General features: G+C 38.2%; 1 long non-coding RNA gene across 1 annotated transcript; it reads left to right on the top strand.

Annotated features, from left to right (window-relative positions):
• The first annotated feature begins 1,730 nt into the window (after positions 1-1,730).
• Positions 1,731-6,465, top strand: LOC140269366 (uncharacterized). The gene is made up of 4 exons (XR_011907609.1): positions 1,731-1,773; positions 2,427-2,464; positions 2,904-2,940; positions 5,660-6,465. It is a non-coding gene; the product is annotated as an uncharacterized lncRNA (long non-coding RNA).
• Positions 6,466-61,980: the final 55,515 nt, after the last annotated feature.

Below are 61,980 nucleotides of genomic sequence, written 5' to 3'. Positions count from 1 at the left end.
TCCCATTTTGTTGATATGAGATGACATATATTATTATGTTGATAAGACTAATTTGTTGTCTCCTTCACAGATGATGAGTGTCCTTCAAAAGTCTGCCTTGGCCATAGAGGTGCTCGGGGTTCTGGAGGGCGAAGAGGAGGGAATCCTCGAACTCATCCTGGGAGACGACTCCCAGGTGAAGATAAAAGCATCACTCTGGGAGCCTATGGAAGACATGCTTGCGAAAGGGAGGGTTTTTGCAAATCTTGAAATGGTTGGGAAGAATGTTGTGTCAATTAAAGTTGTGGAGGCCCCTCTTGTTTAGTTTTCATTAAGTTATTTTTTTGTGTGTGCGCCCATTTTGCAAATCGAAATCGAAGATTTGTTGTTTATAAATGTTTTATGTATTAATAAATGTTTATTCAGTATTAGGTTCAGCTGTTTTTTTCACTCATCTAATAACACACCTCTCAGAAAAGGTTCAAATTAACCAGTAATGCATCATAAAAAGAGCAGTTCCACAGTGGCAGAGTGCATAGGGACATAGTAATACACATCGGTCACATTATTTAATTGAATGAAATATCAAAATGATGTATTTACAAAAAACAATTGTGTTTCATACTTAAAGCAATGGAAAAACATTTTCAATTTAACGATTTCAAAAATATTTGCGCCACATAGTCATCACTTCTTGGAACTTTCGAATGCCCTGTGAACGATTTTATTTGTGTTCTTCTCCCTCTGCTTCAGGTTAAATATGTTAAAATGTTTAAACTCAGGACTTGTCAGACTATAATTTTTTCTAAATTATTTTTGAAGGTGAACATTAAAATATAAATAATTGTAACATGATTTCATTAAAAGCAAATTTTGTATTTGGCATACCAATCATTTCAAAGAAATTTCTGAGTGCCCCTGAACGTCTCTGAACATCAAACGAGTCATTGATGGATTAGCTCATTAGCTCACTCTTCTTCCTCTGTTCAGGTAAGACGCTGTCGAACTCTGTCTGTCCCAAATGAGAAATTTATGAACTCTTAAACACTGTTGCTGTTTAAATCAATGACATAAATGGTTTTTGACAGCAACTGAATGAACGTAAAGCAAGTAACAGCTAAATATCTTGTTCTGTGAGCCACTGTAACATCTAACGTTTTGACTCGCTATTGTTAGCATCGTTGCTAACGTGAAAGGGTCGCTTTGTAAAGCGGCTCGGATCAATGGAGAGGTATTAACAAGTAATATGATCTAAAACTAATGGTTTCTTCTTAGTTTTAATCAACAATTCTAGGCCATGTTCGGTTTACTAAAGGAATAATGAATAATGTTAGAGCTAATGTCTGTTTCTGAGCGTTTATCGTGTGTCAGTTCAAGCTGAGCCTGTCAGCCGAAGGTATTTTCATGGAGACTCTGTCATGAAAGTTCATCCATCCATCCATTTTCTATACCGTCAATCCGTTAATCGGGTAGCGGGTGGGCTGGAGCCTATCCCAGCAATGAAAGTTCATGTGACATAAAATAATAAACACAGACTCAGTAAAGCTCACGAAGTAAACAACTGGTCCTATTAAATAACATGCACCAGCTTATGTTAATGTCCCAGTAACTGAGACGCTATAGTAAATCTATTTAAATTCATGATCAGAGAGACAGGCAGCTGATAATGAGCAGTACTCTCCCTCTGTGTTCTGTGGTTCAGGTATATTCAGTCTTTATACTTGGATAACTAACTGACTATGTGTCTTTTCTCAGACTGAGAGAGAAAATTGATTCAGATCCCTGGTTTGGCTGGTAAGTACAGAGTTATTGTAAAGTTAAACAGACTGTAGATCACATAAGCTGACTGAGTTAAAGGGGAACTTAAGTATTTTTAAACCTAGACCTTATTTCTGGCATGAAATACGTTTTTCTACTCACCAAGAACAGTTTGGTGAAAGTTGGCGTCCTTCGGAAGCTATTTAGATAATATTGTGTTTCCAGTTAAAGTGAGTCTCCCATGTCAGCAGAAAGTATTTATTTCTGCATATCTCCATTTTAGCTGTAATGTTATATCTTCATTTGTACATTTTACTGTGCTGTTGCTGTGGGCGGTGTCAGTGATTGACAGATAAAGCAGCCAATCACAGCAGCTCAGCACATGATGTTCACTGAAAGGCAGCTGACAGAAGATGAGACTTTGTGCTACTTCTAACTTTGTCTCATCAGTCATTTTCTCTGGAAATAAAGCTGAAATGACAGCACAGCTGTGCTCTTTACATGATCTGGATGCTGATGGAACAGCTGAGTTAGAAAAGCCCACAACAACAGCAGCTCCATGTCCCAGTGACACACAATTTAAGCTGCAGTGTCATTACATGGTGTTTTATTGTCTCCCTGTTGGTGAACCTGCTGTGTCCTCAGCTGGAAGAATTTAACTGACAACTCTTTTTTCCTCCTTTCTTTAGACTACCTGAACTCTGACCCCTGCTCCTGCTCCTGACTGGTGAGGACAAACAGTTAGTTCTTTGATGGATGTGTTCCTGATACCTGCTCTGCTTCCTGTCTGTGTGCAGCTGTGTAACATCTGGCAGACCTGTCCTTCTCAAACTGCATGAATGAAGTGAAACATTGATCATTAGTCAGAGAACAGATTTCACAGCTGATGTGTTACTGCTCTGATTTCCACCTGATCTCTGATCCCCAAAGCTTTGGATGGTCTCTGTGAGCAGAACTGGGAAAGTTTCCATGTTTCTGATCATGAACACATTCAGCCTCTCTGAAGTGATCATCAACCGACAACATTTAACTACTTAAAGTCCACAAAAGTCTGGACCAAAGCTCATCCTGTACAGACAGGAGCAGAACCAATCAGCTGTGAGATCAGATGATGTGTGTGTTCAGAGTCTTCTGATCAGCTACTAATAAACTGTTTCTCCTCTCAGACCCAGAGAGAACAGGACCAGAACTCCTGCTTTGCTGGTGAGTAGATTTCTAGTCAGTGAGGTTCAGTTCATCACATCACTGAGTGTAGGAGTGTTTCACATTTTAATCAGTGTCTTTGTGGTTTATCACAACTGCTGAGTTGAATATAAATGTAGTAAAAATGGTAAATGGACTTGTACTTGTATAGCGCTTTTCTAGTCTAACTGACCACTCAAAGCGCTTCACTACATGCCACATTCACCCCACTCACACACATTCATACAGCACGTCTTAAGATACATAACTACATGCTTTTTCTAATCATTCACACACATCCATACCCCCAATGATACACTGGGGGAGCAACGTGGGGTTCAGTGTCTTGCCCAAGGACGCTTCGACATGTATCCTGGGGAAGCCAGAGTCGAACTACCGACCTTCCGATTGGTGGGCGGCTGTAGCTTAGGAGGAAGAGCAGCCGCCCTAAAAACAGAGCTGTAAACACTGACTGGAGTCATGTTAGAGCCATGTGAACTGAGCTGTTCTGCCTGTAAAGTGGATCAGAACAGGTCCCAGCAGCAGAGTCTAACAGTTTTAATGGAACATCACTAAAGGCAGACTCTAAAGGTTTTTCTGACAACAAGCTGTGATCAATCTGCTGAAGCTTCATCCTGGTTTATTAATCTATTCAATGAGTTCTTCATCACATCAATAAGCAGCTGTTTGACCCGCCCCTCTCAAACTATCTTTAGGGACTGAAAACATGACTCAGCAGAATAACAACCCAGGACTGGAGCTCTGATATGTTCTGTGGAGTCATTTTGATGTGATGATACTGTCAATCCCATTAAGCTCTGTGATCGACCAAAAACATTTTTAAGGTCCAAAGTCCTCATTAAACATTCCTCTGAGCCAATCTGGTGTTTACTGTGGAGAGCATCTGGATTGTTCTGATGCAAAGACTGCAGCTGCTCTCTGTGGTGGTCTGTCAGGGTCCAGTTACACTGTAATGTGTGCAGAACATGTTGTGCAGTGATCACAGTTCTGTACCTTTCTGCTTCATGTTGAACAAGTCAGATTGGGTCTGACATTCTTTTAATGAAGTCCACATTTCATGGTGTCAGCTGTTTTCACACATCTCAAAACTTCTATCAATGTTTTGGACTAAAAAGTAAAAAAGAAAAAAGTCCAGGGGCCTCATGTACAAAGACTTGTGTGGATTGTGGATTTCCTACTGAAAGATGGCGTACGCTCAAACCAAAATGCCCTCCAACATACAAAAATATCAGGATGTGTGTGCACGCATCAATCTAAGCACATTTCGTTTGTACATCCCAAACAAAGTGGAATTGAGCGCACATGTCGGAGTACCCGACTCCTCCCTGTCCACGCCCCTATTTCAATATGCAAATAATATTTAATTGAGCCCTGCACCTGCGATTCCCGTCTCTGCACAATCAGAAAATAAAGAGAAAAGAATGAGTAAGATGGGGGAAAAAGAATAACTTCACGGAAAGGTGCTACTTTCTGAAGTGGAGGCGCAGAAATGTGCTCTTTGGAAGGCTGTCCTACGATATAAGCAGTAAACGTAAGAGGAGTGGGTGGGAGAGCGTGAGCGAGGCCTTTAATGCTGTGGGGTCTGAGAAGTGCACACAAGCAGAGGTGAAAAAGAAGTGGTCCGATATTAAGGTGGATGTGAAGCGGAGACTGGCTGCCCACCGCCGAAATGTGGCCAAAACAGGCGGGGGAGGGGGGGGCTGTTTGAACAGAGAGCAAAACTATGGGTGACGCTGCTCTGTCAGGGGTGGTGGGTGTGGGAGTGATTACCCCCAAGGTAAATACCTATAGGTACACAAATAGTGTAACTAACAATAAACATATTCATACAGTAACCAGAGCAGAAGTGCGCCGGGGAAAAGGTGAGGCTGATTAAGACATTTCCCACTTTACGCACAGGGTTACTAACATTTGCACACAGAGACGATCAGGGGCTTGTTAGAAAGATCTTAAGCTGTTGTTTAACCAGCAAAAAAACAGCAAGTTACTAACTTTAACCACCAACTATGATACTGTGAAGACGGGATAGAAATTGGGGGCACACATGCTCAATGCACGTCACGGGGAATAATATTAGGACAATTACAAGCAGCGCATGGCTCCTCGCTGTGTTGCGCTCCAACACCGGCCGCAGCTCTGCGCACAGTTCCAGGAGGATTGCCCTCAAAACGGCTGATGAGCCAGTTGTCATCATGTGCCAGCAAATCCTCTCAGTCCCTGAAAACACGCTTTCTTCCAATTGTACCATTTACAATGTCTTCCAACACCGCTAAAGCAGCCATTGTTTTTAATGGTATGCACTGCAACACTTTGCGCATGCTTTTAAATCCACTCATGTAATTGCAGACACATGGGTTCATGTAATTCTGTTCATGTGTCTCAAATGTGCACATCACTCAGTCTGAGGACAAATTGTGTTCACATTTATTTATTATAACACTTTCCCAACATCACCTCTAAGTGTTGCCAAAGAATCAACAGCTGTAGAAAAGTGCTTACGGCAGCCCTGAAGTTGGCATGAGACACCGCACATTTTCATAGTTATTTTGCTCTTGATGCATCTGATCGTTGACCTGAAAAAGACACTTTTTTGTGCGTACGCTCCCTTAATACATGAGGCTCCTGGTCATTTGAAGACATGAATTGCAGCACAGTTTAATGTGTTTTGATCTTTGCTTCATCAAACTGTGTCTAACTGTTATCTCTTTGTGTCTTCCAGGTGTCCTGCTGTCCACCACCTCTCCTCCTTCTCCTCTATCATTATTGGCTGCTCTATCTCTCCTGTCCCATCTCCAAACTCTACCTAATTTATTGGAATTCTGTCTCGTATCCATCTATCCCCCCTCTATCTGTTTTGAGACCTTTGAGAACTTGAGAACTTTGAGAACTTAAGAACCGATTTTCAGAACCTAAGAACCGATTTTGAGAACCTGATTTTCAGAACCTGATTTCCAGAACCTGATTTTCAGAACCTGAGGTTGATTGGAACCTTGTCTTGCTGTTTTTGGAATCTGAGACTCTACTCTCACTGCTCTCTCTGTCCTGTCTACCTCTCTCATACATACTCTGATAAACTTTGAAATTGGAAAAAAAATTGGCACATTTTCATTCAAATTTGGCTAAAGTTTAAAATATTATTATACAAACTTGATTCTTAAAGAGAAATCTTGATCTTGACAGATTTCTAGATAAAATCAAACAGTAACTATTTTGACACTAACTGACAAGTAATTGGCTAATTTTAGGTAGATCAATCAAAAGATTCTTCATCTTTGAATCTATAAATTCCTATCTGAAAACAGTGCTTACAGAAATTTAACAGTTCATTCTTGTTATAGACACAAATAAACACATTTATTAAAGTGAAATAAAAGCACTGCATCTGTTCCTGTGCTGCTGACTCACTGCAGGTTTGTTCATACAAGTGTTGAAATAAAACACATCTGTAAGGAGGATTGGAGTGTCTGTTTGCTGTCTGCTCTGAACTGACCAGACGTGGAGTCCAGCTACCAGAAGCATCTGTCATCCTGCTGCTGCTGAGATCCTGATCTGCATCACAACGCTTCATATATATATATAAGAGCTTTCAGAGATTTGAATTCAGCTTGTTGTCATTAAATCTGTCTGAAACACAGAATCCATCTGTGATTCAGAAGCTAAGAAGCTAATGATAGTGAGAGTACTTCAACAGATTGTAGCTGATTGAACTACTGATCATTTATCTTTGAAGGTTTGTTCATTCTGTAACACACATTACTTTTGAGATCCTGCTAACATTTTCATAGCTGATCTTTTCTGCTACATTTCAGTGTTACAACTGCAGTTTTTGCATAATAATAGTTATAATTTGGAAGAAAATAAAGAACCACTGAACGTAATTCTAACCTGACATTTTAAAAATTGGAAAGAAGTGAAACAAGTTAAAACTTTTAATTGGATATTTTTTTATTCCATAAAAGTAGCTGAGGTTTTGGTCTGTTGGAATCTTCAGATTAAAGTTTAACTTCTCTGTGTCATAATAAACATCTGTTTTTCTATTTGATAAGAATTTTTCTGCTGTTGATATTTTCCAAGGTAGACATAACGTGTAAATCTGTTAACTGAAAAGAGCATTGATACTGATAAACTACACAGAACTACATTTGAAATATCACAACTGTGAATAAAACTTGTGTTGGTGACATCACTACAAATAAAGTTTTAAGGTTCTGAAACTCAGCAACAATGCCAAGGAAGGGTCAACGTTCTCAGGCTCAGAAGCTCAGGTGGCAGAAGGAGAAAGAATCTCAGAGTGAACAAGCAGAAGGTATCAGCTGTCAGAGCAGCACCCTGGTGTCACAGAAGGTATCTTATGCTGAGGTTGTAAAGAGAGATCATCACAGTGATGGTGTGTGTGTTGGAGAGTCTTCTGATGGACAGCAGGTAAACAGCAGAGGTCAGAGTTCAGTTTCTGATGGGAACACTGTCATGAATGCTTTCCAGCATGATAAAGACCAACAGGTAAAGCAGAGTGTGCCTCAGGTATCTTATGCAGACATGGTAAAGAGAGGACGTGATGCAGCTGGAGCGACTCATCAACACAGTGTGAATGTGGAACCTCAGCCATCAGTGACACATGTCTGTGCCTCACGCAGTCAGGCTTCATTAAAATATGGAAAATACAGGAACAGTCAGTGTGTGGCCAACAGTTTGGTGTTTCTGTCCTTTTTTCATGAGAATGAAAAGATTAGCAGAGCAGATCTTGACCTAGTTCTGGATAAAGGTGATGCTGTGTACAGACAGGCCAGAGAAAGGTTTCCTGACAGTGTCCATTTGGCATCTGATGAACTTCCAGATGAAGTTAGTGCACGCAGGTCAAAGTATCAGGTGGACTTCGCTCAGCTGTCGGTGTATGGAACATTTGGAGGTGGAGAGAGGCTTCTCAGCCTTGAACATGGACTGAGCTTTTTGTCATCAGATGTACAGTATGGGCTGCTGATCATGGCAGGGTTATGTGTCGCAGTTTTCAGATGTAGATCTGGTCAGTACGGATACTTTGACCCACACTCCAGGAACAAAGATGGACTGCCACTGTCACCCAGGCTGTTGAACTTTGGTACTGCTGTGATGCTGAAATTCACACATCTGAGAGACATGATTGACAGGATCAAGTTGTGCAATACAATGTTTGATATCCAGTTATCTTGTATGTATGAACTCAAGCCTCTGTCATTTCACAGTGTGAACACATCCAACCAGAGAAATGCTGTTTCAGACACAGGCTGCAGACACACACCTGTTGATGCACCTCCTCTGTTACAGGAAGCTGTCAATGAATCACACAGACACACTGCCACTGATCAGTCTGAGAACATTTCACCAGAAATGTCAAATCAAACAAATGTTGAACAAGTTGAAGTGACAACGTTCCCATCACAGAATTTTCCTCAGAATGAGCCAAACTTATCTGCCTCAGTGATGCCCACTGTTCTTAATGATCTCTGTTGCAATGTTTTGGAGGAATTATCCACTGATATCACTTCTCCAGCATCTGTGAGACGAGAACAGAACACAGTTCCCTGTGCCCAAGTTGAACATGAACCATGTGTTGAAATCATTTGCCCTCCAAATGATGCTTCTCACAGTGGATCAAATATCTGTCACAGTGATCTTCCAGATAATGGTTTGAAGGGAATCTCATGTAATCTGTCCAAACTTAGTAAACAGCAGAGGATAAAAATGAAAAGGAGAATGATGGCAAGAAATATACCTCAGCAGAGAAAAGTGAATAAAAAAAGGAGAGAAAGGGAAATGTATGCGTGTAATGAAATGCAGAGAGAAAAGAAAAGATCACGCATCAAAATGTTATATCAAAAGAATGCAGAATTCAGAGAGAAACAAAAGTCATATATCAGGAGATCTTACAGAGAAAAAGAAGGATTCAGAGAGAAACAAAAGTCATATATCAGGAGATCTTACAGAGAAAAAGAAGGATTCAGAGAGAAACAAAAGTCATATATCAGGAGATCTTACAGAGAAAAAGAAGGATTCAGAGAGAAACAAAAGTCATATATCAGGAGAGCTTACAGAGAAAAAGAAGGATTCAGAGAGAAACAAAAGTCATATATCAGGAGATCTTACAGAGAAAAAGAAGGATTCAGAGAGAAACAAAAGTCATATATCAGGAGAGCTTACAGAGAAAAAGAAGGATTCAGACAGAAACAAAAGTCATACGTCAGGAGATCTTACAGAGAAAAAGAAGGATTCAGAGAGAAACAAAAGTCATACATCAGGAGATCTTACAGAGAAAAAGAAGGATTTTCACAAAGACAAAAGATGTACATAATAAACCGTTACAGACAGAGTGAAAGCTTTCGACAGAGGCAGAGAAGTTATATTACTCAACGTTATGCGAATGACAGACTATACAGAATCAGACACAGACAGCTGATGAAAAAACTCATGAGAAACAGATACAGGAACAGTCAGTCATTCAGGATGATGGATAACATCAGACGTGCTATGAGCATTAAAAGAAAATACAGACAAATGAACAGAAACACTCAAACAGAGACCAGAGAAGCACAGAGTCTGCAACACGAGACAGTTGAAAGCAGATTGATCAATGAAGCCATATCTGTGTTCAGAGCTAATATTAAGGCTGGTCCCACTTATGTCTGCACTGTGTGTCATAAGGCCTCGTTTCCCAACCAGGTACGAACCTGCACAAGGTCAAATTATGGCAAAAATCCTAATGTGGTTTCACAGTGTCTGACAGGAAAGTATGTTCATGTTTGTGATGAAGCCTGCAGAAATGAACCATGCACAGTTCCTGATGAGAGAAGGAAAGAGTGGATTTGTCACACGTGCCACGCTCATCTAAAAAAAGGATGCATGCCAAACCTCGCAGCAGCTAATAAACTCCAGTTGTCTGAAATTCCCAGCGAACTGTCAGATCTGAATATTCTGGAAAGACATTTGATTGCTAAGTGCATACCGTTTGCAAAGATCATTCCTCTTCCAAGAGGCAGACAAAGACTGATCAGGGGAAATGTTGTGTGTGTGCCATCTGAGGTCCAAGAAACAGTCAATGCATTACCCAGACTGAGGAGTGAGTCTCAGGTGATGAGAGTGAAACTGAAAAGACGTTTGTCTTACAGAGGGCATCAGCTTTTTCAGACAGTAACCTGGCCTAAACTAGTCTCTGCATTACTGAAACTGAAGCAGGTTCATCCAGAGTATCAGGACGTTACTATCAGAGATGAAGCGGAACTCTGTGACCCAACACTTCCTGATGATGATGATGAGGATGATGATGAGGATAGTGATGTCAGCATGGGGGAGGATGACTATGATGATGCAGATTTGATGGAAATTGACATGTGTGAGAGAAATGCACTGTGTGAGGCAGAAAATGAGCCTGAAAATGATCAGAACTGTGAATGTGAACAACCACAGCAGCAGAGAGATGATGGAGATGAAGGTGATCTGCCAAATGGAGGGTTTGCTTTAGAATCATGCCTTCAGCCTCTTGACATATCAGAAGAGATCCTCTGTTACAGTGATAACACTTATTGTGTGGCACCTGCCCAGAGAAATAGTCCAGTTAGCTTCTTCAGGACTCCAAATTTGGAATCCATGTCATTCCCTGTACAATTTCCTACGGGTGAGAACACATTGGACCAAATGAGACACATTAAAGTCAGTCCAAGTGGATATTTCAAGTCAAGGCTTTTTAATGTGGATGATCGTTTTGCCAGAGACCCAAACTACTTGTTCTTTGCACAGTTTGTGATAGAGATACACTTGGCTAATAACAGTATGACGATACAGCTGAGAAAAGGTAAAACAATGACCAGAGATGGACGCATGATAACCTCGGGCATGTTACAAGACAAACGAGAGGTTGAGAGACTGGTGAGAAATAAAGATGCAGTCAGATTCATGCAGCCACTGAGAGGGACTCCAGTATACTGGGAGAAAACAACTAAAGATTTGTTTGCCATGATCAGACAGTTGGGAACTCCGACGTTCTTCTGCACATTTTCAGCTGCTGAGTTCAGATGGCCTGAAGTGATTGAAACAATAAAGAGACAGCAAGGAGAACAGGTTGATTTTGAATCACTTGACTGGACTGTAAAGTGTGAGATTCTGCGATCCAACCCTGTCACCTGCATGCGTTTGTTTGATAAGCGTGTTGAGGCACTATTCAGAGATCTGCTGCTCTCAGATGCTCAGCCACTGGGGAAAGTGATTGACTTTTTCTACAGAGTTGAGTTTCAGCACAGAGGAAGTCCACATATTCATGCAATGCTTTGGGTTGATGGAGCACCTGAACTGGATGTTTGTGATGATCAGACTGTGTGTGATTTTGTAGACAGATACATCTCAGCACAACTGCCTGACCCAGAAACACAACCTGAACTGTTCCAGAAAGTCTCTGAAGTTCAGAAGCACAGTAAGAACCACACTAGGAGCTGCTTCAAGAGTGTGAACTCTGGTTGTCGGTTTGGTTTTCCAAAGCCACCCTGCACAAACACAATGATCACCAGACCCGGTGAGGATGATAACACTGGAACTGCAAAGAGCAAACTCAGACCTCTGCTGCAGCTGCTGAATCAACCTGAAATTGCTTCCTTGAGTCTGGAGCAGGTCCTCTCTCGATGCAACTTGACGCTGGCAGAGTATGAACGGTGCCTTCAGAGTATGAACAGAAAGACTGCAATCTACCTGAAGCGTGATCCCAAAGACTGCTGGATAAACGGGTACAACCCACATCTGCTTAAAGCCTGGGACAGTAACATCGATGTGTCCTTCATTCTGAATGCTTACTCGTGTATACAGTATCTGACCAAATACATCACAAAGAAGGAAAGTGGTCTGTCAGAGTACCTGAAAACTGTCATGGAGAATTCCAACATGGACAGAGTTAATGAGTGTGATGAGATGAGAGCTGTCATGCAGGCTTACTCAAAAAAGAGAGAGATCAGTGCTCAGGAGTGTGTGACTCGTGCATGTGGAATAAAGATGAAAAAGTGTTCACGCAGTGTTGTGTTCGTTCCTACTGATGACAATCCAGTGAAAATGAGTCGCCCCATGTCATTCTTGGAGGACACCCCGTCAGAGTCTTGTAATGTGTGGATGACGAGTTTCAGTGACAAATACAAAGCCAGACCTGAGACACCAGAGTATGAGGAGATGTGCTCGGCTGATTTTGCTGCCACCTGCAGGTTTGTCAGTGCAGACCACTCAAAGCGTGATGGTGTTTTACCACTTCTGAATGAGCTGGGATTTGTCCAAAGGAGGAAAAATGATAAGCCCTCTGTCATCAGATATTACCACTGTTCAAAGGAGAAACACCCTGAGCAATTTTATGCCAGATTACTGAGACTGTACCTTCCTCACCGATCTGAGTATGAAATAAGAAGTGCCGATCTTCCGACCTACGAGTCTTTTTACAACTCTGGCTGGGTCCAGCTACCAGGCTCAAACCGTCCTGAGAGTGTGAAAAGTATTGTCAAAGCAAACAGAGACAAATATGAGAAAAACACTGAGGAGATTGAGAATGCACTTGTAGAGTTTGAGGAGAGCAGAGACCATGTGATCGATGAATGGTGTAATCTTGCTCCTGAATCTGAAGTTGTGAGGTTGCAGTGTGATGATGAACTGCAGGAAAGAGAGCCAGACGATGAACAGGAAAATGTGCCCGACTATTGTCCTCAGTCTGATGCTGTAACAGAAATGAGAGCCACCAGAGAACCCCCCGCTATGGATCCAGCTGTGCTACGACAGATGTATCAGAACCTGAACCAGAAGCAGGCCTGTGTGTTCTATGCAATCAGAGACTGGTGCAATAAACTTGTGTGTGGCCTAAATCCAGAGCAGTTTTTCTTCTATGTCAACGGTGGTGCAGGAACAGGAAAGTCACACCTGATCAAATGCATTTACTCAGAGGCATCAAAGATACTGAGCAAACTGCAGCTCTACTCAGAGGAGTTTGACATATCAAACCCAACTGTTTTACTCTCTTCTTTCACTGGAACTGCAGCTTTCAACATCTGTGGCACAACACTTCACTCTCTCCTGAAGCTTCCACGCAGTCTGAAACCACCAATCCAAGGACTTGGTAACCAACTGGATGAACTCAGATCTGAACTGTTTAATGCTCAAATCATCATAATCGATGAGATCTCGATGGTTTCAAAGCCTCTTTTTGCATATGTGGACGCACGACTGAAACAGATCAAAGGCAATCAGAGAGCGTTTGGTGGAATGTCAGTTTTAGCTGTTGGAGATTTTTATCAGCTGCCACCTGTGCGACAGTCTAAACCGCTCTGTGTGCACGATCCAGCAGATATTGACCTGTGGCAGGAACATTTCCAGATGATCACTCTGACTGAGATCATGAGACAGAAAGATGATGTTGCCTTTGCAGACGTGCTGAACAGGATTCGGGTGAAACAAAAGGCAGATGAGCTGTCTCAGGCTGACAGAGATTTGTTGTCACAGGCCATCACTGAACCAGCTCGTTGTCCCACTGAGGTTCTGCACATTTTCCCCACAAATAAGTTGGTTGATGAACACAACTCAGCAACACTGACTTTGTTCCATTCCAATATTATAACCATAGATGCAGATGACTTCCAGAAAGATCCCAGAACAGGCAGAATGGCACGAAAAGACACGCCATGTAAGGGAGGTCGAAATGATTTAGCAGACACTCTGAAAGTTGCTGAAGGTGCTCGTGTCATGCTCACCAGAAACTTTGATGTTCAGAATGGTCTGGTTAACGGTGCTTTTGCCACACTGATGAGCGTAGTGACTTCTGAGGAAGATCAACACATCACTAAGCTGGGCCTAAGGATGGATAATCAGACCGGTGTAACAAGAGACCACAGTGGAGCTCCAGAATCTGTCAATCTGGTTTACATCGAGAGAGCAGAGGAGAAGCTGAAACAGAACGGAGTGGTACGTAGACAGTTTCCTGTCAGGCTGGCGTTCGCGTGCACTGTCCATAAAACCCAGGGCCTCACAACACGTGCAGCTGTGGTGTCACTGCAGAAAATCTTTGAAGCAGGTATGGCTTATGTAGCTCTGAGCAGAGTGACGTCTCTCAGTGGTCTTTATTTACTAGATTTGGATGAAAAGAAAATATACGCCAATCCTGAAGTGACTGCAGCGCTCGAGACCATGAGACAAGCCCATGTGGATCACATGATGCCTCTTCTTCAGGTGAGAGAAACAGTAAACAGGCCTGACACTCTGACCCTTGTTCATCACAACACAGAGGGACTGCCATCTCACATCGGTGACATCAAGAGACATCATGAGCTGTGTCTAGCAGATGTTCTGTGTCTGACAGAGACTCACCTGCAAGGCTCCTTTGTTGCAGACAGTCTTCAGCTGGATGGCTACAACATGTTCAAACGCAACAGACACACGTCCTACACTAACTATCCTCAGATGGCCAGCAAAGGAGGGGGTGGAGTTGCTGTTTATGTGAGAAACCACATCCAGGTACGTGAAAGACAGTATTTGCATAATGTGACTGATCTTGAGTTTGTGGCTTTGAAGGTTGAGGCTCCATTCTGTGCAGTGATTGCAGCTGTGTACAGACCTCCTGACTACAGTCTGAGACCGTTCCTGGAAAACCTGGTAAGCCTTTTGGATGCACTTGAGGTGTTGGACTGTCACCCTGTTATTGTGTGTGGAGACTTCAATGAGAATCAGCTGCACGGGTCAACAAAGCCAATTCTAGAACTGTTTCAGTCTAAGGGATATGTACAGCTGATCACCTCTGCTACCACTGACAAGAACACACTGCTTGATCTCATTTTCATTTCCCAGCCACAGCGATGTCTCCAGTCAGGTGTCATGAGAACGTATTACAGCTATCACAACCCGGTGTTCTGTGTCCTGTCCACCAGTGAACCATGAAGAGGTCGGTGAGTCTTAGAAATCATGGAAAATATAAGAAATTATCGTCTGAAGTTTGAATTTTTGGTGAAGAGGTAATAATGTTTTCTTTACAATGCTTTGATAAAGTCAAAATGTGTTTAACATGATGCCTGCTGATGATTTCTGAGAATAATGAGCATTAACTTTGAACGACTCTCTGTATGTTGTCTGAGTTTTAGGCTGACGGCTGAGGTATGTCTGTTCCTATTTAATGTATTTTGTATTTGTCTGAAGATAATCTGATTTTGGTGTCACACTAGTATCAGTTTGGTGTTTTCATTTTTTAACTGTTGGATGAAATTATGGGATTTAATTACTTTAATCAGAAAGACACATTTTACCCGATATTGAACATTTTTCAGACACTGATAGTTTTCCAGAAATAGATGTTTTTCCAGAATTGTATTTAGATAATTTACAGATATTAAATTAATAATAATAAAACTACATCTTATAATAATGTATAATATAGACTATAGTAATATAAATATAATATTATATAGACAGATGATATCAATAATATAATAACAAATAATACAGTATATAATCATATATACTCATATGCTATATCAATACTTATAATATAAATAGTATAAATTATACAAATAATAATAAAATAATATAGAATATCGTAATAATAAAATAATAGTATCTATTATACTATATACTATATAGTATATATAGTATACTATAAATAATATAATATATAACACAGTATATGATAATATTTATACATATAGAATCATATGAATACATTTATAGGAACTTCTTCATGTTGTGGCCTGTGCATTTATCTGGGTGGGTTGGGTCAGGATTGATAAATGCACAGGCCACAACTGTCTGAGCAGCTCTATAAAAGCTGCTACATTTACCAGAATATAGAAGAAACATCAGAAAGCATGAGCTCTACGTGCAGCACATGCTTTCTGATGTACCAACAACACCAGCTGATACCCCACTGGGGTGGAGGGCAAAGTGGGTTGGGGGTGGGGTGGGCGATCAAAGAACTATAACTATGTTTTATAACTAAAACTGTTTAGATGTTTAGCTTTATTTCTTCCACACAGGAGACATGTTCTCCTGTATCCTCCTTGACAACATCCTCCATGACAACATCCTCCAGCACCAACTCCAGCACAACAACACACACTTCAACATCATCTTCATGAACTGTAAATCCAAACCAGAGCCATCACAGAGAAACTTCCACATCCTGCCATCCCAGTCTTTCTTCAAAGCAGAGGACAAAATGGCCCCTGTTAACCCTCACCCGACCACCTGGCTGACCCTGAGAAAAACCACACATCATGCTGCCACAGACCACCAGCAACAGTGAACTCAGCACTGCTGCATCACACAGAGACATGTCCTCCTCCTGCCAGTGACCAGGGTTCTTCTCAGCTGACAGAAGGTAGAGTGGAGATCTTCTCTTTGGAAAGACAAAATATTAACTGAAATACTCTGAGTATGCTGTTTATTCATCTGTTAATATCATGATTATGAATCTCTTCATTCATATTACAGATCACAGTATCTAATTCACAGTTCCCTTGTCTTTCTTCAGGCCTTCCTGTCTTGTGAATCCTTCATAGCTGAGACCCTCACAGATGAACAGAAAGTTATCATCAACACTTCTGAAACATCCACATGTTAAACCTCACTGACAGGAGATGGTTTGTGCTCTGCAGCAGTGTTCGAGGTATATACTTATCATGCATCATGTGACCTTTCACCTTGTGTTTTTAAAGACTAAAGTTCATGACGATATTTGTCTTGTGTTGTTTCCTCAGGATCAGTTCCACCTTCATGGCTGCATGTCATCATCTTCCTCTCCAGCAGAGACAAACTGCTGTTGACTCTTTGGTTGGTGGTCAGATGTCTGTCCCCCGTCTTCACACACATCCATAAAGGAGGTGAAGGGGACCAAGGGCCTCCTCACGATGAAGGGGAAAATTGTGCAAGTATGTTGATTCTGTTCATCACAGTAACACACTGATGCACTAACTTTGATCAACATTCCCAGTAATTACAACGTGTGCACTGATCTTCTGTAGTTTTATTGTTGAATCAAACCAGAATTATAAATGTTTTACTAAATAAAAGCTGTCACTATGACATGTTTAGTTCTAACCACATTAATAAGTGCTTTACTGTGTTATTTAGCTGTCATCTGTGAGGATGATTTGCATCAGGAGAGAGGAGGTCCCACTGCGTCAGCTAAAGCTGCAGCAGGTCCTCTGTGCAGCATCAGGCCTTCATAATGAGGCTCAAAGGTAAAAACACTCCTGGTTTCCTCTTGAAGGACTGTACCCATCTTTCCAGTGCTGCAGTGAACACTGAGCAGGTACATGGAGGCAGCAGTTCAGCAGCCAGTGAAAATGAAAAAGGTCACATGGTGAGAACACTTTACATCTTCACACTGACTCTGTGCTTCTTTGACTCTTTAGTTTGCACCGTCACATTCAGCAAACAGCAACCACATAAAACTCAACTGTGGACAAAATGGAGGACTGTAACAACACTCACTTTATCCTGTCCATCTGTGTAAATGTGAATGTTTATTTCATGTTTCAGAACAATGCATGAGTGTGTTTACTCATATCTGGTCACTGTTCAGTAGAAGGTTTTACTCCTTCAGATGTCGTGTGCAAATGTACTCGTGAGCACACCTGAGAGAACTGATTCAGTCGTACCTGTAGCAGGAATAAGACAGGACTCACACACAGGTTGTGTTGAGTCATTATGGAGAGCAATGTGTAATATTTGGTCACCTGATTAGAAAATTAGAAAATCTTCTCAATGCTAAACAACTGTAAAAATGAAAATGGATGAAAACATAAACTGTTGAAGTCTGACACATGATTGTGTGAATCCTGTCTTAGTGTGGGGTATCAGCTGGTATGTTGCTATCAGAAAGGCTTCCCACATTGTGCAGTTAGACCAGGCTAATATAAACTCCTAATATATATATAGCTAATATAAATGTAAAGACATTGGTCATAGATACAGACTTGAAAACTGAACCTCTTGGTGTTCACAGATGTTTCCAGAATGACCCCCAGATCACACAGGCCACATGTAATGATGTGAGTGTTCCTGTGTTTGTCATTTTAGTAAAAAGGTGACTCAGATCTTTGTGCAACACTATAACATGATTAATGCACAGATTGAATCTGACTTTTAGTCAATCTGAGCTGGAGTTGGACACATGAACCAGTGTGAACATCAACCCTGGACTGAGCACCATGTGAAAAGCTTTTAGAGATACGGCTGAACAAAACTGTGGGTCACTGAGATTGTTGTATCTTTGTTTATCAGTGTTCAATAAAACACTGATAAAAAAAACATTGTTTATCAGTGTATTTGGACAATAAGTAATAATGTAAATGATACAGGATATTGGTGACTTACACTGTTCAGCCCTGCCTTTCAATATGATCACAGAAACTAATAATGGGAATTTAGTTTTTTTACTAATTTATTTGTCTTCTTTGTGTTATTTGTTTTTTCTTATCTAATATATCCAACAGTTTTAGGGTGAGACGTAAAGAAATATTCTTGGAACATGTTCACATAGAACTACTTACAATTCAAATAATAACTTTTTATTTGATATATTTAAGTTTGTCCTTTTATATTTTCCACACGAAGAAGATCATTCCATTACTTTCACTGTTGGATACCAAACTTTACCAAATGACAGAGCTTATCCCCTCAACCCACAAACTTCTGTTGTTGTTGAAACTCACATGTTGTCTCATTCACCAAAGCTGCCGGTTTCACCATGTGTGTCTGTACATGTGAAGTTATCACTGACAGTAAGATACTGTGATCCATTCAGCAGTTTTCTAAATCCTGAATGAGTCATCTTACCTGTTTGACTTTATACTTATGTATGTGACTGTTTTATTTTCATGGATATTTTCTATTTTTAATATCTGTTAAAGCAGAGCATGTTTAGTTCATGTTTCAGAACAGTGTATTAGTCTTCTTTTGTTCTCCATCATGTTTTCCTGTATTTTGGTTATCACTGAGAGAATGACGTAGTTAAAGTAAATAAACTGACTTCTTCAGTGATCGCATATAAATGTACACATGAAGTAAGTGGATAGAATGGATTTAGTAGTAATTATAGTAGGAATAAGACAGGACTCACACTCACGTTGTGTTGACTCATTATGGAGAGCATTCCTCACATTTGGGAATGCTCTCCATCATGGCTACCTGCATTGATGATCAGGTTATTATTTAATAAGTAAAATATTTTTCAACTGTCCATCGTATGGAAACTAATAATAGCAGAACAGATTATAGAACATTTTATTTGGCCATTCTAAAGACCCCCAAAAATTGCAAATGGATGAAGAAAGACACTTTTGAAATGGAACACACAATTGAGTGAATCCTGTCTTAGTGTGGGGTATCAGCTGGTATTTTGCTTTGGGAATTATTTTTTATTATAATAAATGTTCATATTAGTAGTTTTGCAAGTTTTCTTTTTTGTAAAAAAGATTAACATAAGAATATACATTTGATTAATAATATCATTGTTGAAATATTATCACATGATAATGGACATTTAAAATCCATAACAGAACATGACAGAACCTTGTGTTTGTGAGGTTTTGTAATAATCCAAAAATATACCTTCTGATTAAAAAAATGGGCTGTATTGTTAATATTTTATTAAATTTTTTCTTATGCTTTAAAAAACAATTGTTGTGTCGTCTTCATAAAAACTGAACAATTATTAATCTTACTGGATTTGTCCAGTTTAAGCATTTATTCCTTTCCTTCTAATATCAGAGTACATACCAATAGTCATATTGGCTTCTTTAAATATATATTTGTTTAACAGTTGTACTTCTTTACACTGTATTGTTCAATTCAATTCAATTCAGTTTTATTTATATAGCACCAGATTACAACAATCGTCATCTCAAGGCACTTAAATAATATAGTCCAATTCAAGCCAATTGGAATTCAATTCATTGTAATCATAATCCAATGAAATCCAATTAATTAATTGGATTAAAAAGGATTGTTCAGCACTGTTCTTTTTTACATGTTTTACAGTAGTTTGTTTTTCAATGCTAATTCAGCTCCACGTCCTTCCACATATTTTCCAGCTCTGAAAAGAGTTACAGCAACTACATTTCTGCTAATTTTTTGCTTTTCTCAACTTATTTAGAATCTTTTGGTTACTACATTTTATAAGGGTTGAAGATGAATTCAAAATATGAACAGAATTCATCTCCCATCTCCTTCTTTAAACCTTCAACTTTTTCTGCAAGGACTTGCAACTTTTTTTCCGACATTTAATCAATTCTGCCTTTTTTCAAGTAAGTTCGTCATTCCAATGTTGTCCTTTTACTTTCAAATTCTTTCAACCCTGACTTCAGCAACTGGCTTTCTGCTAACTTTTCACTATTTTCAGCTTTTTTAGCATGGTCAGCTATCCCCATTCAGCTAATAAGCATTCTCACAGCTGTTTCGCAGGAACAGCTTTTTTTCTAGTTATTATTATTATTATTATTATTATATTTTCCGTACGTTTTTTGCCGTTTAACTACTCCTTCATACTTTAACCGATTTCAACCATTTTGGTATCAAAACGTTCAGCTCCTTCAGGAGATTTATGCTATGACTTTTGGTGTTTATAACTTTTATACTTTTTAAACTATTTAACTTTTATTCAACTTTATTCCTCATTAAAATGAATGGCAATTTCTTTCAACTCTTCAAAAACGTCCTCCTCTTTCCAACCTAACTAGTTGAGCATACGTTCAGCTAGAGACACCATTCAAATTTTAAAATGTTCACAAGACATTCAGCTATTACCAAATGTTTCAGCTTTTTCAAATATTCAGCCAATTTTGAAATATGACAGTTTCAAAATCATGAACATTTTTGCTCCTTCATGATTTTCATGCATGAAAATAGGACAGTTTGGGGCTTAACGAGCCCCAAACTGCCCTATTTTAGAGGGCTGTAACTCAGCCATACGGTATCACAGAGACATCATTCAAAGTTTGTATGTGACAGGAAAGACTCAACTTTAACTGTGGTAAAGGGCTTGTTAATAGCTTATACAGCTTTGACACAACGGCAGTTTACGTTTTATGGTGCCAGAGGACTTCGTCTGATGGAGCGCACACTCTAATTCCCACTCTAAAATGATTTAAAAAGAACTTCCTCAAACAAATGCCTCTCACGTCCAAAATGTCTGCCTGATCTAGACAAATTATACATCAAAACGTAGGTATTTTAGTCCTCTTTCACACAAAGTCACTCTCATTGAGCTTGGCCTCACAGATTTCTCACAAATCAACTCTAAGCGCAGAGAGCAGCACTCCAGCTCACATACTTTTCCATTATAAACAGGCTGAGCAATGAAATCAGTGAGAAAGACTCGTTTTAAAACTGCCATAAAAAACAAACCTTACACAAGATCAGAATAAAAATTACACCTCTGGCTTCCCACATCCCTTCTGGCGCTCACGGTGAAAGAATTATTCGGATACGACTTCTACTTTTCGAACAGCGACCGTTTGTTCCAGACTTGTGGTTCATTATTAAACCCCCAGATTTTAAGGGGACAAAGTGAGGTGCAGATTTGTCAGTGGGCACGTGCAGCTGTTGCCCACAGCAACTAATGAGGAGGCCAGACTCAACGAGCCCCAAACTGTCCTATTTTAGAGGGCAGTAACTCAGCCATACGGTATCACAGAGACATCATTCAAACTTTAAAATGTTCACAAGACATTCAGCTGGCTTTTTCAAATATTAAGCCAATTCCGAAATATGACAGTTTAAAAAACATGAACATTTTTGCTCCTTCCTGATTTTTATGAATGAGAAGATTAGAGTGGCAGACTGATCATTTTAACTTTTTCTGATATTCAAACAAATTACTCTAACTTTCATGCTGTTTAACTCAGACAAATAAATTATACCTTAAAATGTAGGTACACTTGTCCTCTTTCAGCTGATGTAACTACTAAATAGCTCACATTTACAGAATTTCAGCTATGAGCCTTGAAGCGAGAGAAACCTTTCAATTTCTCTCACTAACTCCAATGGAAATTTGGTGGAACGCCAGAGACAGGTTCAACTGTGTTCAACTCGCTGCCGTTTAAATTTTTTTCACTCCATTGAAATAAAAACTACATTGCCGCGTTCCTCCAAGCCTTCTGCTTCTTACGGTCTTCAAATTATTTTCCTCGCTCTTCCAGTTTTCTCACAGGAGGTCATAGTATCCAAAATGCAATTTCTGCAGGTTATACAGGGAGAGAGCTGCAGCTGTTGACAAACATTGCTATCACTGATGACATCACTCTTCCACTCCTTGCTGTATATTACACTGAAGCCATTTTTACTATTATTCACTTGTTTCTGATAAATTTCCACTAGATTCAGCTATTTTGAGTATGTTCAACTAATCCATTCAACTTTAAATGCATTCTCACAGCTGTTTCGCAGGAACAGCTTTTTTCTAGTTGTGAGAATGCATTAAGGCATTCTCACTATTGTTTTCCTGTTTATCTTTATTGTGAGAATGCATTAAGGCATTCTCACTATTGTTTTCCTGTTTATCTTTATTATTATTATATTTTCCGTACGTTTTTTGCCGTTTAACTACTTCCACACACTTTAAGCAAATTAAACCATTTTTGCACAAAACGTTCAGCTCATTCTGGACATGATGGCTATGACTTTTGGTGTTTCTAACGTTTATAGTTTTTAAAATATTAAGGTTTTTGTGCAAAATTTTCTCCCTTTAAAAGTAATGGTAAATCCTTTCAAATCATTCAAAGAGCTTCCTCCTCTTTCAAATTTAACTACTTCAGCATACGTTAAGATAGAGACACCATTCAAACTTTAAAATGTTCACAAGACATTCAACTATTACTGAATGATTGAGCTTTTTAAAATATTCAGCCAATTTTGAACTATCACAGTTTGAAAATGTACTAAAATCCTTGATGATTTCTGAGTTTACAATGCATTCCAATGACACGGAATGTTCATGTGTAGAGTGGAGGCTCCAACTGGCAGAGTGGAAGAATACAGCAAGATTCTTCAGAAAAAAAGTTTTTAACCTGTCACTGTTTTCAAAATATTTAAGCCACAGAAATAATTTTAGCATTAAAACGTAGGTCATTTTGTCCTCTTTCAGCCAATGTGACTTTCATAGCCTTCAGGACTTTACTTTTTTAATTAGAAGCCTTTGAATCACAGCAGTACCTTCCAACTGCCAGTCCTTTTTGCATGTTTCTTCTCTTTCCTCTATGTTTCTTCCTTCATACAGCTCCACATCCTTTCAATAATGCATTTCAGGCCTTTTGAAGCTTCAGCAAATGAATTTCTACTAAATTTTCACAATTTTTCTATAGTGTTTCTCTTCTTTTTGAATTTATTCACTTTTTGTTTAGCATTTTTCTTCTCTGTCCTGTATATTTCTCAGGTCCTTCAGGTCCTTTCAAAAATACATTTCAGGCCTTTTGAAACTGCAGCAAATGACTTTCTACTAATATTTCACATTTTTAGCAATATTTAACATAACTAACTGCACATTTTTCCACAAAAATTTTAAATCTTTTAAATCTTTCTGTTGTTTTTAACCTTTCAACTTCTTCAACTAAGACTTCTGCAGTTTTTTGGACATTAACTACTGCATATTCTTCACCGATTTCTACAACTTTGGTATCAAAATGTTCAGCTATTTTAGGAGATTACTGCTATATCTCTTGGAATTATCTTATTGAATTAAATTGGAATTAGTTTTGACTTTTGGTGGTTCTAACTTTTATACTTTTAAAATGATTTAAAATAACTAACCGCACATTTTTCCACAAAAATTTTAAATCCTTTAAATCTTTCTGTTGTTTTTAACCTTTCAACTTCTTCAACTAAGACTTCTGCAGTTTTTGCCAACAGGTTTAAATTATTCCACTATTTTATTTTCACCTTCAAACTGGTTCAACCAGGATTTCAGCAACTTGCTTTCAGCTAAACTTTCTCTCTTTCTAGTTTTAGAAATGTCACACTTTAGAAATGTCAAGACATTTCACTTATTATCTGCTTGAAACCCTTTTGTTGTTCTTAACCCTTCAGCTTTTCTTTGCTGACAGTTACTCCAGCACCTTTGAATTGTTCCACTATTGTCTTTTTGACCTTCAAATTCTTTCAACCAGGACTAACAAGTACTCAGTACACACAGGACAACAAAAACGGAACGGAAAATACATTCAGAAAAATACACCTACGCCATTACTTTGGCCTAAGCTCCCTTTCCTTTTCTTCCTCCTCATTAATGAGCTTAATGGATAGGGAAATAAATGAGTAGTTGAGGCGATTATGTTTACAGAGTGGAACCCTGTACGTTCTTCCTGACTTTAATAATGTGTATTCTGGACTGAGCACATGTGATGTGCCAGTTGGAAACTCTGACGTTCTTTTGCACATTTTCAGCTGCTGAGTTCAGGTGGCCTGAAGTGATTGAAGCAATAAAGAGACAGCAAGGAGAACAGGTTGATTTTGAATCGCTTGACTGGACTGTAAAGTGTGAGATTCTGCGATCCAACCCTGTCACCTGCATGCGCTTGTTTGATAAGCGTGTTGAGGCACTATTCAGAGATCTGCTGCTCTCAGATGCTCAGCCACTGGGGAAAGTGATTGACTTTTTCTGCAGAGTTGAGTTTCAGCACAGAGGAAGTCCACATATTCATGCAATGCTTTGGGTTGACGGAGCACCTGAACTGGATGTTTGTGATGATCAGACTGTGTGTGATTTTGTAGACAGATATATCTCAGCACAACGGCCTGACCCAGAAACACAACCCGAACTGTTCCAGAAAGTCTATGAAGTTCAGAAGCACAGTAAGAACCACACTAGGGGCTGATTCAAGAGTGTGAACTCTGGTTGTCGGTTTGGTTTTCCAAAGCCACCCTGCAGAATCAGCAGAGCTTTGGTTGTAAAAAAGGATTCAGACCCAGATGTGTTATGAGATGAATACATACAGATGAGAGATCAACATAGTTTAAGTGACAGCAGTTCATTTTTCAACAACCTGAAGTATCAGAAACAAACATTTCAATCAAAGGTAAATTCATTTGTGTTTGCCATACTGTAAGTTTTTAAAAAGTATTATTGAAAGGAGCTGGAGCTGTATGAAGGCAGAAAAGTAGAGAATAGAGAACATGCAAAGAAAGTGTTTTGTTGCCTGAGCTAGCATTAATATTACTGGACTCGTCCAGTTTAAGCTCTCAATTATTCCTTTCTTTCTAATATCAGAGTGCATTCCAATGGTCATATTAGCTTCTTTAAATGTTTATATGTTTCACAGCTGAACTTCTTTACATGGTAGTGTTCAGCACTGTTCTTTTTACATGTTCAAGTCGCTGTTTGTTTTTCTAATCCTCTCAGCTTTTATTCAGCTCCAGGTCCTTCAATAATTGTTTTTCAGCCCTTTTTCAACTAATTTTCTGCTAAGTTGTTTCCATCTTTTCAACTCCTTCTTCTTCTCAACAACTTTAGGTGCCATCATTCTATTATGATTGAAACAGAATTTAAAACTATCAACTGAATTCTTCTCCTTCTGTTCTTAATCAGGTCTTCAACCAAGACCAGGTCCTTTCAAAAATACCTTTCAAGTGCTTTGAAGCTTCAGCTAATAACTTTGTGCTAAATTTTCAGCTTTTTTAGCATGGTCAGCTGTACCCATTCAGCGAATAAGCATTCTCACTGCTGTTTCGCAGGAACAGCTCTTTCTAGTTATTATTATATTTTCCGTACGTTTTTTGCCGTTTAACTACTTCCACACACTTTAAGCAAATTAAACCATTTTTGCACAAAACGTTCAGCTCTTTCTGGACATGATGGCTATGACTTTTGGTGTTTCTGATGTTTATAGTTTTTAAAATATTAAGGTTTTTGTGCAAATTTTTCTCCCTTTAAAAGTAATGGTAAATCCTTTCAAATCATTCAAAGAGCTTCCTCCTCTTTCAAATTTAACTACTTCAGCATACGTTAAGATAGAGACACCATTCAAACTTTAAAATGTTCACAAGACATTCAACTATTACTGAATGATTGAGCTTTTTAAAATATTCAGCCAATTTTGAACTATCACAGTTTAAAAATGTACTAAAATCCTTGATGATTTCTGAGTTTACAATGCATTCCAATGACACGGAATGTTCATGTGTAGAGTGGAGGCTCCAACTGGCAGAGTGGAAGAATACAGCAAGATTCTTCAGAAAAAAAGTTTTTAACCTGTCACTGTTTTTAAAATATTTAAGCCACAGAAATAATTTTAGCATTAAAACGTAGGTCATTTTGTCCTCTTTCAGCCAATGTGACTTTCATAGCCTTCAGGACTTTACTTTTTAAATTAGAAGCCTTTGAATCACAGCAGTACCTTCCAACTGCCAGTCCTTTTTGCACGTTTCTTCTCTTTCCTCTATGTTTCTGCCTTCATACAGCTCCACATCCTTTCAATAATGCATTTCAGGCCTTTTGTAGCTTCAGCAAATGAATTTCTACTAAATTTTCACAATTTTTCTATAGTGTTTCTCTTCTTTTTGAATTTATTCACTTTTTGTTTAGCATTTTTCTTCTCTGTCCTGTACATTTCTCAGGTCCTTCAGGTCCTTTCAAAAATACATTCAGGCCTTTTCAAACTGCAGCAAATGACTTTCTACTAATATTTCACATTTTTAGCAATATTTAACATAACTAACTGCACATTTTTCCACAAAAATTTTAAATCCTTTAAATCTTTCTGTTGTTTTTAACCTTTCAACTTCTTCAACTAAGACTTCTGCAGTTTTTTGGACATTAACTACTGCATATTCTTCACCGATTTCTACAACTTTGGTATCAAAATGTTCAGCTATTTTAGGAGATTACTGCTATATCTCTTGGAATTATCTTATTGAATTAAATTGGAATTAGTTTTTACTTTTGGTGGTTCTAACTTTTATACTTTTAAAATGATTTAAAATAACTAACCGCACATTTTTCCACAAAAATTTTAAATCCTTTAAATCTTTCTGTTGTTTTTAACCTTTCAACTTCTTCAACTAAGACTTCTGCAGTTTTTGCCAACAGGTTTAAATTATTCCACTATTTTATTTTCACCTTCAACCTGCTTCAACCAGGATTTCAGCAACTTGCTTTCAGCTAAACTTTCACTCTTTCTAGTTTTAGAAATGTCACACTTTAGAAATGTCAAGACATTTCACTTATTATCTGCTTGAAACCCTTTTGTTGTTCTTAACCCTTCAGCTTTTCTTTGCTGACAGTTACTCCAGCACCTTTGAATTGTTCCACTATTGTCTTTTTGACCTTCAAATTCCTTCAACCAGGACTAACAAGTACCCAGTACACACAGGACAACAAAAACGGAACGGAAAATACATTCAGAAAAATACACCTACGCCATTACTTCGGCCTAAGCTCCCTTTCCTTTTCTTCCTCCTCATTAATGAGCTTAATGGATAGGGAAATAAATGAGTAGTTGAGGCGATTATGTTTACAGAGTGGAACCCTGTACGTTCTTCCTGACTTTAATAATGTGTATTCTGGACTGAGCACATGTGATGTGCCAGTTGGAAACTCTGACGTTCTTTTGCACATTTTCAGCTGCTGAGTTCAGGTGGCCTGAAGTGATTGAAGCAATAGAGAGACAGCAAGGAGAACAGGTTGATTTTGAATCGCTTGACTGGACTGTAAAGTGTGAGATTCTGCGATCCAACCCTGTCACCTGCATGCGCTTGTTTGATAAGCGTGTTGAGGCACTATTCAGAGATCTGCTGCTCTCAGATGCTCAGCCACTGGGGAAAGTGATTGACTTTTTCTGCAGAGTTGAGTTTCAGCACAGAGGAAGTCCACATATTCATGCAATGCTTTGGGTTGACGGAGCACCTGAACTGGATGTTTGTGATGATCAGACTGTGTGTAATTTTGTAGACAGATATATCTCAGCACAACGGCCTGACCCAGAAACACAACCCGAACTGTTCCAGAAAGTCTATGAAGTTCAGAAGCACAGTAAGAACCACACTAGGGGCTGATTCAAGAGTGTGAACTCTGGTTGTCGGTTTGGTTTTCCAAAGCCACCCTGCAGAATCAGCAGAGCTTTGGTTGTAAAAAAGGATTCAGACCCAGATGTGTTATGAGATGAATACATACAGATGAGAGATCAACATAGTTTAAGTGACAGCAGTTCATTTTTCAACAACCTGAAGTATCAGAAACAAACATTTCAATCAAAGGTAAATTCATTTGTGTTTGCCATACTGTAAGTTTTTAAAAAGTATTATTGAAAGGAGCTGGAGCTGTATGAAGGCAGAAAAGTAGAGAATAGAGAACATGCAAAGAAAGTGTTTTGTTGCCTGAACTAGCATTAATATTACTGGACTCGTCCAGTTTAAGCTCTCAATTATTCCTTTCTTTCTAATATCAGAGTGCATTCCAATGGTCATATTAGCTTCTTTAAATGTTTATATGTTTCACAGCTGAACTTCTTTACATGGTAGTGTTCAGCACTGTTCTTTTTACATGTTCAAGTCGCTGTTTGTTTTTCTAATCCTCTCAGCTTTTATTCAGCTCCAGGTCCTTCAATAATTGTTTTTCAGCCCTTTTTCAACTAATTTTCTGCTAAGTTGTTTCCATCTTTTCAACTCCTTCTTCTTCTCAACAACTTTAGGTGCCATCATTCTATTATGATTGAAAGAGAATTTAAAACTATCAACTGAATTCTTCTCCTTCTGTTCTTAATCAGGTCTTCAACCAAGACCAGGTCCTTTCAAAAATACCTTTCAAGTGCTTTGAAAATTCAGCTAATAACTTTGTGCTAAATTTTCAGCTTTTTTAGCATGGTCAGCTATACCCATTCAGCAAATAAGCATTCTCACTGCTGTTTCGCAGGAACAGCTCTTTCTAGTTATTATTATATTTTCCGTACGTTTTTTGCCGTTTAACTACTCCTTCATACTTTAACCGATTTCAACCATTTTGGTATCAAAACGTTCAGCTCCTTCAGGAGATTTATGCTATGACTTTTGGTGTTTATAACTTTTATACTTTTTAAACTATTTAACTTTTATTCAACTTTATTCCTCATTAAAATGAATGGCAATTTCTTTCAACTCTTCAAAAACGTCCTCCTCTTTCCAACCTAACTAGTTGAGCATACGTTCAGCTAGAGACACCATTCAAACTTTAAAATGTTCACAAGACATTCAGCTATTACCAAATGTTTCAGCTTTTTCAAATATTCAGCCAATTTTGAAATATGACAGTTTCAAAATCATGAACATTTTTGCTCCTTCATGATTTTCATGCATGAAAATAGGACAGTTTGGGGCTCGTTGAGCCCCAAACTGCCCTATTTTAGAGGGCTGTAACTCAGCCATACGGTATCACAGAGACATCATTCAAAGTTTGTATGTGACAGGAAAGACTCAACTTTAACTGTGGTAAAGGGCTTGCCAATAGCTTATACAGCTTTGACACAACGGCAGTTTACGTTTTATGGTGCCAGAGGACTTCGTCTGATGGAGCGCACACTCTAATTCCCACACTAAAATGATTTAAAAAGAACTTCCTCAAACAAATGCCTCTCACGTCCAAAATGTCTGCCTGATCTAGACAAATTATACATCAAAACGTAGGTATTTTAGTCCTCTTTCACACAAAGTCACTCTCATTGAGCTTGGCCTCACATATTTCTCACAAATCAACTCTAAGCGCAGAGAGCAGCACTCCAGCTCACATACTTTTCCATTATAAACAGGCTGAGCAATGAAATCAGTGAGAAAGACTCGTTTTAAAACTGCCATAAAAAACAAACCTTACACAAGATCAGAATAAAAATTACACCTCTGGCTTCCCACATCCCTTCTGGCGCTCACGGTGAAAGAATTATTCGGATACGACTTCTACTTTTCGAACAGCGACCGTTTGTTCCAGACTTGTCGTTCATTATTAAATCCCCAGATTTTAAGGGGACAAAGTGAGGTGCAGATTTGTCAGTGGGCACGTGCAGCTGTTGCCCACAGCAACTAATGAGGAGGCCAGACTCAACGAGCCCCAAACTGTCCTATTATAGAGGGCAGTAACTCAGCCATACGGTATCACAGAGACATCATTCAAACTTTAAAATGTTCACAAGACATTCAGCTGGCTTTTTCAAATATTAAGCCAATTCCGAAATATGACAGTTTAAAAAACATGAACATTTTTGCTACTTCTTGATTTTTATGAATGAGAAGATTAGAGTGGCAGACTGATCATTTTAACTTTTTCTGATATTCAAACAAATTACTCTAACTTTCATGCTGTTTAACTCAGACAAACAAATTATACCTTAAAATGTAGGTACACCTGTCCTCTTTCAGCTGATGTAACTACTAAATAGCTCACATTTACAGAATTTCAGCTATGAGCCTTGAAGCCAGAGAAACCTTTCAATTTCTCTCACTAACTCCAATGTAAATTTGGTGGAACGCCAGAGACAGGTTCAACTGTGTTCAACCTGCTGCCGTTTAAGTTTTTTTCACTCCATTGAAATAAAAACTACATTGCTGCGTTCCTCCAAGCCTTCTGCTTCTTACGGTCTTCAAATTATTTTCCTCGCTCTTCCGGTTTTCTCACAGGAGGTCATAGTATCCAAAATGCAATTTCTGCAGGTTATACAGGGAGAGAGCTGCAGCTGTTGACAAACATTGCTGTCACTGATGACATCACTCTTCCACTCCCTGCTGTATATTACACTGAAGCCATTTTTACTATTATTCACTTGTTTCTGATAAATTTCCACTAGATTCAGCTTTTTGAGCATGTTCAACTGATCCATTCAACTTTAAATGCATTCTCACAGCTGTTTCGCAGGAACAGCTTTTTTTCTAGTTATTATTATTATTATTCCGCCGTTTTTTGTAGCTTAACTACTCCTGCAATCTTTAACCGATTTCAACAATTTTGGTATCAAAACGTTCAGCTTGTTCAGGAGATTTCTGCTATGACTTTTGGTGTTGATATCTTTTACACTTTTTAAACTATTCAACTTCTATTCAACTTTTTTCCTCATTCAAATGAATGGGAATTTCTTTCAACTCTTCAAAAGCTTCCTCCTCTTTCCAACCTAACTAGTTGAGCATACGTTCAGCTAGAGACACCATTCAAATTTTAAAATGTTCACAAGACATTCAGCTATTACCAAATGTTTCAGCTTTTTCAAATATTCTGCCAATTTTGAAATATGACAGTTTCAAAATCATGAACATTTTTGCTCCTTCATGATTTTCAAGCATGAAAATAGGACAGTTTGGGGCTCAACGAGCCCCAAACTGCCCTATTTTAGAGGGCTGTAACTCAGCCATACGGTATCATAGAGACATCATTCAAAGTTTGTATGTGACAGGAAGGACCCAACTTTAACTGTGGTAAAGGGCTTGTCGATAGCTTGTACAGCTTTGACACAACGGCAGTTTACGTTTTATGGAGCCAGAGGACTTCGTCTGATGGAGCGCACACTCTAATTCCCACTCTAAAATGATTTAAAAAGAACTTCCTCAAACAAATGCCTCTCACGTCCAAAATGTCTGCCTGATCTAGACAAATTATACATCAAAACGTAGGTATTTTAGTCCTCTTTCACACAAAGTCACTCTCATTGAGCTTGGCCTCACAGATTTCTCACAAATCAACTCTAAGCGCAGAGAGCAGCACTCCAGCTCACATACTTTTCCATTATAAACAGGCCGGGCAATGAAATCAGTGAGAAAGACTCGTTTTAAAACTGCCATAAAAAACAAACCTTACACAAGATCAGAATAAAAATTACACCTCTGGCTTCCCACATCCCTTCTGGCGCTCACGGTGAAAGAATTATTCGGATACGACTTCTACTTTTCGAACAGCGACCGTTTGTTCCAGACTTGTCGTTCATTATTAAACCCCCAGATTTTAAGGGGACAAAGTGAGGTGCAGATTTGTCAGTGGGCACGTGCAGCTGTTGCCCACAGCAACTAATGAGGAGGCCACACTCAACGAGCCCCAAACTGTCCTATTTTAGAGGGCAGTAACTCAGCCATACGGTATCACAGAGACATCATTCAAACTTTAAAATGTTCACAAGACATTCAGCTGGCTTTTTCAAATATTAAGCCAATTCTCAAATATGACAGTTTAAAATACATGAACATTTTTGCTCCTTCCTGATTTTTATGAATGAGAAGATTAGAGTGGCAGACTGATCATTTTAACTTTTTCTGATATTCAAACAAATTACTCTAACTTTCATGCTGTTTAACTCAGACAAACAAATTATACCTTAAAATGTAGGTACACTTGTCCTCTTTCAGCTGATGTAACTACTAAATAGCTCACATTTACAGAATTTCAGCTATGAGCCTTGAAGCCAGAGAAACCTTTCAATTTCTCTCACTAACTCCAATGGAAATTTGGTGGAACGCCAGAGACAGGTTCAACTGTGTTCAACCTGCTGCCGTTTAAGTTTTTTTCACTCCATTGAAATAAAAACTACATTGCTGCGTTCCTCCAAGCCTTCTGCTTCTTACGGTCTTCAAATTATTTTCCTCGCTCTTCCGGTTTTCTCACAGGAGGTCATAGTATCCAAAATGCAATTTCTGCCGGTTATACAGGGAGAGAGCTGCAGCTGTTGACAAACATTGCTGTCACTGATGACATCACTCTTCCACTCCCTGCTGTATATTACACTGAAGCCATTTTTACTATTATTCACTTGATTTCTGATAAATTTCAAATAGATTCAGCTATTTGAGCATGTTCAACTAATCCATTCAACTTAAAATGCATTCTCACTGCTGTTTCGCAGGAACAGCTCTTTCTAGTTATTATTATTATTCCGCCGTTTTTTGTAGCTTAACTACTCCTGCAATCTTTAACCGATTTCAACAATTTTGGTATCAAAACGTTCAGCTTGTTCAGGAGATTTCTGCTATGACTTTTGGTGTTGATATCTTTTACACTTTTTAAACTATTCAACTTCTATTCAACTTTTTTCCTCATTCAAATGAATGGGAATTTCTTTCAACTCTTCAAAAGCTTCCTCCTCTTTCCAACCTAACTAGTTGAGCATACGTTCAGCTAGAGACACCATTCAAATTTTAAAATGTTCACAAGACATTCAGCTATTACCAAATGTTTCAGCTTTTTCAAATATTCAGCCAATTTTGAAATATGACAGTTTCAAAATCATGAACATTTTTGCTCCTTCATGATTTTCATGCATGAAAATAGGACAGTTTGGGGCTTAACGAGCCCCAAACTGCCCTATTTTAGAGGGCTGTAACTCAGCCATACGGTATCACAGAGACATCATTCAAAGTTTGTATGTGACAGGAAAGACTCAACTTTAACTGTGGTAAAGGGCTTGCCAATAGCTTATACAGCTTTGACACAACGGCAGTTTACGTTTTATGGAGCCAGAGGACTTCGTCTGATGGAGCGCACACTCTAATTCCCACTCTAAAATGATTTAAAAACAACTTCCTCAAACAAATGCCTCTCACGTCCAAAATGTCTGCCTGATCTAGACAAATTATACATCAAAACGTAGGTATTTTAGTCCTCTTTCACACAAAGTCACTCTCATTGAGCTTGGCCTCACAGATTTCTCACAAATCACCTGTAAGCGCAGAGAGCAGCACTCCAGCTCACATACTTTTCCATTATAAACAGGCTGAGCAATGAAATCAGTGAGAAAGACTCGTTTTAAAACTGCCATAAAAAACAAACCTTACACAAGATCAGAATAAAAATTACACCTCTGGCTTCCCACATCCCTTCTGGCGCTCACGGTGAAAGAATTATTCGGATACGACTTCTACTTTTCGAACAGCGACCGTTTGTTCCAGACTTGTCGTTCATTATTAAACCCCCAGATTTTAAGGGGACAAAGTGAGGTGCAGATTTGGCAGTGGGCACGTGCAGCTGTTGCCCACAGCAACTAATGAGGAGGCCACACTCAACGAGCCCCAAACTGTCCTATTTTAGAGGGCAGTAACTCAGCCATACGGTATCACAGAGACATCGTTCAAACTTTAAAATGTTCACAAGACATTCAGCTATTATCTGATTATACAGATTTTTCAAATATTCAGCCAATTCTCAAATATGACAGTTTAAAAAACATGAACATTTTTGCTCCTTCTTCATTTTTATGAATGAGAAGATTAGAGTGGCAGACTGATCATTTTAACTTTTTCTCATATTCAAACAAATGCCTCTAACTTTCATGCTGTTTAACTCAGACAAACACATTATACCTTAAAATGTAGGTACACTTGTCCTCTTTCAGCTGATGTAACTACTAAATAGCTCACATTTACAGAATTTCAGCTATGAGCCTTGAAGCGAGAGAAACCTTTCAATTTCTCTCACTAACTCCAATGGAAATTTGGTGGAACGCCAGAGACGGGTTCAACTGTGTTCAACCTGCTGCCGTTTAAATTTTTTTCACTCCATTGAAATAAAAACTACATTGCCGCATTCCTCCAAGCCTTCTGCTTCTTACGGTCTTCAAATTATTTTCCTCGCTCTTCCAGTTTTCTCACAGGAGGTCATAGTATCCAAAATGCAATTTCTGCCGGTTATACAGGGAGAGAGCTGCAGCTGTTGACAAACATTGCTATCACTGATGACATCACTCTTCCACTCCCTGCTGTATATTACACTGAAGCCATTTTAACTATTACTCACTTGATTTCTGATAAATTTCCACTAGATTCAGCTTTTTGAGCATGTTCAACTAATCCATTCAGCTACTTTTCTGCCTTCTTAAAGCTCCAGCTCCTTTCAAAAATACATTTCAGGCCTTTTGAAACTGCAGCAAATTACTTTTTACTAATATTTCAACTGCACATTTTTCCTCAAAAATTTTTAACCTTTCAACTTCTTCAACTAAGACTTCTGCAGTTTTTTCCAAAATGTTTAAATGATTCCACTATTTTATTTTCATCTTCACTGCTTCAACCAGGATTTCAGCAACTTGCTTTCTGCTAAACTTTCACTATTTTTAGTTTTAGAAATGTCACACTTTAGAAATGTCAAGACTTTTAACTTATTACCTGCTTGAAATCCTTTTGTTGTTTTTAACCCTTCAGCTTTTCTTTGCTGACAGTTACTCCAGCCAACATAGCGGCCCTATTGTAAAAGCTTTATGCCAGCCTGTGTTATGTGTGCTCCTAATACAATGTAACATGGCGTTATCTGTCTCTTAGCCATCACAGCACAAACTTCCATGATAAAGAAGCTGCACTTCTCTCCTTTAAACTGACAGTGAGGGCTGTATTCAAACTGCTATAATAACCTATATTTTACACAGGACCTTGATAGAAATGACATAACTGTCTGCAGCGTACCTTTCTGCTATTAACAGGTTAAAATAGTCTTTTACTATGACTTATAAATCTATTGAAGCAGCTGATTGTTCTGAACAGGCACAACCTGTCCTCCTCTGTCTCTCTGTGGCTCAGGCCATTCTGTGTACTTTCCCTCACTCATGCTGTCTAAAGCACACATATGATACCTCAAAACGTGCGTCTGGGTCTGCAGAAGTGTGCTTGTATTTTTCTCTCTCATTACTAAAATGGTTTTTGAGAAAATGACCTTAGAATCAGCACTGTCCCTCTCTCTCCATTAGAAATACAGGGAAATCCACAGAAACCACTCATCCTCCACACTAATCACAGCCTAAAACCTCCTTAACATCCACAATTTCTCTTAAAACTGGATCAATTCTAGCTTAACATGAAGCTATTTATGTCTTCTTTCCATATTTGTGCTTTAACTTGTGCTTTTTCTCTCAAATCACCTCAGATTCAGAGCAAAATCACACATTTCCATTATAAACAGGCCCTCCTTCGCTCCTTTAAGCTGACAGTGAAGGCTGTATTCAAACTGCTATAAAACCTGTATTCTACACAGGACCTTGATAGAAATGACATAACTGTCTGCAGCATACCTTTCTGCTATTAACAGGTTAAAATCTATTGAAGCAGCTGATTGTTCTGAACAGGCACAACCTGTCCTCCTCTGTCTCTCTGTGGCTCAGGCCATTCTGTGTACTTTCCCTCACTCATGCTGTCTAAAGCACACATATGATACCTCAAAACGTGCGTCTGGGTCTGCAGAAGTGTGCTTGTATTTTTCTCTCTCATTACTAAAATGGTTTTTGAGAAAATGACCTTAGAATCAGCACTGTCCCTCTCCATTAGAAATACAGGGAAATCCACAGAAACCACTCATCCTCCACACTAATCACAGCCTAAAACCTCCTTAACATCCACAATTTCTCTTAAAACTGCATAAATTCTAGCTTAACATGTAGCTATTTATGTCTTCTTTCCATATTTGTGCTTTAACTTATGCTTTTTCTCTCAAATCACCTCAGATTCAGAGCAAAATCACACATTTCCATTATAAACAGGCCCTCCTTCGCTCCTTTAAGCTGACAGTGAAGGCTGTATTCAAACTGCTATAAAACCTATATTTTACACAGGACCTTGATATAAATCACATCAGTGTCTTCAGCAGAGCTTTCTCTTACAGAAAAGTTCAATTTTTAAAAATTTTGACTAAGCCAATTCTCAAATATGACAGTTTAAAAAACATGAACATTTTTGCTCCTTCTTGATTTTTATGAATGAGAAGATTAGAGTGGCAGACTGATCATTTTAACTTTTTCTGATATTCAAACAAATTACTCTAACTTTCATGCTGTTTAACTCAGACAAACAAATTATACCTTAAAATGTAGGTACACCTGTCCTCTTTCAGCTGATGTAACTACTAAATAGCTCACATTTACAGAATTTCAGCTATGAGCCTTGAAGCCAGAGAAACCTTTCAATTTCTCTCACTAACTCCAATGGAAATTTGGTGGAACGCCAGAGACGGGTTCAACTGTGTTCAACCTGCTGCCGTTTAAGTTTTTTTCACTCCATTGAAATAAAAACTACATTGCTGCGTTCCTCCAAGCCTTCTGCTTCTTACGGTCTTCAAATTATTTTCCTCGCTCTTCCGGTTTTCTCACAGGAGGTCATAGTATCCAAAATGCAATTTCTGCAGGTTATACAGGGAGAGAGCTGCAGCTGTTGACAAACATTGCTGTCACTGATGACATCACTCTTCCACTCCCTGCTGTATATTACACTGAAGCCATTTTTACTATTATTCACTTGATTTCTGATAAATTTCAACTAGATTCAGCTATTTGAGCATGTTCAACTAATCCATTCAACTTAAAATGCATTCTCACTGCTGTTTCGCAGGAACAGCTCTTTCTAGTTATTATTATTATTCCGCCGTTTTTTGTAGCTTAACTACTCCTGCAATCTTTAACCGATTTCAACAATTTTGGTATCAAAACGTTCAGCTTGTTCAGGAGATTTCTGCTATGACTTTTGGTGTTGATATCTTTTACACTTTTTAAACTATTCAACTTCTATTCAACTTTTTTCCTCATTCAAATGAATGGGAATTTCTTTCAACTCTTCAAAAGCTTCCTCCTCTTTCCAACCTAACTAGTTGAGCATACGTTCAGCTAGAGACACCATTCAAATTTTAAAATGTTCACAAGACATTCAGCTATTACCAAATGTTTCAGCTTTTTCAAATATTCAGCCAATTTTGAAATATGACAGTTTCAAAATCATGAACATTTTTGCTCCTTCATGATTTTCATGCATGAAAATAGGACAGTTTGGGGCTCAACGAGCCCCAAACTGCCCTATTTTAGAGGGCTGTAACTCAGCCATACGGTATCACAGAGACATCATTCAAAGTTTGTATGTGACAGGAAAGACTCAACTTTAACTGTGGTAAAGGGCTTGTTAATAGCTTATACAGCTTTGACACAACGGCAGTTTACGTTTTATGGTGCCAGAGGACTTCGTCTGATGGAGCGCACACTCTAATTCCCACTCTAAAATGATTTAAAAAGAACTTCCTCAAACAAATGCCTCTCGCGTCCAAAATGTCTGCCTGATCTAGACAAATTATACATCAAAACGTAGGTATTGTAGTCCTCTTTCACACAAAGTCACTCTCATTGAGCTTGGCCTCACAGATTTCTCACAAATCACCTGTAAGCGCAGAGAGCAGCACTCCAGCTCACATACTTTTCCATTATAAACAGGCTGAGCAATGAAATCAGTGAGAAAGACTCGTTTTAAAACTGCCATAAAAAACAAACCTTACACAAGATCAGAATAAAAATTACACCTCTGGCTTCCCACATCCCTTCTGGCGCTCACGGTGAAAGAATTATTCGGATACGACTTCTACTTTTCGAACAGCGACCGTTTGTTCCAGACTTGTCGTTCATTATTAAACCCCCAGATTTTAAGGGGACAAAGTGAGGTGCAGATTTGGCAGTGGGCACGTGCAGCTGTTGCCCACAGCAACTAATGAGGAGGCCACACTCAACGAGCCCCAAACTGTCCTATTTTAGAGGGCAGTAACTCAGCCATACGGTATCACAGAGACATCATTCAAACTTTAAAATGTTCACAAGACATTCAGCTGGCTTTTTCAAATATTAAGCCAATTCCGAAATATGACAGTTTAAAAAACATGAACATTTTTGCTCCTTCTTGATTTTTATGAATGAGAAGATTAGAGTGGCAGACTGATCATTTTAACTTTTTCTGATATTCAAACAAATTACTCAAACTTTCATGCTGTTTAACTCAGACAAACAAATTATACCTTAAAATGTAGGTACACTTGTCCTCTTTCAGCTGATGTAACTACTAAATAGCTCACATTTACAGAATTTCAGCTATGAGCCTTGAAGCGAGAGAAACCTTTCAATTTCTCTCACTAACTCCAATGGAAATTTGGTGGAACGCCAGAGACAGGTTCAACTGTGTTCAACCTGCTGCTGTTTAAATTTTTTTCACTCCATTGAAATAAAAACTACATTGCCGCGTTCCTCCAAGCCTTCTGCTTCTTACGGTCTTCAAATTATTTTCCTCGCTCTTCCAGTTTTCTCACAGGAGGTCATAGTATCCAAAATGCAATTTCTGCAGGTTATACAGGGAGAGAGCTGCAGCTGTTGACAAACATTGCTATCACTGATGACATCACTCTTCCACTCCCTGCTGTATATTACACTGAAGCCATTTTAACCTATAACCTCCTTAACATCCACAATTTCTGTTAACACTGGATAAATTCTTGCTTAAGATGAAGCTATTTATGTCTTCTTTCCATATTTGTGCTTTAACTTATGCTTTTTCGCTCAAATCACCTCAGATTCAGAGCAAAATCACACATTTCCATGTGAAACAGGCCCTCCTTCGCTCCTTTAAGCTGACAGTGAAGGCTGTATTCAAACTGCTATAAAACCTATATTTTACACAGGACCTTGATATAAATCACATCAGTGTCTTCGGCAGAGCTTTCTCTTACTGAAAAGTTCAATATTTTTAAATTTTGACTTTTAAATCCATTCAAACAGCTGTTTGTTCTCAGGGGGTACAGCCTGTCCTCCTCTGTCTCTCTGTGGCTCAGGCATTCATTCCGTGTACTTTCCCTCACTCATGCTGTCTAAAGCACACATATGATACCTCAAAACGTGCGTCTGGGTCTGCAGAAGTGTGCTTGTATTTTTCTCTCTCATTACTAAAATGGTTTTTGAGAAAATGACCATAGAATCAGCACTGTCCCTCTCCATTAGAAATACAGGGAAATCCACAGAAACCAATCATCCTCCACACTAATCACAGCCTAAAACCTCCTTAACATCCACAATTTCTCTTAAAACTGGATAAATTCTAGCTTAACATGAAGCTATTTATGTCTTCTTTCCATATTTGTGCTTTAACCTATGCTTTTTCTCTCAAATCACCTCAGATTCAGAGCAAAATCACACATTTCCATGTGAAACAGGCCCTCCTTCGCTCCTTTAAGCTGACAGTGAAGGCTGTATTCAAACTGCTATAAAACCTATATTTTACACAGGACCTTGATATAAATCACATCAGTGTCTTTAACAGAGCTTTCTCTTACAGAAAAGTTCAATTTTTAAAAATTTTGACTAAGCCAATTCTCAAATATGACAGTTTAAAAAACATGAACATTTTTGCTCCTTCTTGATTTTTATGAATGAGAAGATTAGAGTGGCAGACTGATCATTTTAACTTTTTCTGATATTCAAACAAATTACTCTAACTTTCATGCTGTTTAACTCAGACAAACAAATTATACCTTAAAATGTAGGTACACTTGTCCTCTTTCAGCTGATGTAACTACTAAATAGCTCACATTTACAGAATTTCAGCTATGAGCCTTGAAGCGAGAGAAACCTTTCAATTTCTCTCACTAACTCCAATGTAAATTTGGTGGAACGCCAGAGACAGGTTCAACTGTGTTCAACCTGCTGCCGTTTAAAATTTTTTCACTCTATTGAAACAAAAACTACATTGCTGCGTTCCTCCAAGCCTTCTGCTTCTTACGGTCTTCAAATAATTTTCCTCGCTCTTCCGGTTTTCTCACAGGAGGTCATAGTATCCAAAATGCAATTTCTGCAGGTTATACAGGGAGAGAGCTGCAGCTGTTGACAAACATTGCTGTCACTGATGACATCACTCTTCCACTCCTTGCTGTATATTACACTGAAGCCATTTTTACTATTATTCACTTGTTTCTGATAAATTTCCACTAGATTCAGCTATTTTGAGCATGTTCAACTAATCCATTCAACTTTAAATGCATTCTCACAGCTGTTTCGCAGGAACAGCTTTTTTCTAGTTATTATTGTGAGAATGCATGGCATTCTCACTATTGTTTTCCTGTTTCTCTTTATTATTGTGAGAATGCATGGCATTCTCACTATTGTTTTCCTGTTTCTCTTTATTGTGAGAATGCATGGCATTCTCACTATTGTTTTCCTGTTTCTCTTTATTATTATTATTATTCCGTACGTTTTTTGGCACTCAACTAGTTCTACAATCTTTGACCGATTTCAACAAATTTGGTATCAAAACGTTCAGCTCCTTCAGGAGATGATGGCTATCATTTTTCATGTTTATAACTTTTATACTTTTTAAACTATTTAACTTTTATTCAAATTTCCCCCTCATTCAAATGAATGGCAATTTCTTTCAACTCTTCAAAAACTTCCTCCTCTTTCCAACCTAACTAGTTGAGCATACGTTCAGCTAGAGACACCATTCAAACTTTAAAATGTTCACAAGACATTCAGCTATTATCTGATTATACAGATTTTTCAAATATTCAGCCAATTTTGAAATATGACAGTTATAAAATCATGAACATTTTTGCTCCTTCATGATTTTTAAGCATGAAAGCAGGGCAGTTTGGGGCTCAACGAGCCCCAAACTGCCCTATTTTAGAGGGCTGTAACTCAGCCATACGGTATCACAGAGACATCATTCAAAGTTTGTATGTGACAGGAAAGACTCAACTTTAACTGTGGTAAAGGGCTTGTCAATAGCTTATACAGCTTTGACACAACGGCAGTTTACGTTTTATGGAGCCAGAGGACTTCGTCTGATGGAGCGCACACTCTAATTCCCACTCTAAAATGATTTAAAAAGAACTTCCTCAAACAAATGCCTCTCACGTCCAAAATGTCTGCCTGATCTAGACAAATTATACATCAAAACGTAGGTATTTTAGTCCTCTTTCACACAAAGTCACTCTCATTGAGCTTGGCCTCACAGATTTCTCACAAATCACCTGTAAGCGCAGAGAGCAGCACTCCAGCTCACATACTTTTCCATTATAAACAGGCTGAGCAATGAAATCAGTGAGAAAGACTCGTTTTAAAACTGCCATAAAAAACAAACCTTACACAAGATCAGAATAAAAATTACACCTCTGGCTTCCCACATCCCTTCTGGTGCTCACGGTGAAAGAATTATTCGGATACGACTTCTACTTTTCGAACAGCGACCGTTTGTTCCAGACTTGTCGTTCATTATTAAACCCCCAGATTTTAAGGGGACAAAGTGAGGTGCAGATTTGGCAGTGGGCACGTGCAGCTGTTGCCCACAGCAACTAATGAGGAGGCCACACTCAACGAGCCCCAAACTGTCCTATTTTAGAGGGCAGTAACTCAGCCATACGGTATCACAGAGACATCATTCAAACTTTAAAATGTTCACAAGACATTCAGCTATTATCTGATTATACAGATTTTTCAAATATTCAGCCAATTCTCAAATATGACAGTTTAAAAAACATGAACATTTTTGCTCCTTCTTGATTTTTATGAATGAGAAGATTAGAGTGGCAGACTGATCATTTTAACTTTTTCTCATATTCAAACAAATGCCTCTAACTTTCATGCTGTTTAACTCAGACAAACAAATTATACCTTAAAATGTAGGTACACTTGTCCTCTTTCAGCTGATGTAACTACCAAATAGCTCACATTTACAGAATTTCAGCTATGAGCCTTGAAGCGAGAGAAACTTTTCAATTTCTCTCACTAACTCCAATGTAAATTTGGTGGAACGCCAGAGACAGGTTCAACTGTGTTCAACCTGCTGCCGTTTAATTTTTTTTCACTCCATTGAAATAAAAACTACATTGCTGCGTTCCTCCAAGCCTTCTGCTTCTTACGGTCTTCAAATTATTTTCCTCGCTCTTCCGGTTTTCTCACAGGAGGTCATAGTATCCAAAATGCAATTTCTGCAGGTTATACAGGGAGAGAGCTGCAGCTGTTGACAAACATTGCTGTCACTGATGACATCACTCTTCCACTCCCTGCTGTATATTACACTGAAGCCATTTTAACTATTATTCACTTGATTTCTGATAAATTTCCACTAGATTCAGCTATTTGAGCATGTTCAACTAATCCATTCAACTTAAAATGCATTCTCACTGCTGTTTCGCAGGAACAGCTCTTTCTAGTTATTATTATTATTCCGTACGTTTTTTGGCACTCAACTAGTTCTACAATCTTTGACCGATTTCAACAAATTTGGTATCAAAACGTTCAGCTCCTTCAGGAGATGATGGCTATCATTTTTCATGTTTATAACTTTTATACTTTTTAAACTATTTAACTTTTATTCAAATTTCCCCCTCATTCAAATGAATGGCAATTTCTTTCAACTCTTCAAAAACTTCCTCCTCTTTCCAACCTAACTAGTTGAGCATACGTTCAGCTAGAGACACCATTCAAACTTTAAAATGTTCACAAGACATTCAGCTATTACCAAATGTTTCAGCTTTTTCAAATGTTAAGCCAATTTTGAAATATGACAGTTTAAAAATCATGAACATTTTTGCTCCTTCATGATTTTCAAGCATGAAAATAGGGCAGTTTGGGGCTCAACGAGCCCCAAACTGCCCTATTTTAGAGGGCTGTAACTCAGCCATACGGTATCACAGAGACATCATTCAAAGTTTGTATGTGACAGGAAAGTCTCAACTTTAACTGTGGTAAAGGGCTTGTCGATAGCTTATACAGCTTTGACACAACGGCAGTTTACGTTTTATGGAGCCAGAGGACTTCGTCTGATGGAGCGCACACTCTAATTCCCACTCTAAAATGATTTAAAAAGAACTTCCTCAAACAAATGCCTCTCACGTCCAAAATGTTTGCCTGATCTAGACAAATTATACATCAAAACGTAGGTATTTTAGTCCTCTTTCACACAAAGTCACTCTCATTGAGCTTGGCCTCACAGAATTCTCACAAATCACCTGTAAGCGCAGAGAGCAGCACTCCAGCTCACATACTTTTCCATTATAAACAGGCTGAGCAATGAAATCAGTGAGAAAGACTCGTTTTAAAACTGCCATAAAAAACAAACCTTACACAAGATCAGAATAAAAATTACACCTCTGGCTTCCCACATCCCTTCTGGCGCTCACGGTGAAAGAATTATTCGGATACGACTTCTACTTTTCGAACAGCGACCGTTTGTTCCAGACTTGTCGTTCATTATTAAACCCCCAGATTTTAAGGGGACAAAGTGAGGTGCAGATTTGTCAGTGGGCACGTGCAGCTGTTGCCCACAGCAACTAATGAGGAGGCCAGACTCAACGAGCCCCAAACTGTCCTATTATAGAGGGCAGTAACTCAGCCATACAGTATCACAGAGACATCATTCAAACTTTAAAATGTTCACAAGACATTCAGCTATTATCTGATTATACGGCTTTTTCAAATATTAAGCCAATTCTGAAATATGACAGTTTAAAAAACATGAACATTTTTGCTCCTTCCTGATTTTTATGAATGAGAAGATTAGAGTGGCAGACTGATCATTTTAACTTTTTCTGATATTCAAACAAATTACTCTAACTTTCATGCTGTTTAACTCAGACAAACAAATTATACCTTAAAATGTAGGTACACTTGTCCTCTTTCAGCTGATGTAACTACTAAATAGCTCACATTTACAGAATTTCAGCTATGAGCCTTGAAGCGAGAGAAACCTTTCAATTTCTCTCACTAACTCCAATGTAAATTTGGTGGAACGCCAGAGACGGGTTCAACTGTGTTCAACCTGCTGCCGTTTAAGTTTTTTTCACTCCATTGAAATAAAAACTACATTGCTGCGTTCCTCCAAGCCTTCTGCTTCTTACGGTCTTCAAATTATTTTCCTCGCTCTTCCGGTTTTCTCACAGGAGGTCATAGTATCCAAAATGCAATTTCTGCAGGTTATACAGGGAGAGAGCTGCAGCTGTTGACAAACATTGCTGTCACTGATGACATCACTCTTCCACTCCCTGCTGTATATTACACTGAAGCCATTTTAACCTATAACCTCCTTAACATCCACAATTTCTCTTAAAATTGGATAAATTCTTGCTTAAGATGAAGCTATTTATGTCTTCTTTCCATATTTGTGCTTTAACTTATGCTTTTTCGCTCAAATCACCTCAGATTCAGAGCAAAATCACACATTTCCATTATAAACAGGCCCTCCTTCGCTCCTTTAAGCTGACAGTGAAGGCTGTATTCAAACTGCTATAAAACCTGTATTCTACACAGGACCTTGGTAGAAATGACTTAACTGTCTGCAGCATACCTTTCTGCTATTAACAGGTTAAAATTGTCTTTTACTATGACTTATAAATCTATTGAAGCAGCTGATTGTTCTGAACAGGCACAACCTGTCCTCCTCTGTGTCTCTGGCTTAAGACGTCCTTCTGTGTGATTTTCCTCATACTGGCCTGGTAAAACCTTTCTGCTTTAGGCATCACGACTGTCATATTTCAGACTGGGTTTGCAATATTTAATGGTTGACTGGCAATTAGCAGGTCACTCAGCACAGCATCTTCCAACTGCCAGTCCTTTTTGCATGTTTCTTCTCTTTTCAGTACTTTTCTGACTTCATAAAGCTTCAGCTCCTTTCAAACATACATTTAAGGCCTTTTGAAACTCCAGCAAATCATTTTCTGCTAAATATTCACATTTTCCTGCATTGTTTGTCATCTTTCTGATCTTTTTCCCTTTTAGTTTAGAATTTTCCTTCTCTTTCCTGTACTTTTATGCCTTCATCTAGCTTCAGGTGGCTTAAACATTCACATTTTTCTGCATTATGAACAGAATTCATCTCACATCTCCTTCTTTAAACCTTCAATTTTTTCTGCTAGGTCTTGTAACTTTTTTATAAGACATTTAATCAATTCTTCCTTTTTTCCAGTAAGTTCAAGTCATTCCAATGTTCAAATGTTCAAATTCTTTCAACCCAGACTTAAGCAACTGTTTTCTGCTCAATTTTCACTATTTTCAACTTTTTCAGCATGGTCAGCTATCCCCATTCAGCTAATAAGCATTCTCACAGCTGTTTCGCAGGAACAGCTTTTTTTCTAGTTATTATTATTATTATTCCGTACGTTTTTTGGCACTCAACTAGTTCTACAATCTTTGACCGATTTCAACAAATTTGGTATCAAAACGTTCAGCTCCTTCAGGAGATGATGGCTATTATTTTTCATGTTTATAACTTTTATACTTTTTAAACTATTTAACTTTTATTCAAATTTCCCCCTCATTCAAATGAATGGCAATTTCTTTCAACTCTTCAAAAACTTCCTCCTCTTTCCAACCTAACTAGTTCAGCATACATTCAGCTAGAGTCACCATTCAAACTTTAAAATGTTCACAAGACATTCAGCTATTATCTGATTATACAGATTTTTCAAATATTCAGCCAATTCTGAAATATGACAGTTTAAAAAACATGAACATTTTTGCTCCTTCTTGATTTTTATGCATGAGAAGATTAGAGTGGCAGACTGATCATTTTAACTTTTTCTGATATTCAAACAAATTGCTCTAACTTTAAAACTGTTCAACTCAGATAAACAAATTATACCTTAAAATGTAGGTACACTTGTCCTCTTTCAGCTGATGTAACTACTAAATAGCTCACATTTACAGAATTTCAGCTATGAGCCTTGAAGCAAGAGAAACTTTTCAATTTCTCTCACTAACTCCAATGTAAATTTGGTGGAACGCCAGAGACAGGTTCAACTGTGTTCAACCTGCTGCCGTTTAAAATTTTTTCACTCTATTGAAACAAAAACTACATTGCTGCGTTCCTCCAAGCCTTCTGCTTCTTACGGTCTTCAAATAATTTTCCTCGCTCTTCCGGTTTTCTCACAGGAGGTCATAGTATCCAAAATGCAATTTCTGCAGGTTATACAGGGAGAGAGCTGCAGCTGTTGACAAACATTGCTGTCACTGATGACATCACTCTTCCACTCCTTGCTGTATATTACACTGAAGCCATTTTTACTATTATTCACTTGTTTCTGATAAATTTCCACTAGATTCAGCTATTTTGAGCATGTTCAACTAATCCATTCAACTTTAAATGCATTCTCACAGCTGTTTCGCAGGAACAGCTTTTTTCTAGTTATTATTGTGAGAATGCATGGCATTCTCACTATTGTTTTCCTGTTTCTCTTTATTATTGTGAGAATGCATGGCATTCTCACTATTGTTTTCCTGTTTCTCTTTATTGTGAGAATGCATGGCATTCTCACTATTGTTTTCCTGTTTCTCTTTATTGTGAGAATGCATGGCATTCTCACTATTGTTTTCCTGTTTCTCTTTATTGTGAGAATGCATGGCATTCTCACTATTGTTTTCCTGTTTCTCTTTATTGTGAGAATGCATGGCATTCTCACTATTGTTTTCCTGTTTCTCTTTATTATTATTATTATTCCGTACGTTTTTTGGCACTCAACTAGTTCTACAATCTTTGACCGATTTCAACAAATTTGGTATCAAAACGTTCAGCTCCTTCAGGAGATGATGGCTATCATTTTTCATGTTTATAACTTTTATACTTTTTAAACTATTTAACTTTTATTCAAATTTCCCCCTCATTCAAATGAATGGCAATTTCTTTCAACTCTTCAAAAACTTCCTCCTCTTTCCAACCTAACTAGTTGAGCATACGTTCAGCTAGAGACACCATTCAAACTTTAAAATGTTCACAAGACATTCAGCTATTACCAAATGTTTCAGCTTTTTCAAATGTTAAGCCAATTTTGAAATATGACAGTTTAAAAATCATGAACATTTTTGCTCCTTCATGATTTTCATGCATGAAAATAGGACAGTTTGGGGCTCAACGAGCCCCAAACTGCCCTATTTTAGAGGGCTGTAACTCAGCCATACGGTATCACAGAGACATCATTCAAAGTTTGTATGTGACAGGAAAGACTCAACTTTAACTGTGGTAAAGGGCTTGCCAATAGCTTATACAGCTTTGACACAACGGCAGTTTACGTTTTATGGTGCCAGAGGACTTCGTCTGATGGAGCGCACACTCTAATTCCCACTCTAAAATGATTTAAAAAGAACTTCCTCAAACAAATGCCTCTCACGTCCAAAATGTCTGCCTGATCTAGACAAATTATACATCAAAACGTAGGTATTTTAGTCCTCTTTCACACAAAGTCACTCTCATTGAGCTTGGCCTCACAGATTTCTCACAAATCAACTCTAAGCGCAGAGAGCAGCACTCCAGCTCACATACTTTTCCATTATAAACAGGCTGAGCAATGAAATCAGTGAGAAAGACTCGTTTTAAAACTGCCATAAAAAACAAACCTTACACAAGATCAGAATAAAAATTACACCTCTGGCTTCCCACATCCCTTCTGGCGCTCACGGTGAAAGAATTATTCGGATACGACTTCTACTTTTCGAACAGCGACCGTTTGTTCCAGACTTGTGGTTCATTATTAAACCCCCAGATTTTAAGGGGACAAAGTGAGGTGCAGATTTGTCAGTGGGCACGTGCAGCTGTTGCCCACAGCAACTAATGAGGAGGCCAGACTCAACGAGCCCCAAACTGTCCTATTTTAGAGGGCAGTAACTCAGCCATACGGTATCACAGAGACATCATTCAAACTTTAAAATGTTCACAAGACATTCAGCTGGCTTTTTCAAATATTAAGCCAATTCTGAAATATGACAGTTTAAAAAACATGAACATTTTTGCTCCTTCCTGATTTTTATGAATGAGAAGATTAGAGTGGCAGACTGATCATTTTAACTTTTTCTGATATTCAAACAAATTACTCTAACTTTCATGCTGTTTAACTCAGACAAACAAATTATACCTTAAAATGTAGGTACACTTGTCCTCTTTCAGCTGATGTAACTACTAAATAGCTCACATTTACAGAATTTCAGCTATGAGCCTTGAAGCGAGAGAAACCTTTCAATTTCTCTCACTAACTCCAATGTAAATTTGGTGGAACGCCAGAGACAGGTTCAACTGTGTTCAACCTGCTGCCGTTTAAATTTTTTTCACTCCATTGAAATAAAAACTACATTGCCGCGTTCCTCCAAGCCTTCTGCTTCTTACGGTCTTCAAATTATTTTCCTCGCTCTTCCGGTTTTCTCACAGGAGGTCATAGTATCCAAAATGCAATTTCTGCAGGTTATACAGGGAGAGAGCTGCAGCTGTTGACAAACATTGCTGTCACTGATGACATCACTCTTCCACTCCCTGCTGTATAATACACTGAAGCCATTTTAACTATTATTCACTTGATTTCTGATAAATTTCCACTAGATTCAGCTATTTGAGCATGTTCAACTGATCCATTCAACTTAAAATGCATTCTCACTGCTGTTTCGCAGGAACAGCTCTTTCTAGTTATTATTATTATTCCGTACGTTTTTTGGCACTCAACTAGTTCTACAATCTTTGACCGATTTCAACAAATTTGGTATCAAAACGTTCAGCTCCTTCAGGAGATGATGGCTATCATTTTTCATGTTTATAACTTTTATACTTTTTAAACTATTTAACTTTTATTCAAATTTCCCCCTCATTCAAATGAATGGCAATTTCTTTCAACTCTTCAAAAACTTCCTCCTCTTTCCAACCTAACTAGTTGAGCATACGTTCAGCTAGAGACACCATTCAAACTTTAAAATGTTCACAAGACATTCAGCTATTATCTGATTATACAGATTTTTCAAATATTCAGCCAATTTTGAAATATGACAGTTATAAAATCATGAACATTTTTGCTCCTTCATGATTTTTAAGCATGAAAGCAGGGCAGTTTGGGGCTCAACGAGCCCCAAACTGCCCTATTTTAGAGGGCTGTAACTCAGCCATACGGTATCACAGAGACATCATTCAAAGTTTGTATGTGACAGGAAAGACTCAACTTTAACTGTGGTAAAGGGCTTGTCAATAGCTTATACAGCTTTGACACAACGGCAGTTTACGTTTTATGGAGCCAGAGGACTTCGTCTGATGGAGCGCACACTCTAATTCCCACTCTAAAATGATTTAAAAAGAACTTCCTCAAACAAATGCCTCTCACGTCCAAAATGTCTGCCTGATCTAGACAAATTATACATCAAAACGTAGGTATTTTAGTCCTCTTTCACACAAAGTCACTCTCATTGAGCTTGGCCTCACAGATTTCTCACAAATCACCTGTAAGCGCAGAGAGCAGCACTCCAGCTCACATACTTTTCCATTATAAACAGGCTGAGCAATGAAATCAGTGAGAAAGACTCGTTTTAAAACTGTGATAAAAAACAAACCTTACACAAGATCAGAATAAAAATTACACCTCTGGCTTCCCACATCCCTTCTGGCGCTCACGGTGAAAGAATTATTCGGATACGACTTCTACTTTTCGAACAGCGACCGTTTGTTCCAGACTTGTCGTTCATTATTAAACCCCCAGATTTTAAGGGGACAAAGTGAGGTGCAGATTTGGCAGTGGGCACGTGCAGCTGTTGCCCACAGCAACTAATGAGGAGGCCACACTCAACGAGCCCCAAACTGTCCTATTTTAGAGGGCAGTAACTCAGCCATACGGTATCACAGAGACATCATTCAAACTTTAAAATGTTCACAAGACATTCAGCTATTATCTGATTATACAGATTTTTCAAATATTCAGCCAATTCTCAAATATGACAGTTTAAAAAACATGAACATTTTTGCTCCTTCTTTATTTTTATGAATGAGAAGATTAGAGTGGCAGACTGATCATTTTAACTTTTTCTCATATTCAAACAAATTACTCTAACTTTCATGCTGTTTAACTCAGACAAACAAATTATACCTTAAAATGTAGGTACACTTGTCCTCTTTCAGCTGATGTAACTACTAAATAGCTCACATTTACAGAATTTCAGCTATGAGCCTTGAAGCGAGAGAAACCTTTCAATTTCTCTCACTAACTCCAATGTAAATTTGGTGGAACGCCAGAGACGGGTTCAACTGTGTTCAACCTGCTGCCGTTTAGTTTTTTTTCACTCCATTGAAATAAAAACTACATTGCCGCGTTCCTCCAAGCCTTCTGCTTCTTACGGTCTTCAAATTATTTTCCTCGCTCTTCCGGTTTTCTCACAGGAGGTCATAGTATCCAAAATGCAATTTCTGCAGGTTATACAGGGAGAGAGCTGCAGCTGTTGACAAACATTGCTGTCACTGATGACATCACTCTTCCACTCCCTGCTGTATATTACACTGAAGCCATTTAAACTATTATTCACTTGATTTCTGATAAATTTCCACTAGATTCAGCTATTTGAGCATGTTCAACTAATCCATTCAACTTAAAATGCATTCTCACTGCTGTTTCGCAGGAACAGCTCTTTCTAGTTATTATTATTATTCCGTACGTTTTTTGGCACTCAACTAGTTCTACAATCTTTGACCGATTTCAACAAATTTGGTATCAAAACGTTCAGCTCCTTCAGGAGATGATGGCTATCATTTTTCATGTTTATAACTTTTATACTTTTTAAACTATTTAACTTTTATTCAAATTTCCCCCTCATTCAAATGAATGGCAATTTCTTTCAACTCTTCAAAAACTTCCTCCTCTTTCCAACCTAACTAGTTGAGCATACGTTCAGCTAGAGACACCATTCAAACTTTAAAATGTTCACAAGACATTCAGCTATTACCAAATGTTTCAGCTTTTTCAAATATTCAGCCAATTTTGAAATATGACAGTTTCAAAATCATGAACATTTTTGCTCCTTCATGATTTTCATGCATGAAAATAGGACAGTTTGGGGCTTAACGAGCCCCAAACTGCCCTATTTTAGAGGGCTGTAACTCAGCCATACGGTATCACAGAGACATCATTCAAAGTTTGTATGTGACAGGAAAGACTCAACTTTAACTGTGGTAAAGGGCTTGTCAATAGCTTATACAGCTTTGACACAACGGCAGTTTACGTTTTATGGAGCCAGAGGACTTCGTCTGATGGAGCGCACACTCTAATTCCCACTCTAAAATGATTTAAAAAGAACTTCCTCAAACAAATGCCTCTCACGTCCAAAATGTCTGCCTGATCTAGACAAATTATACATCAAAACGTAGGTATTTTAGTCCTCTTTCACACAAAGTCACTCTCATTGAGCTTGGCCTCACAGATTTCTCACAAATCACCTGTAAGCGCAGAGAGCAGCACTCCAGCTCACATACTTTTCCATTATAAACAGGCCGAGCAATGAAATCAGTGAGAAAGACTCGTTTTAAAACTGCCATAAAAAACAAACCTTACACAAGATCAGAATAAAAATTACACCTCTGGCTTCCCACATCCCTTCTGGCGCTCACGGTGAAAGAATTATTCGGATACGACTTCTACTTTTCGAACAGCGACCGTTTGTTCCAGACTTGTCGTTCATTATTAAACCCCCAGATTTTAAGGGGACAAAGTGAGGTGCAGATTTGCCAGTGGGCACGTGCAGCTGTTGCCCACAGCAACTAATGAGGAGGCCACACTCAACTAGCCCCAAACTGTCCTATTTTAGAGGGCAGTAACTCAGCCATACGGTATCACAGAGACATCATTCAAACTTTAAAATGTTCACAAGACATTCAGCTATTATCTGATTATACAGATTTTTCAAATATTCAGCCAATTCTCAAATATGACAGTTTAAAAAACATGAACATTTTTGCTCCTTCTTCATTTTTATGAATGAGAAGATTAGAGTGGCAGACTGATCATTTTAACTTTTTCTGATATTCAAACAAATTGCTCTAACTTTCATGCTGTTTAACTCAGACAAACAAATTATACCTTAAAATGTAGGTACACTTGTCCTCTTTCAGCTGATGTGACTACTAAATAGCTCACATTTACAGAATTTCAGCTATGAGCCTTGAAGCGAGAGAAACTTTTCAATTTCTCTCACTAACTCCAATGTAAATTTGGTGGAACGCCAGAGACAGGTTCAACTGTGTTCAACCTGCTGCCGTTTAAATTTTTTTCACTCCATTCAAATAAAAACTACATTGCTGCGTTCCTCCAAGCCTTCTGCTTCTTACGGTCTTCAAATTATTTTCCTCGCTCTTCCGGTTTTCTCACAGGAGGTCATAGTATCCAAATATGCAATTTCTGCAGGTTACACAGGGAGAGAGCTCGTTAAGCTGCAGCTGTTGACAAACATTGCTGTCACTGATGACATCACTCTTCCACTCCCTGCTGTATATTACACTGAAGCCATTTAAACTATTATTCACTTGATTTCTGATAAATTTCAACTAGATTCAGCTATTTGAGCATGTTCAACTAATCCATTCAACTTAAAATGCATTCTCACTGCTGTTTCGCAGGAACAGCTCTTTCTAGTTATTATTATTATTCCGTACGTTTTTTGGCACTCAACTAGTTCTACAATCTTTGACCGATTTCAACAAATTTGGTATCAAAACGTTCAGCTCCTTCAGGAGATGATGGCTATCATTTTCCATGTTTATAACTTTTATACTTTTTAAACTATTTAACTTTTATTCAAATTTCCCCCTCATTCAAATGAATGGCAATTTCTTTCAACTCTTCAAAAACTTCCTCCTCTTTCCAACCTAACTAGTTGAGCATACGTTCAGCTAGAGACACCATTCAAACTTTAAAATGTTCACAAGACATTCAGCTATTACCAAATGTTTCAGCTTTTTCAAATGTTAAGCCAATTTTGAAATATGACAGTTTAAAAATCATGAACATTTTTGCTCCTTCATGATTTTCAAGCATGAAAATAGGGCAGTTTGGGGCTCAACGAGCCCCAAACTGCCCTATTTTAGAGGGCTGTAACTCAGCCATACGGTATCACAGAGACATCATTCAAAGTTTGTATGTGACAGGAAAGTCTCAACTTTAACTGTGGTAAAGGGCTTGTCGATAGCTTATACAGCTTTGACACAACGGCAGTTTACGTTTTATGGAGCCAGAGGACTTCGTCTGATGGAGCGCACACTCTAATTCCCACTCTAAAATGATTTAAAAAGAACTTCCTCAAACAAATGCCTCTCACGTCCAAAATGTTTGCCTGATCTAGACAAATTATACATCAAAACGTAGGTATTTTAGTCCTCTTTCACACAAAGTCACTCTCATTGAGCTTGGCCTCACAGAATTCTCACAAATCACCTGTAAGCGCAGAGAGCAGCACTCCAGCTCACATACTTTTCCATTATAAACAGGCTGAGCAATGAAATCAGTGAGAAAGACTCGTTTTAAAACTGCCATAAAAAACAAACCTTACACAAGATCAGAATAAAAATTACACCTCTGGCTTCCCACATCCCTTCTGGCGCTCACGGTGAAAGAATTATTCGGATACGACTTCTACTTTTCGAACAGCGACCGTTTGTTCCAGACTTGTCGTTCATTATTAAACCCCCAGATTTTAAGGGGACAAAGTGAGGTGCAGATTTGTCAGTGGGCACGTGCAGCTGTTGCCCACAGCAACTAATGAGGAGGCCAGACTCAACGAGCCCCAAACTGTCCTATTATAGAGGGCAGTAACTCAGCCATACAGTATCACAGAGACATCATTCAAACTTTAAAATGTTCACAAGACATTCAGCTATTATCTGATTATACGGCTTTTTCAAATATTAAGCCAATTCTGAAATATGACAGTTTAAAAAACATGAACATTTTTGCTCCTTCCTGATTTTTATGAATGAGAAGATTAGAGTGGCAGACTGATCATTTTAACTTTTTCTGATATTCAAACAAATTACTCTAACTTTCATGCTGTTTAACTCAGACAAACAAATTATACCTTAAAATGTAGGTACACTTGTCCTCTTTCAGCTGATGTAACTACTAAATAGCTCACATTTACAGAATTTCAGCTATGAGCCTTGAAGCGAGAGAAACCTTTCAATTTCTCTCACTAACTCCAATGTAAATTTGGTGGAACGCCAGAGACGGGTTCAACTGTGTTCAACCTGCTGCCGTTTAAATTTTTTTCACTCCATTGAAATAAAAACTACATTGCCGCGTTCCTCCAAGCCTTCTGCTTCTTACGGTCTTCAAATTATTTTCCTCGCTCTTCCAGTTTTCTCACAGGAGGTCATAGTATCCAAAATGCAATTTCTGCAGGTTATACAGGGAGAGAGCTGCAGCTGTTGACAAACATTGCTATCACTGATGACATCACTCTTCCACTCCCTGCTGTATATTACACTGAAGCCATTTTAACCTATAACCTCCTTAACATCCACAATTTCTCTTAAAATTGGATAAATTCTTGCTTAAGATGAAGCTATTTATGTCTTCTTTCCATATTTGTGCTTTAACTTATGCTTTTTCGCTCAAATCACCTCAGATTCAGAGCAAAATCACACATTTCCATTATAAACAGGCCCTCCTTCGCTCCTTTAAGCTGACAGTGAAGGCTGTATTCAAACTGCTATAAAACCTGTATTCTACACAGGACCTTGGTAGAAATGACTTAACTGTCTGCAGCATACCTTTCTGCTATTAACAGGTTAAAATTGTCTTTTACTATGACTTATAAATCTATTGAAGCAGCTGATTGTTCTGAACAGGCACAACCTGTCCTCCTCTGTGTCTCTGGCTTAAGACGTCCTTCTGTGTGATTTTCCTCATACTGGCCTGGTAAAACCTTTCTGCTTTAGGCATCACGACTGTCATATTTCAGACTGGGTTTGCAATATTTAATGGTTGACTGGCAATTAGCAGGTCACTCAGCACAGCATCTTCCAACTGCCAGTCCTTTTTGCATGTTTCTTCTCTTTTCAGTACTTTTCTGACTTCATAAAGCTTCAGCTCCTTTCAAACATACATTTAAGGCCTTTTGAAACTCCAGCAAATCATTTTCTGCTAAATATTCACATTTTCCTGCATTGTTTGTCATCTTTCTGATCTTTTTCCCTTTTAGTTTAGAATTTTCCTTCTCTTTCCTGTACTTTTATGCCTTCATCTAGCTTCAGGTGGCTTAAACATTCACATTTTTCTGCATTATGAACAGAATTCATCTCACATCTCCTTCTTTAAACCTTCAATTTTTTCTGCTAGGTCTTGTAACTTTTTTATAAGACATTTAATCAATTCTTCCTTTTTTCCAGTAAGTTCAAGTCATTCCAATGTTCAAATGTTCAAATTCTTTCAACCCAGACTTAAGCAACTGTTTTCTGCTCAATTTTCACTATTTTCAACTTTTTCAGCATGGTCAGCTATCCCCATTCAGCTAATAAGCATTCTCACAGCTGTTTCGCAGGAACAGCTTTTTTTCTAGTTGTGAGAATGCATGGCATTCTCACTATTGTTTTCCTGTTTCTCTTTATTGTGAGAATGCATGGCATTCTCACTATTGTTTTCCTGTTTCTCTTTATTATTATTATTATTCCGTACGTTTTTTGGCACTCAACTAGTTCTACAATCTTTGACCGATTTCAACAAATTTGGTATCAAAACGTTCAGCTCCTTCAGGAGATGATGGCTATCATTTTTCATGTTTATAACTTTTATACTTTTTAAACTATTTAACTTTTATTCAAATTTCCCCCTCATTCAAATGAATGGCAATTTCTTTCAACTCTTCAAAAACTTCCTCCTCTTTCCAACCTAACTAGTTGAGCATACGTTCAGCTAGAGACACCATTCAAACTTTAAAATGTTCACAAGACATTCAGCTATTATCTGATTATACAGATTTTTCAAATATTCAGCCAATTTTGAAATATGACAGTTATAAAATCATGAACATTTTTGCTCCTTCATGATTTTTAAGCATGAAAGCAGGGCAGTTTGGGGCTCAACGAGCCCCAAACTGCCCTATTTTAGAGGGCTGTAACTCAGCCATACGGTATCACAGAGACATCATTCAAAGTTTGTATGTGACAGGAAAGACTCAACTTTAACTGTGGTAAAGGGCTTGTCAATAGCTTATACAGCTTTGACACAACGGCAGTTTACGTTTTATGGAGCCAGAGGACTTCGTCTGATGGAGCGCACACTCTAATTCCCACTCTAAAATGATTTAAAAAGAACTTCCTCAAACAAATGCCTCTCACGTCCAAAATGTCTGCCTGATCTAGACAAATTATACATCAAAACGTAGGTATTTTAGTCCTCTTTCACACAAAGTCACTCTCATTGAGCTTGGCCTCACAGATTTCTCACAAATCACCTGTAAGCGCAGAGAGCAGCACTCCAGCTCACATACTTTTCCATTATAAACAGGCTGAGCAATGAAATCAGTGAGAAAGACTCGTTTTAAAACTGTGATAAAAAACAAACCTTACACAAGATCAGAATAAAAATTACACCTCTGGCTTCCCACATCCCTTCTGGCGCTCACGGTGAAAGAATTATTCGGATACGACTTCTACTTTTCGAACAGCGACCGTTTGTTCCAGACTTGTCGTTCATTATTAAACCCCCAGATTTTAAGGGGACAAAGTGAGGTGCAGATTTGGCAGTGGGCACGTGCAGCTGTTGCCCACAGCAACTAATGAGGAGGCCACACTCAACGAGCCCCAAACTGTCCTATTTTAGAGGGCAGTAACTCAGCCATACGGTATCACAGAGACATCATTCAAACTTTAAAATGTTCACAAGACATTCAGCTATTATCTGATTATACAGATTTTTCAAATATTCAGCCAATTCTCAAATATGACAGTTTAAAAAACATGAACATTTTTGCTCCTTCTTGATTTTTATGAATGAGAAGATTAGAGTGGCAGACTGATCATTTTAACTTTTTCTAGTATTCAAACAAATGCCTCTAACTTTCATGCTGTTTAACTCAGACAAACAAATTATACCTTAAAATGTAGGTACACTTGTCCTCTTTCAGCTGATGTAACTACCAAATAGCTCACATTTACAGAATTTCAGCTATGAGCCTTGAAGCGAGAGAAACCTTTCAATTTCTCTCACTAACTCCAATGTAAATTTGGTGGAACGCCAGAGACAGGTTCAACTGTGTTCAACCTGCTGCCGTTTAATTTTTTTTCACTCCATTGAAATAAAAACTACATTGCTGCGTTCCTCCAAGCCTTCTGCTTCTTACGGTCTTCAAATTATTTTCCTCGCTCTTCCGGTTTTCTCACAGGAGGTCATAGTATCCAAAATGCAATTTCTGCAGGTTATACAGGGAGAGAGCTGCAGCTGTTGACAAACATTGCTGTCACTGATGACATCACTCTTCCACTCCCTGCTGTATATTACACTGAAGCCATTTTAACTATTATTCACTTGATTTCTGATAAATTTCCACTAGATTCAGCTATTTGAGCATGTTCAACTAATCCATTCAACTTAAAATGCATTCTCACTGCTGTTTCGCAGGAACAGCTCTTTCTAGTTATTATTATTATTCCGTACGTTTTTTGGCACTCAACTACTTCTACAATCTTTGACCGATTTCAACAAATTTGGTATCAAAACGTTCAGCTCCTTCAGGAGATGATGGCTATTATTTTTCATGTTTATAACTTTTATACTTTTTAAACTATTTAACTTTTATTCAAATTTCCCCCTCATTCAAATGAATGGCAATTTCTTTCAACTCTTCAAAAACTTCCTCCTCTTTCCAACCTAACTAGTTCAGCATACATTCAGCTAGAGTCACCATTCAAACTTTAAAATGTTCACAAGACATTCAGCTATTATCTGATTATACAGATTTTTCAAATATTCAGCCAATTCTGAAATATGACAGTTTAAAAAACATGAACATTTTTGCTCCTTCTTGATTTTTATGCATGAGAAGATTAGAGTGGCAGACTGATCATTTTAACTTTTTCTGATATTCAAACAAATTGCTCTAACTTTAAAACTGTTCAACTCAGATAAACAAATTATACCTTAAAATGTAGGTACACTTGTCCTCTTTCAGCTGATGTAACTACTAAATAGCTCACATTTACAGAATTTCAGCTATGAGCCTTGAAGCAAGAGAAACTTTTCAATTTCTCTCACTAACTCCAATGTAAATTTGGTGGAACGCCAGAGACAGGTTCAACTGTGTTCAACCTGCTGCCGTTTAAATTTTTTTCACTCCATTCAAATAAAAACTACATTGCTGCGTTCCTCCAAGCCTTCTGCTTCTTACGGTCTTCAAATTATTTTCCTCGCTCTTCCGGTTTTCTCACAGGAGGTCATAGTATCCAAATATGCAATTTCTGCAGGTTACACAGGGAGAGAGCTCGTTAAGCTGCAGCTGTTGACAAACATTGCTGTCACTGATGACATCACTCTTCCACTCCCTGCTGTATATTACACTGAAGCCATTTTTACTATTATTCACTTGATTTCTGATAAATTTCAACTAGATTCAGCTATTTGAGCATGTTCAACTAATCCATTCAACTTAAAATGCATTCTCACTGCTGTTTCGCAGGAACAGCTCTTTCTAGTTATTATTATTATTATTATTCCGTACGTTTTTTGGCACTCAACTAGTTCTACAATCTTTGACCGATTTCAACAAATTTGGTATCAAAACGTTCAGCTCCTTCAGGAGATTCCTGCTACTATTTTTTATGTTTATAACTTTTATACTTTTTAAACTATTTAACTTTTATTCAAATTTTCCCCTCATTCAAATGAATGGCAATTTCTTTCAACTCTTCAAAAACTTCCTCCTCTTTCCAACCTAACTAGTTGAGCATACATTCAGCTAGAGACACCATTCAAACTTTAAAATGTTCACAAGACATTCAGCTATTATCTGATTATACAGATTTTTCAAATATTCAGCCAATTCTGAAATATGACAGTTTAAAAAACATGAAAATTTTTGCTCCTTCTTGATTTTTATGCATGAGAAGATTAGAGTGGCAGACTGATCATTTTAACTGTTTCTGATATTCAAACAAATTACTCTAACTTTAAAACTGTTCAACTCAGATAAACAAATTATACCTTAAAATGTAGGTACACTTGTCCTCTTTCAGCTGATGTGACTACTAAATAGCTCACATTTACAGAATTTCAGCTATGAGCCTTGAAGCGAGAGAAACTTTTCAATTTCTCTCACTAACTCCAATGTAAATTTGGTGGAACGCCAGAGACAGGTTCAACTGTGTTCAACCTGCTGCCGTTTAAATTTTTTTCACTCCATTCAAATAAAAACTACATTGCTGCGTTCCTCCAAGCCTTCTGCTTCTTACGGTCTTCAAATTATTTTCCTCGCTCTTCCGGTTTTCTCACAGGAGGTCATAGTATCCAAATATGCAATTTCTGCAGGTTACACAGGGAGAGAGCTCGTTAAGCTGCAGCTGTTGACAAACATTGCTGTCACTGATGACATCACTCTTCCACTCCCTGCTGTATATTACACTGAAGCCATTTTAACTATTATTCACTTGATTTCTGATAAATTTCCACTAGATTCAGCTATTTGAGCATGTTCAACTAATCCATTCAACTTAAAATGCATTCTCACTGCTGTTTCGCAGGAACAGCTCTTTCTAGTTGTGAGAATGCATGGCATTCTCACTATTGTTTTCCTGTTTATCTTTATTATTATTATTATTATTATATTTTCCGTACGTTTTTTGCCGTTTAACTACTCCTTCATACTTTAACCGATTTCAACCATTTTGGTATCAAAACGTTCAGCTCCTTCAGGAGATTTATGCTATGACTTTTGGTGTTTATAACTTTTATACTTTTTAAACTATTTAACTTTTATTCAACTTTATTCCTCATTAAAATGAATGGCAATTTCTTTCAACTCTTCAAAAACGTCCTCCTCTTTCCAACCTAACTAGTTGAGCATACGTTCAGCTAGAGACACCATTCAAACTTTAAAATGTTCACAAGACATTCAGCTATTACCAAATGTTTCAGCTTTTTCAAATGTTAAGCCAATTTTGAAATATGACAGTTTCAAAATCATGAACATTTTTGCTCCTTCATGATTTTCATGCATGAAAATAGGACAGTTTGGGGCTCAACGAGCCCCAAACTGCCCTATTTTAGAGGGCTGTAACTCAGCCATACGGTATCACAGAGACATCATTCAAAGTTTGTATGTGACAGGAAAGACTCAACTTTAACTGTGGTAAAGGGCTTGTTAATAGCTTATACAGCTTTGACACAACGGCAGTTTACGTTTTATGGTGCCAGAGGACTTCGTCTGATGGAGCGCACACTCTAATTCCCACTCTAAAATGATTTAAAAAGAACTTCCTCAAACAAATGCCTCTCACGTCCAAAATGTCTGCCTGATCTAGACAAATTATACATCAAAACGTAGGTATTTTAGTCCTCTTTCACACAAAGTCACTCTCATTGAGCTTGGCCTCACAGATTTCTCACAAATCAACTCTAAGCGCAGAGAGCAGCACTCCAGCTCACATACTTTTCCATTATAAACAGGCTGAGCAATGAAATCAGTGAGAAAGACTCGTTTTAAAACTGCCATAAAAAACAAACCTTACACAAGATCAGAATAAAAATTACACCTCTGGCTTCCCACATCCCTTCTGGCGCTCACGGTGAAAGAATTATTCGGATACGACTTCTACTTTTCGAACAGCGACCGTTTGTTCCAGACTTGTCGTTCATTATTAAACCCCCAGATTTTAAGGGGACAAAGTGAGGTGCAGATTTGGCAGTGTGCACGTGCAGCTGTTGCCCACAGCAACTAATGAGGAGGCCAGACTCAACGAGCCCCAAACTGTCCTATTTTAGAGGGCAGTAACTCAGCCATACAGTATCACAGAGACATCATTCAAACTTTAAAATGTTCACAAGACATTCAGCTGGCTTTTTCAAATATTAAGCCAATTCCGAAATATGACAGTTTAAAAAACATGAACATTTTTGCTCCTTCCTGATTTTTATGAATGAGAAGATTAGAGTGGCAGACTGATCATTTTAACTTTTTCTGATATTCAAACAAATTACTCTAACTTTCATGCTGTTTAACTCAGACAAATAAATTATACCTTAAAATGTAGGTACACTTGTCCTCTTTCAGCTGATGTAACTACTAAATAGCTCACATTTACAGAATTTCAGCTATGAGCCTTGAAGCGAGAGAAACCTTTCAATTTCTCTCACTAACTCCAATGGAAATTTGGTGGAACGCCAGAGACAGGTTCAACTGTGTTCAACTCGCTGCCGTTTAAATTTTTTTCACTCCATTGAAATAAAAACTACATTGCCGCGTTCCTCCAAGCCTTCTGCTTCTTACGGTCTTCAAATTATTTTCCTCGCTCTTCCAGTTTTCTCACAGGAGGTCATAGTATCCAAAATGCAATTTCTGCAGGTTATACAGGGAGAGAGCTGCAGCTGTTGACAAACATTGCTAT

Source organism: Leuresthes tenuis, unplaced genomic scaffold (genome assembly GCF_036924035.1).
Source record: "Leuresthes tenuis unplaced genomic scaffold, fLeuTen1.0.hap1 SCAF_14, whole genome shotgun sequence".
Classification (NCBI taxonomy): domain Eukaryota; kingdom Metazoa; phylum Chordata; class Actinopteri; order Atheriniformes; family Atherinopsidae; genus Leuresthes; species Leuresthes tenuis.
This window is presented reverse-complemented; position numbering and strand designations above follow the sequence as displayed.